Source organism: Lampetra planeri, chromosome 82, assembly GCF_965212315.1.
Source record: "Lampetra planeri chromosome 82, kcLamPlan1.2.h2, whole genome shotgun sequence".
Classification (NCBI taxonomy): domain Eukaryota; kingdom Metazoa; phylum Chordata; class Hyperoartia; order Petromyzontiformes; family Petromyzontidae; genus Lampetra; species Lampetra planeri.
Genome location: NC_136186.1, coordinates 1257932 through 1330020, shown reverse-complemented (window position 1 = coordinate 1330020; position 72089 = coordinate 1257932). Strand labels below are relative to the sequence as shown.

The window sequence follows — 72089 nt, the reverse complement described above, 5'->3', positions numbered from 1 at the left end:
CTTCCCCCACCTCTGGGAAGGTCCGGATCCCTTCGTACAGGCCAACACAGTAGTGACCGTTCTGTCACTACAATAGTATGAAGCTGCAGTAACTAAACCACCACGTAAAAAACTAAAATATGAACTACATCAGTATCATCAGTATACTAAATATACTCTCCAATAAGCTGAGCTACTAACAGTAATTCATACGTTACAATTTTACGTCGCAAAAAATAGAATATGCCTCCAGCTACACTTTTTTCTCTTACATCACACGAATCTACCCCGTACTATATACTGCCATAGACAAACCCAACATTAAAATAAATCCTGTATTACTATACACCACCTTAGACTAAACATTATAATATTACACTATGTATTATTCTACCCACCCTACTGTATACCACACTGCTGTATATTCACTATACAATTACGATACTATATATTACCTTATACATTATATTAAACATTACACTTTTATACTATTTATTATCATACAATCTTCTGTGCGATTCGGCAGTTTAAGCGGGTTGTGTGACACTGCAGCAGCCGGCATTTGTCAGCTGTTGTAGCGCCGCGGGGCGCGTGCAGTGAACACGGAGGCTGGCGGGGTTGGGTGCAGGGATCTGCCGCCAAAGTAATAATGAAAATAATAAAATAAATTATATGATGGAAGATGAAAGTAAGAAGAGCGGTGGTGAGTAAAGAAGTGGGTAAGGTACGAGGTGTAGTTACGGTTGATAAATTGTGAGAGCGATCCGGGACTGCAGCCAGCTGCGGCGCTGTCGCCATCCTACTCTCGAATCCATTGAGGAGGCAGATCCAGCAGTGGATTGTGTGAATCTAATAACGACCACAATGTGATACGAGTGATTATAATGCAATTCAAATCCCGCAGCCCGCAGTTCGCATTCATTCGAGCAGTATGGTTCTAATATGGGATATTATGAAAGGCATATGACTAATCAGCCTTGCCTGCATTCCTACACTGATGTTCACCTTCAGTGCAGGCAGGAACAATCACCATTCCACGCGTGGGGCAAACAGCTTCCGACAGCTCACCGCCACGATCCCATGCTCCTTCATTATTTTGTTCAGAAGAAGAGCCACTCTTCCTGTTGTTTGGCATTCCGCTGCCCACGAGTAAAGTTATGTAAAAACAACCCCCTACCTCATCAGCGGTAAAGATCGGTAACGCTGTGGTCAATGTGAGCAATGTCCGAGAGGGAAGGCTCATAGACATCACAGAGGCCCACGAGGTCTCCGGACTGTTGCGAGGGGCTGGTAACCCCTCCACATTCAATGCACTTACCGTGAGAACACGTGGTAAATAAAAACACACACATCACTGTACATACACATCAGTGTAAATACACACTGCTATAGACTGATAATGGTTATAATAATAAACAACACTTACAAACTATACCATCCAGATGGGTATCCAGAGCAATTGTAACCATTTTAATTGATCGAATATAACAAATAACCTTCGTTGTTTAGACACACCATCAACAAGAGTCCTTAAAAATATCCATAAAATCAAGTCACCGCGCTATAAAACATGCACCTCTTAGTATATCTCCATCAGCATTGCAACATTTTATATTTATTTTCACAGATAAAGCCGATAAATTGATCACAGTTTACAGGCCATTGTAAATGTGCAAACTAACAACATGCACATACTTATTCAAGGAGATGCCCATCCCTATTCAAACTGAAGCGAACGATGATTCAGCATATTCCTACTTAGGCTTAAGCACAATGGCCACATGAGCTTAGGTATGTTGCTAGATATGAGGAGCTTTAGTACCGTGAATAGCAATTGAATGCAAATAAGTTAATGAAGAAAATGCAAATGATTCTAGCGAGATTTCATAAATGGGAAGAATAATCCGAACCAGTGTGCCGTAGCAATGGCAAGCAAATGGAATTATGAACGTGAAAAAGACTTCATGCAAATAAACGAAGCCCATGACTTCAATGTGTACACTCGTGTGTGTATGCGCACTTGTATGCATGTGCACCCGTGTGTGTATGTATGAAGCAGTGTGTATGCACATTCGTGTATATTGAACAAAGTTGTGGTCACAGACTTTCTCCAACTTCAGCTCAACAAGACCACTTAACCACTAGAGTAAAATCAGGAATTGAACCACCTCACAACCACTGCACATCACACCACATCAACAAGTAATCCGATAAGACTACAAAGCACCACCTTAACGTGACGAAGTCTAGAATAAACCTCAACACTCAAGACACGGAAATCACAAAACACAACGACATAATTAATAACAGTATTTTCTGGTGACTATGAAGATTTTATTTCCGTGAAAATGCCTTCCCACACACAGAGCACTTGAACGGTTTTACGCCCGCGTGTGCTTTCTGGTGACTGTGAAGATTTGATTTCCGTGAAAATGCCTTCCCACACACAGAGCAATTGAATGGCTTCTTACCCGAGTGTGTTTTCTGGTGATTGCGAAGATTTGATGAATCTGCAAATGCCTTCCCACACACAGAGCAATTGAATGGCTTTTCGCTCGTGTGTGTGTTATGGTGAGTGTGAAGATTTTGTTTAATTGAGAATGCCTTCCCACAAAGAGAGCACTTGAATGGCTTTTCACCTGTGTGTGTTTTCTGGTGAGTGTGAAGAGTTGATAAATCTGCAAATGCCTTCCCACACACAGAGCACTTGAACGGCTTCTCGCCCGTGTGTGTTTTATGGTGCCTGTGAAGATGTGATTTCCATGCAAATTCCTTACCACACACAGAGCAATGGAATGGCTTCTTACCCGTGTGTGCGTGCCGCTGTGGAGAGTTTTTCTGCTCCATGTGACAGATTTTTCAGAGCAGAGAAACTGTCGCGGGTGTTGTTGAGAGTAAAATGCACCCTTTAAGCTGCGTGGATGTCTGGCTCAAATCGCCAAGAAGCAAACTCTTACCAACGTCTAACTGATACACAGTAACGTTTCGTAAGTCGGACTACACACGCGATTACCAGTTTATCCAAGAACAAAGACACTTACTTGTTGATGCACCGCGTATCGATGTCCCTGTAACCCGTCTGAAGAGATCGCCACGAACTCTCCCGAAGCGAAGTCGCCAACCAGTCGCCAAGCAATCGTGCTCGCCAGGCTGGGTCTCGTGGAAGAACGGTTATCTGCAGAGCGAGGAGTCGAGCGTCTATCCTCAGCAAAATCCCTCTCGAAATGACCTTGAGGTCTGATTTTAAGCCCCTTATATCTTCGCTCTCGCATCCAAATCCTTTGTTCTCGACTTGGCCTATTATGGACTTTGCTTTCAATTGTTAATTTTTACATTAACTATCCGCATATCTAGCAACATAATACGTATGTACATCTCACTGCATAATTGTACACTTCCGTTTGAATAAGGATATGCATCTCCCTGCATAATTCCAGGATTCGTGTTAATTTGCTAATATTCACCCCCCAATGTCCTCTAAACTGCTGCAAGTTTAGAGGATGATTAGGCGACATACAGCCTGAAGAATCAAAATTGGTGATATTCGTGTCTCTTATATATATATGTCGGTGATTTCTAGGACTTCAAGGGAGAGTGATGTTGTGAATGCTCTATAATGTGTTCAGATGAATGTCTTCCTTTGAAGTTCCAGAAAAGTTCACTGATTTCAGAATGACAACTATTTTATACTTCGATAGATAAATAGCCTCGTCTCGTCGTTGGATCATCGGAGCTGTTAAATGTGTGCTGTTTATTGTAGAAGGTGTGTTGTCATCTTCTCACAACAATTTTATACTTTGGACGAATGGCTTCAAGCGAAAAGGACGTCAAAGGGGAAATCGACGGTTACGTGTTTGATTTTAAGAATATATTTTAACTGTTTGAGCATGCGTATTAATAAAGATTTCGATACGAGTATTAACGTGAGTTTTCTTGCAGATTAATAAAGACCTGATTTGTTTTTAAAGATGGCTGATCGTACGTTATTGCTACCATATCTTTCATAATCAACGTTTTTGGGTTTAGATCGCGTTATTTATAAACGTGTCGTAACCATCCACCACCCGACACGGCCAATCAGTAAAAATGTGTCACGTTGACAAAAGACAAATAGTTCACTGCTTTAGCCCACCGGTGTGTTGAAGCCACAACATTTACAATTTGAGTACGACTTTTGTCAACGTGACACATTTTTACTGATTGGCCGTGTCGTGTGGTGGAGGGTTACGACACATTTATAAATAACGCGATCTAAACCCAAAAACGTTGATTATGAATAACATTGGTCGCGAAAGCCTACGTGTTATACCATATCCTTCCTTAAAAAACGACTGACGAGAAGACATACGAACACGAGTGTGCATCCAAACACGACTGTATATACAGCGGTGTGCATTCACACACGAGTGTGCATGTGTATCTACGAGTTTTAACGTTAATATACTTGCAGAACAATAAAGACCTGCTATGTTAAAGATGACTGATCGTCCCTTATTGCTACAATGTTCATAGCGAACACGTGTGGAGGCGAGTTTCAGGTGAAGCATCTCCATCACACAAGTTTACCCTTACCTGGCAGCATCGTGGCAGTCTGCTGGTCACACTCACTACGTCACACTCACGAGCTGTAGGGGCGGGGCTCTGTCTGCCCAGTGACGCTGTTTTCATTCATTTAGCACCACGAGCGGGGAGTCTCATTCCTATCACATTGCCCCTAAATTCATTGTACGACACAATATAAAAATAATTTGTTTGTTCCAATACATAATCATACACGAGTACACATATACACCCCCATGTCCACACACCCACACACGAGTGGACATACACAGCGCTGTAGAAACATACACGAATGTGCATACACACTGCTTCATACATACACACACGGGTGCACATGCATACAAGTGCGCATACACACACGAGTGTACATACACAGCAGTGTACGTACAAATGCAGTAGTATACTTGGATAGCGGGATTTTGTGATTATTTTCACAGTTTAAGCTGACGATATGAATCTTAGATGCCCCACAACACTGAAGTACGTTATGCTAATGACAGAAAACCATGCGATTCTAATAAATTTTCTGTTTCCACTGCAAACGCTTGGAATTATTGACAATATTAGGAATTTACACCATTTGAACCTCATTTGCCAGTTAAAATATGATAATAGTTTTTTACCCTTCTATCTGGCAAGAAAACTGACACCTTTTTACAAGGAATCATGTTTGCATAGACCACAATACCTGCAGTCATAATGCAAACCTTGAGGTCTGAATAAAAGCCCCTTATAACTTCGCTCTAGTATCCAAATCCTTTGTTCTCGACTTGGCCTATCATAGACTTTGCATTCAATTGTTAATTTTTACATTAACACTCCGCATATCTTGCAACATAATACGTATATACATCTCACTGCATAATTGTACACTTCCGTTTGAATAAGGATGTGCATCTCCATGCATTATTCCGTGCTTCGTGTTAATTTGCTAATATTCACCCCCCAATGTCCTCTAAACTGCTGCAAGTTTAGAGGATTATAAAGCGACATACAGTCTGAAATATCAAAATTGATGATCTCGAGCTTGATTTGGAATAAGATGTGTAAGTTTATACGGTACTGACTTTGTTTCATGAGGATCTTTAACAATATGTTCGCTATGAACACGTGTGGAGCCGAGTTTCAGGTTCCGGACGGTAACACTGCGGTGGATGTGAGCAATGTCCTGGAGGGAAGGCTCGTAGCCACCACAGAGGCCCACGAGGTCTCTGGACGGGTGGAGGCGCTGGTAATACAAAGTGCTGCAATTAGTCCTGAAAAAAATGAATCTTTCGAACCTATGCAGGTGGATCCTGAGAGATGCGTTGATGTAGTGGATGTAATGAGTCCTGACGACAATTCCTATTTCGACCCCATGCGGGTTGATAATGAGAAATGGCTGCTGGAATGGCTGGATAATCAAAGTATTGAGTACTTCTGTTAAAGTCCTGGAATGTGCACGTTTGTGTCTCTGTTAGATCAGTTTATAGGTGAAATTGATTATATCAGTGATTTCCAGCACAACTCCAAGCTAATGTAATCAATTTAATAAAACCATTCAATTGCTCTGTGTGTTGGAAGCATTTTCACAGTCAGCAACACTTCACAGGAATCATCAAGCAAAGAGTACAAATGTTGTCATGAGTCCTAAACGAAATTCCTCTTTCGAGCCCATGCAGTTGCAACCTGTGAGATTGATTTATGTATTGGAGTGGCTGGAGAGTCATATTTCTGTCTCTTATATATTTTTTTCAGTGATGTCTAGGATTTCAAGCGAGAGTGATGTTGTTAATGCTCTACATTGTGTTCAGATAAAAGTGTTCCTGATAAGTTCCAGAAGTGTTCACTCATTTCAGGATGACAACAATTTTATACTTCGATAGATACATTGCTTCGTCTCGTAGTTGGATCATCGGCTCTGTTAAATGTGTGGTGTTTATGTTAGAAGTTGCCATGTGTTGTCATCTACTGATCTGGGTGTGCCGTCTTCAACACTCAAGAACAGGTCTGTCGGAAAGACAGCGTCATTCAGACGCTGTCGCCTCGACAGACCTGGTTTTCTCCTGAGGACGGCTGCTTGCGTTGTGGCCGAAACGTTGTGAGAATTGTTTTAATATGTTTCATTTTTATTATTTTATTACTTCCCTTCTACGTGACTTTACCGAAAGAACCAAGACGAGTGAGTAGGTGGCTTTAGAGTTCAGTTGTATTCACTGGGTCTCCCGTAGGGTTCAGTGTTACTCACTGGGTCTCCTATATAGGGTTCAGTGTTACTCACTGACACTCCAATAGGGTTCGGTGTTACTCACTGGAGCTTCCATAGAGTTCAGAATTCGTCACTGACGCTCCCTTCGGGTTCAATGTTACTCACTGACACTTCCATAGGGTTCAGTGTTACTCACTGGAGCTCGTTAAAGGTTTCTGTGTTACTGGAGCTCCCTTAAGGTTCAGTGTTACTCACTGGTGTTCCCTTAGGGTTCAGTGTTACTCACTGAGGCTCCCATAAGGTTCCCATAGGGTTCATTGTTCATCACTGGGTGTTCCATAGGGTTGTTGTCACATTCTAAGTACAAGTACATATTTCTGTTATCAAATTACAAGTAGAAGTTATTATCGTTACTATCAAGTTACAAGTAAAATGATTATTATGTCGTAAGTACAAGTAATTATTGTCACGTTACAAATAGAAATGAGTATTATTGTTATCACTTTATAAATTATTATTGTTCTTATCATTCACACAGTGCTAGATTACAGGCACACTCCTGTAATCTGGCACTGTGGAAGGTAGAGAGGGTTGGTGGATCCCCGCACAGTGAATGTTGTGAAACCCTCTTCCCTTGGGCGTCTAGGTGCCATCACCTGTCTCGCCAGGAGAAGACAGTACAGCAAGTGGGATGGTCGCCATCTTCACCTATACAGTTTACAGTGTTTCCCCATCGTAAGTGTGGAGTTTCTCCGAGTGCTCCGGTTTCCCTCCACTTGTATAAGTGCTCGTCATTCATTGGGCGAAATAACTCAATTCAGAACCTTACTATGACTCAGTGTGGCTTTCCTGGAATAAGTCTATTATTATAAAACATTACAGGAACATAATATTCAATTCTGATTCCGCAACCCTCAATGCCCTTTTAAAGTTCAATTTGTGCATGTCTAAAGACATGATGACACCTGCTGGTTAGAAAAGGAAAGCACGGGTACAGGCACCACTGTAGCAACATCCAATCCGAAAGGGAGGTATCTGGGCCAAAGGTAATGGGTGGGGCTGGCTCCGGGAACCCGCTCGAAGGTTCCACGATAGGGCGTGGCCAGAGGTGGAGCCTAGCCGCGCTTGCGGTGATATAAGCGGGGGCGGAGGAGGGCTCGGGGGTTCGTGTGTGGAGTCTTGGGTCCGGACTGCGTCGCTGCTCGCCGTCATCTCTCTCCATCGTCCGACCACGTGGAAGATCTCCTGCGGCTTCCATCACCCTCCCCAGCTCGCCGTCAACCAGTGCTGTGGCCGAGTGCGGATGGTGGAACCACGCTCAGTGATCGACCGTGTGTGTGTAGCCCGTAGAGACGCTAACATCCAGTGTTGCGAGAGATAAGCTGTTGTGCCCGTATATGAATGAAAGAAGTACCCTCTACACGACGTGTTGCGGAAGTCGCTCATTATACATGCAAGACTCACACAAACATCCATACTCAGAGACCCATAGATTCCAACAGACATCCATAGACTCCAACACACACACACATAGACTCACACAGCGACCTTATTAGGCTCACACAGAGACCCATAGCCTCACACAGAGATCCATACATTCAAAGAGACCCAAAAACTCACACCGAAATCCATAGATTCGTACAGAGGCCAATGAGATTAAAAATAAAAAAAGTATTTATTTTGTACTGAAGGACGAGCAATAAATATCTTTTTCACAGATGTGCAGTCAGGCGGGTCAAAATTTAACAACAAAAATAGAATACAAAACACGACAGGAGAGGTAAACAAATTATTTACATATATACAAATGAAACTAAACAATGTTTTATCTTACCACGGCTAAACCTCGAAACACTTAACCCTCTAAACCTACAAACCTCTAAACCCATAACCTTCAAAACCATAAAACTCTACCCTTAACCCTCTCATCCTCAAAACCGTAACGTTCTAAAACTCTCAATTCCTAACCTAAATCCCAAACCATCTAAACCCCAACCCTCTTAAACACCTAACCTTCTAAACCCCTAACTCTCTAAACCCGTATACCCTAACATACCAACCCTCTTAACATCTAACTCTTTAAACCCTCTAAACACCTAACCCTCTAATCCCATAATAAAGGGTTTTGGGGGTAAGTTCATGTAAATGTCAATGCGTCATTACACCCGCCACCACCCGACAGCCAATTAATACATTTTATCACGTGACCAAAAAATGCCAATTTGTTTCTACTTTAGGACACCGCTGTGTTGGAGACTAACAAAAAACACCTTTTATTACAGATAATATTAAGTGTAGGTGTTAAACCCTCTCATCCCTGGCCCTCTAACCCCTTAACCCTTGAAAATCCTCAAATCCATAACCTTCTAAATCCCGAAATCTCTAAACTCCTAAACCCATAACCTTATAAACGACTAAACTCCTAAACCTCTAACAATCGAAATCCATAAACCCTCGACACCTCTAAACACCTAACTTTCTAAACCCCCTAACCATCTAAAACACGAACCCTCAAAACACCAAACCCACTAAACCCCTTTACCCTGAAAACTCTAACCCTGTAAACCCCTAACCCTCTAAACCCAGAACCATCTAAACCCCTAACTCTTTCAACCCCTAACCTTATAAACCTTTAAAAACCAACCTTCTAAACCCTCTAAACACCTAACCATCTAAACCCCTAACCTTATAAACTCTAACCTTCTAAAACGCTAAATCCCCAACCTAAATCCCAACCCATCTAAACTCCAATCCTCTAAACCAGGGGTCCCCAACCTCTGGGCCACGGACCGGTACCGGTCCATGGCATGTTAGGAACCGGGCCGCACAGCAGTCGGTGAGCGGTGGGCGAGGGAGCGAAGCTTCATCTGTATTTACAGCCGCTCCTCATCACTCGCATTACTGTCTGAGCTCTGCCTCCTGTCAGATCAGCGGCGGCATTAGATTATCATAGGAGCGCGAACCCTACTGTAAACTGCGCATGCGAGGGATCTAGGTTGCACACTCATGAGAAGTCAGAATCTGACACTTATTTAAGTCCGCGCATGGCCCGCCCACTTCCGTCTGCGCCTCTTTCCCGCACTGCGCAGTTTTGGTAAGCTCACAAGCTAACCCTAGCCAAAATGAGTAAAAAACAAACATCGCTGCAGAGCTTCTTTGAAAAGGGGGAAAGACCCAATGGTGACCCCCCCCCTCCAGTCCGTGAAAAAATTACCTTCCACGAAACCGGACTCTGGTACCAAAAAGGTTGACGACCGCTCCTCTTAACCACTCACCCTCTAAACCCCAAAACCACTAAAACCATAACCCTTTACAACCCTAACCCTCTCATACCATAATAAAGGCTTGTTGGGTTAGATTGTGTAAATATAAATGTGTCGTTAAACCCGCCACCATCCAACAGCCAATTAGTGAATCTTGATTTGAAGCTTTCGTGGCTGCAGGAATCCATACTCTTTGGTTCTTTCGGTAAAGTCACGTAGGTAGAAATAAAATAAATCACGACGTTTCGATCGCAACACAAGCGGTCGTCATCAGGCAAAGGAGTCAGCCTCTAAAGGCAAACAGTTTATAAGGGTTGGGGATGGGCGTAGCCCAAGTGTACCGACAGCACCAGGAGCATGGGCGGTGCACGAGTGCCAATGCAGAAACAATGCCAATGCAGCAACAATCCCAATGCAGCAACAATGCCAATGCAGCAACAATGTCAATGCAGCAACAATGCCAATGCAGAAACAATGCCAATGCAGCAACAATGCCAATGCAGAAACAATGCCCATGCAGCAACAATGCAGCAACAATGCCAATGCAGCAACAATGTCAATGCAGCAACAATGCCAATGCAGAAACAATGCCAATGCAGAAACAATGCCCATGCAGCAACAATGCCAATGCAGTGGGTGAGAGAGCTGCCGTGGCAAGAGGTTATATAGGTAAGAAAGGGGGGGAGGAGCAAAGGGGGAGAGAGAGAGGGGGGGGAGTGGGGTAGGGGGATGGGGCTGCGTGAGCGCTAAGGGAATAAAGGACGTGAAGCCTGGGGGGGGGGAGTGGGCGGGGATGCAAGTGGGAGGCTGGGAACGCTGGGGATGAGGGGGGAAATTAACTCGGAAAAATAGACTAGTACCCGGCAGATATGATGGAACAACCATAAATAGTAAAGGTTTTACCTGGTTAATAACATCCTTCCAATGATTGCTCAATTTGTATCCATCTTCTTGGTTGAAGTTATGTCTATATTTATAAATCTGAATGGCTTCATGAACAAACCTTTGAAAAAAACTATATCATGCGAGCCCACAGCGTTATAAAATTGGTCAGCCACGGCAGAGGTATTGGTTCTGCCGTGTTTCAGATCTCTCTTGTGTTCGCGAACACGGTCCGAGACATGTCGTTTCGTTTCCTCAATGTAGCTGCTACCGCAGGTACATGTCAGTTTGTAGACTCCAGATGGGATTAGATCATGGATTAAGAAGGTACTCCACTTCGGCCAATCGTTTCCACTATCAACTTACCTACCTACAAACTGGCCCCGTTTTCTGTCTGATACCTTGCTTTCATTCATGGGCAAGACTACCTTAGCAGTACGTAACAGCTCACTTGGTCTCTCTAATAAAGGGCATTTCACTGTCCCCAGATTATTTGCTCGTCAGCATTGATGTAGTTCCTCTGTTGTTCAAGGTTCCTGTACCTGACACTTTAGCAATAATTGAAGATTTAGTCCAACATGGACTGAATCTTGATGTACCTAATCTGGTTAGGCACTGCCTTACCAACACTTACTTCACCTGGAATGGTACTTTCTACAAACAAAATGAAGGTACCCCCATGGGTTCCCCCTCATCACCAGTGATAGCGAATGTTTTCCTGGAGAAATTTGAAACAGATGCCATCCAGACATCCTCCCTATATCCTTCCTTGTGGAAGAGATATGTAGATGACACTTTCGTCATTTGGCCACATGGCCTGCCAGCATTGAACCAATTTCTCAACCACATCAATTCCATACACCCATCCATCAAATTCACCATGGCAGTGGAGAAGGATGGTAAGCTACCATTCCTGTATGTTTTGTTTGAGAAGAGACCTGACAGCTCGTTGGGACACTGTCTATAGGAAAGCCACCCACACATATTCCTTTCTGAAACATGATTCCCACCACCATCCGGCACAGAATAATTCCCTCATCAAAACACTACACCATAGGGCCCACTGCATTTCCGACCAACACCACCTAGCCAGTGAACTGGAACACGTACACCAGGCCCTCAAGATGAATGGGTACTCGGACCGCATTATTCGCAAAGCTGTTTCTCCAACCATGGAGAAACAACCCCCTGAGAAGCCAATCAAAACCATCACGTTACCATACATAGCAGGTGTTACCAAAACGATTTCCAAAATCTTAAACAAACACAAGATCCAGGTCCAATTCAATACAGTACACAAAATCCGTGATCTAATCCCATCTGGAGTCTACAAACTGATTTGTACCTGCGGTAGCAGTTACATTGGGGAAACGAAACGACATGTCTCGGACCGTGTTCGCGAACACAAGGGAGATCTGAAACACGGCAGAACCAATACCTCTGCCGTGGCTGAACATTGTTATAATGCTGTGGGCTCGCATGATATTGTTTCTTCCGAGACCAAGGTACTCTGCAAACCTTGGGGCTACTATCAAAGGTTTGTTCATGAAGCCATCCAGATATCTTCTTGGTTCTTTCGGTAAAGTCACGTAAAAGGGAAGTAATAAAATAATAAAAATAAAACATAATAAAACAATTCTCACGACGTTTCGGCCACAACGCAAGCAGCCGTCCTCAGGCGAAGAATGAGACATTATCAAGCTAGGAGCTTATATAAGTGTAGCGAGGAGGAGCGCCTTAACAAAAGAATGTGCATATGAAGAGGAATTTAGCATACCAATGGGCAATGCGTAGGAGGTGGGCGAAGGGGTTTCAAAGTCCCATTATGCCCATGCATTATGCAGGATCAACAGCACCACGGGGGGGCGCAAGGAACAGCGTTAATAAAGGAAAGGAATGTTAATGATATGTAGCTGCATTTACCAAACAACCACGTAGAAAACCAAAGTAAAAACTACATAAAAAACTAAAATATAAACTGATAATTACTATACTCTAATCTCTGCCAGCTAGCAACATCAGCAAAGATGAGCGTTTTGAATTAGCTCAATTAAAAAAGAGGGATGACATTTTCATCCTCTCAGCTGACAAAGGCAATGCCACTGTCATCATGGACAAAATAGAATACAACAACAAAATTCAAGAACTACTCAACGATGGCAGCTATACAAAAATAAAAAGAGACCCCACCAACAGCCTCGTGTCCAAAACCAACAACATCATTTCTGCTTCAACCGCATTAATTGATCAGACCAAACAGTTCTCGTTGAAACCTTCTGCAGCCAGGCCACCAAGATTGTACGGCTTGCCAAAGATACATAAAGAAGATACACCTCTTCGTCCCATTGTCTCTACTTTGGTTTTCTACGTGGTTGTTTGGTAAATGCAGCTACATATCATTAACATTCCTTTCCTTTATTAACGCTGTTCCTTGCGCCCCCCCGTGGTGCTGTTGATCCTGCATAATGCATGGGCATAATGGGACTTTGAAACCCCTCCGCCCACCTCCTACGCATTGCCCATTGGTATGCTAAATTCCTCTTCATATGCACATTCTTTTGTTAAGGCGCTCCTCCTCGCTACACCTATATAAGCTCCTAGCTTGATAATGTCTCATTCTTCGCCTGAGGACGGCTGCTTGCGTTGTGGCCGAAACGTCGTGAGAATTGTTTTATTATGTTTTATTTTTTATTATTTTATTACTTCCCTTTTACGTGACTTTACCGAAAGAACCAAGAAGATGAATCCCTGCAGTCACGAAAGCTTTAAATCGAAATCCATCCAGATATATAAACAGACATAACTTTAACCGAGAAGATGGACACAAATTGAGCAATCATTGGAAGGATGTTATTAACCAGGTAAAACCTTAATTGTTCATGGTTGTTCCATTATATCTGTCGGGTACTAGTCTATTTTTTCGAGTTATTTTCCCCCCGCATCCCCAGCGTTCCCAGCCTCCCACTTGCAGCCCCGCCCACTTCCCCCCCAGCTTCACGTCCTCTCTCCCCTTAGTGCTCACGCAGCGCCCCCTCATGCCCCCATCCCCCCGCTCTCTCCCCCCCCTGCTCCTCTCCTCTTTCTTACCAATATAACCTCTTGCCATAGCAGCTCTCTCGCCCACTCCATTGGCATTGTTGCTGCATGAGCATTGTTGCTGCATGAGCATTGTTGCTGCATTGGCATTGTTGCTGCATTGTCACTCGTGCACCGCCCATGCTCCTGGTGCTATTGATAAACTTGGGCTACGCCCATCCCAAACCCTTATAAACTGTTTGCCTTCAAAGGCTGACCCCTTTGCTTGATGACGACCGCGTGTGTTGCGATCGAAACGTCGTGATTTGTTTTATTTCTAACTACGTGACTTTACCAAAAGAACCAAAAACCAATTAGTAAAGTTCGTCACATGAACAAAACGTGCCAATTCGTTTCTCCTTTAGCACACCGGTGTGTTGGAGACTAACCCAAAAAAACCTTTGTTATGGATAATATTAGTTGTGAAAGTCTAGGTGTTAAATCCTCTACACTCCTAACCCCTAAACCTCATGACCCTATAAATCTCTAACCCTCAAAACGTCTAAACTTCGAAAACCCAAATCTCCTAAACCCCAAACATCTAAACCCCTAAACTTATAACCTTCTAAAATCCAAACCCTCCAAACCAATAAACATCTAACAATCAAAACCCATAAACTCTCTAAACTTCTTAAACACCTAACTCTCTAAACTCATAATCTTCTAAACCCTAACCCAATGAACTCCTAACCCTCTAAACCCCTCACCCTCTAAGCACCTATACCAAAAACCCTAAACCTCTGAACCCCTAAACTAAACCCCTAAAAACCCCCTAAACTCTAAAATCTATAACCTTATAAACTTCTAACCCTCTAAACCACTACATATCGAAACCCATAAAGCCTCTAAACCTCTAAACACCTAACTATCTAAATCTCTTAACCCATAATATTCTAAACCCTAACCTTCTAAAACCCTAACCCTCTAAACCCCTAACCCTTTAAGTCCCTAAACACCTAAAACAATAGCCATCTAAACACCTAACCCTCTAAACCCCTTACCCTTTAAAACCCTCCCTCTAAACCCTTAAACCCATCATCCTCTAAACCTGTCAACCCATAAACTCTTAGTCCAATAAATATCGAACCCTCTAAACTTCCAACCCTCTAAACCCATCACCCTCTAAACCCCTATACCCCTAAATCCCTATACCCCTAACCCTCTTAAACCACTAACCCTCTGTGTGGAGTATGTTGGGTAGTGGGTATCACGCTGTGGGTGGGTGCAGGGTGTGTGTGGTGGGTGGAGGGTATCACAGGGTGGGTGGGTGCAGGGTGTGTGTGGTGGGTGCAGGGTGTGTGTGGTGGGTGCAGGGTGTGTGTGGTGGGTTGCAGGGTGTGTGTGGTGGGTGCAGGGTGTGTGTGGTGGGTGGAGGGTATCACAGGGTGGGTGGGTGCAGGGTGTGGGTGGTGGGTGCAGGGTGTGTGTTGTGGGTGCAGGGTGTGTGTGGTGGGTGCAGAGTATCACAGGGTGGGTGGATGCAGGGTGTGTGTGGTGGGTGCAGGGTGTGTGTGGTGGGTTGCAGGGTGTGTGTGGTGGGTGCAGGGTGTGTGTGGTGGGTGGAGGGTATCACAGGGTGGGTGGGTGCGGGGTGTGTGTGGTGGGTGCAGGGTATCACAGGGTGGGTGGATGCAGGGTGTGTGTGGTGGGTGCAGGGTGTGTGTGGTGGGTGCAGGGTGTGTGTGGTGGGTGCAGGGTGTGTGTTGTGGGTGCAGGGTGTGTGTGGTGGGTGCAGGGTATCACAGGGTGGGTGGGTGCAGGGTGTGTGTGGTGGGTGCAGGGTGTGTGTTGTGGGTGCAGGGTGTGTGTGGTGGGTGCAGGGTGTGGGTGGTGGGTGCAGGGTGTGTGTTGTGGGTGCAGGGTGTGTGTGGTGGGTGCAGGGTGTGTGTGGTGGGTGCAGGGTATCACAGGGTGGGTGGGTGCAGGGTGTGTGTGGTGGGTGCAGGGTGTGTGTGGTGGGTGCAGGGTGTGTGTGGTGGGTGCAGGGTGTGGGTGGGTGGTGGGTGCAGGATGTGTGTGGTGGGTGGAGGGTATCACAGGGTGTGTGGGTGCAGGGTGTGGGTGGTGGGTGCAGGGTGTGTGTGGTGGGTGCAGGGTGTGTGTGGTGGGTGCGGGGTATCAAGGACTGGGTGGGTGCAAGGTTTGGGTGGTGGGTGGAGGGTATCACAGGGTGGGTGGGTGCAGGGTATCACAGGGTGGGTGGGTGCAGGGTGAGTGTGGTGAGTGTGGTCAAAGTGGTCAGGGTTCACACCAATCCACCACCTCTACCACCCCTACTGTGCAGTGGACCGGCCACCACAAAGCAGCAGGCGTCGGAGGAGTGAGCGGATGGCTCTCCCTATGCGGGCCAGGCTCCCTTGCTTCCTCTTCTGCTGTACCACCAACTCCTCCACCAGCGTCTCCTGTACCACCAACTCCTCCACCAGGGTCTCCTGTACCACCAACTCCTCCACCAGGGTCTCCTGTACCACCAACTCCTCCACCAGGGTCTCCTGTACCACCAACTCCTCCACCAGGGTCTCCTGTACCACCAACTCCTCCACCAGAGTCTCCTGTACCACCAACTCCTCCACAAGGGTCTCCTGTACCACCAACTCCTCCACCAGGGTCTCCTGTACCACCAACTCCTCCACCAGGGTCTCGTCAAGTACCACCAACTCCTCCACCAGAGTCTCCTGTACCACCAACTCCTCCACCAGCGTCTCCTCAAGTACCACCAACTCCTCCACCAGAGTCTCCTGTACCACCAACTCCTCCACCAGCGTCTCCTCCTGTACCACCAACTCCTCCACCAGGGTCTCCTCAAGTACCAACAACTCCTCCACCAGAGTATCCTCCTCCTCCTGTACCACCAACTCCTCCACGAGAGTCTCCTCTTCATCCAGCACCACCAGCTCCTCCACCATGATCTCTTCCTCCACAACCTTCAACTTCTCTTTAGAGGCCTGGGCGAGCAAGGAGGATGGGCGCTGTGCCGGCTCCACTCTGTGAAGAGATGCGCACGACACCGTTACAACTTCCTGCTCCAGCAGAAATCAGTCCCCCCCATCCCCCCCATCGTCTATGGGTGGACTAACTGTGTGCCGCAGAAGATTAACCCAGCTAATTAACAGTGCCGCAATAATGCAGCATACCTTTGCCCACCGTGAGTCTGGTTACGAAATGGGCATTAGTCTGGCGGTGTCTTAGTGGATGAAGGGGAACTTGGGAAAGATGTTGCCGCTTCATTATCTGTCCTCACCCAGAAACCAATTATGGAAAAATAAATCCGTATATAACCGAATCTACACGTTCTCTTTGGCTGGATGGCTGGAACGCACAGCCAGAGAGGACCTGGGTTTGAGTCCCATACGTGGGCCACTTTCTCTGTGTGGAGTGTGGAGTGTGTTCTACCAACCACCCTACCATGCCCGCCCCCCCCCCCCCGCCCCCCCCTGCATGGGTTTCCAGAATCAGAATCTTTATTTAAACTGGATGAAGAGGAGTCTGATGAGCTATGAAGCTCTTCTTTCACAGATGTCCAGTCAAGTCACAGGGTCAGCAGGTTACAATAACAAACAAAACAAAAGGAGTACAAAGTATACAAAAACAAATAAAGCGTATAAATACAAATGGCATAAGTAAATAAAATCCTGTCAGTTTTTCAACACTAAATGCAAGCTTGGGCAACGCAGCGAAACAGCAACAAAAACAGCCTCACACCACACCAAGACAACACGATCCTTCAATAAAATTGCACATTAAAATGTAACTTCCATTCCTCTGGGTTTGGCAACTGAACCCTCACAAACACGCCGTGCAACCAGTGTTGGATGGACATTTCCACCAGTGTTGTAAGAGCAGTACATTTGTTCTGTACTGCAAAAAACTTGGCAGGACCCTCCTGAAACAAAGTCTTGAGACTGAGTGAGGCTCATGCTGGCTAAATTAGCGTAGAAGTAGTAGCAATGGAGATAAATCGATATTAAACACACACACACACACAGGAGCAGAGTCGTCCCCTGGGTACGATGTATGGGGGGTGACCACCCCGGGCCCCGCGCTTTGGGGGGCCCTGCGCTTCGATGTCACGGTGTCAGACGTAATACTTCCGTTTAACACGTAGGCTATCGCTCCGGATTGGCTCACAAGTGATGACATCACATTTATCGCTCTATTTAAGACTGAAAGAGGAGGATTTCTCCACGATTCGAAAGCCCACACCGTGTAACTTGCCCCAGGCCCCGCACCCCCCTATAGACTACCTTGACCACTGGACAAGCAGATGGTGGCTTACCGTCGCTCAGCAGCTCCAGAGCGCTTCACACTGCCAGGAGCAGCAACGGTGGTGGTGGTGGCTTTGCTGGCCGTGGTGGTGCTGGTGGCCGCGGTCCGGAGCCAGTTATGAGCCAGCGCCTGCGCTGGCGTCATACGACAATTCGGATCCCATCTGTTGAGAGACGCACGGGGGACACACGCGGCCACGTGGTGAGAGAGGCATGGTGAGAGCTCTGATGTTCCTTCCCTTCTCCCACGAGGTCCAGGAACGCACAGCAGCAGCGGAAGCCACAGTAGCAGTGGCAGTCCTCTGATGACCAGCAGCGGCTTGGACAGACGTCCCACTCCTCCACAGAGGGCTAACTCCACAGAGGGCCAGTGGTACCGCTTATTGGCAGGTCCACTCAGCACCACATCTTCCTGGTGATCGGTGGAGAGCGTTCGCCGATCAATTGGAGGGGGGAATCCTCATGGGGAGGGGAGGAGGTGGGAGTGGTGGGTGGTTCTTACCGCAAACAGGAGCTGATGAATTCGACAAACTCCGGGTCATCGCTTTTGAGCACCTTGTGAAGTGGGAAGCTTCCCGGAACCCTTTTCTTGCCTGGGCAGAACATCTTCCCCCGATGGTCTGCAGGAGCCATGCACAGCGGAAGAGAAGAAGTCACCAACCACCACATCGCCCATCTACCCACTTACTGACCGATTCATCAACCCACTCATCCACCTACCCACCCATACACACTTCCACCTACCCAATCGCTCACTCACCTATCCACCTACCCACTCACCCACCCACTCATCTACCCACCTACTCACCCACCCACCCTCTCACTGACCCATTCACCCACCCACCCACTCACCCATTCGCCCAATTACCCACCAACCTACTCGCCTACTCACCCACATACCCATCCACTTGCCCACACACCCATTTACCCACCCACACACCCAAGTAATGTAAAATACAAAGACGCCCCCTCAAAAACAAAATAACAACAGCCTGAGGCCACTCCCTAAAACTGAATCCGGTCTGTCGATCACCCCACGCTTCAACTCACCAAAGAACTGCGTTCTGTCGGGTGCTCCATTCACCATGTACCTTGGAGGCATCCCCAGAATCTGCACATGGTTGACATGAAGACAAAGGTCACCCGTACAGCTTCGGCACACTGTCGTGACAAGTGCTGTTAGATCGAGTAGCAAAATTAGCAGCGTTTCTTGAGGGCCAGCACTGTGGCACACAGAGACAGGAGTGGCGGCTGATTTCAGCCGCATCATCTCTACATAACAAAAAGGCTCAGTCCATTTTACACGCACCTTTATATCATCCGCACCTAGTTTACACAACAAAGGCTCATTCCTAACAGCGTGCTTCAGCCGCACCGAACCTCACAAAAATAATATTCAGGGCCTACCTTGGCTCCTGCCACCCTCAAACAGTATATATACGAGGACTGTTTCTTGGAATATCTCTCACTTGATACAGCTATCGTGCTGTGAATGTTCCACCTGAAGATGGAGGCTTGTGTTGCCTCCGAAACGTCGTGATTTTTATTTTATTTTTATTTTACTTTAATTATTTTTTTTATTTTTTACCTACGCGACTTTACCAAAAAAACCTAAGAATGTGAATCCTTGCAGTCACGAAAGCTTCAAATCTAGAATTGACCCAGGTACTTTACACACTCCACCAGGTACTCAGTTGAGGCTGACTCGAACTAGAGGAGGCCCAGGACCAGTTCAGACAATCGTCACTGGTGTTGCCCATGAGCTGGAATCAAACTCAGTTTCTAGCACAGCAGGCTGACCGCTACACTACCGTTCCCCCACACAAACAAGACATACACGTGTACACGCAACATACGACAGCCGTTATTCACAGATCACCAAGTGGCCACCCTCCCTCCTGCCACCCCCATAGCCCACGACTCCAAGGAAAGAGAGGGGGATCACGAGCGGACAGACGCCGTGTGGGAAATACCTCTATGCAGCGCGGGAGGTGATCTTCGTGGCTGTTGGACCGGAATAATTCCCTGCCCGTCGCCAACTCCGCCACCGTGCAGCCCAGCGCCCACATATCCACTCCACATGTCAAGCTATAGCCCAGCAACAGCTCCGGAGCCAAGTATTCTAGGGTCCCACCAACATTCATAGCTGTACAAAAATCACAAGGACAACAAACATATGTGCGTGTGTACACACTGTGTCTTAAACAGCATCATCATCAAGCACATAAACAGTCACATGTACAGACACTCAGATACTCACACACAGACACACTCAGACAGACACTGACATATAGACACTCACACGGACGCAGAGAGACCCATCAATAAAGACAGCCATATAGACACCCACACGCAGACACTCACACACCCAGGTGAGGTCACTCACGTTGACTTTCCACGAAAAAGCTCGTGCCAAAGTCCGTGATCCTCACGGTGCCAGTCACGGTGTCTTTGACGAGAACATTTTCCTGAAGGAGGGGTAGAATGAATTCAAACTCAGAGGTTATGCCGATATCATTCAGCCAGCAGTGGATCAATCACATACCACGACACACGCAAAACAGGGGAACTAGATGAGGCATAGCGCTGTCGACAAGCGTCAGTCAAGAGCAATATTCGCTGTTTTCTGACAGCTGTCACTCGGCGGTGCCCCTTTCAAATGTGTCAAAATTAAATTTCGATTTAAAGCTTTCGTGACTGCAGGGATTCATCTTCTTGGTTCTTTCGGTAAAGTCATCACGTAGAAGGGAAGTAATACAATAATAAAAATAAAACATAATAAAAAACATAATGAAAAAAAAGGTGAAAACCAGGTCAACTGAGGACGGCTGCTTGCGTTGTGGCCGAAACGTCGTGAGAATTGTTTTATTTTTATTATTGTATTACTTCCCTTCTACGTGACTTTACCGAAAGAACCAAGAAGATGAATCCCTGCAGTCGCGAAAGCTTTAAATTGAAAAACAATACGATCATTTTATTATGTTTTATTTTTATTATGTTTTTTTATCTTTTATTAAGTTTTATTTTTATTATTTTATTACTTCCCTTCTACGTGACTTTACCGAAAGAACCAAGAAGATGTGTCAAAACTGGAGATGTGAGTAGAGGCGTGTCACGTTCAAAGCACTCTCAGGCACCATCAAAGTGAAGGGGGGTGGCTCTATTGACAACCGATTGCCGTTGCTCCAACAGGAGAGCTGCTTGGAGCTCACAGCTGGATGAGTGCCTGTTAACGAGTTAGAGACAAAAAGCCACGCACAAGAGAGTGCACGGATTCTGTGACGCTTTCCACTGCACCTTTGTCTTTGGACGTTTTCAATTTGCAGATTGGAATTCGATAACGAGCAGTTGTCAGGCCAAAATGCACATTTCGAACGTTTTAAAAAAAATTACGTTTGACTGTTTCATGTCTCCCAGGGTTTGGGGCAACGCTGATCAACGTTGCCGGTTATCTCTCTGGTGAGTCCCCAAGAGCGACACGACTCTACACGATAGTTTAATTCATACCAGATCACATTCACCAGAGGAGCATTGCCCTGCCTCCTTCCAGTGAGATGGGCAGAGCTTACATATCGACCCTGTGACCAACATGGCCGGTTTTCTCTGTGGAACGAGTCCCCAATAAAGATTCACCTCTGCAATCTTAATTTGTAGCTTTCGTGACTGCAGGAATTACTATTTGGTTCTTTCGGTAAAGTCACGTATAAAGCTTGCGTACTTTGTCACCCGTCGTCCTACTCATTGACATGCTAATTTTTTCTCTAACCCCTCCCTCTCTCCGCCCCCACCCCCCTCTCTCTATTTAAGACCTCGCCACAGAGACGTTCTCTCTCTGTGTGCCGATGTGTGTTCTCTTTCTATGTATCTTTCCGATATCTGTCTGCATATATGTCTGTCTATAGTTTTCTGGTTAGATTTGTGTTGCTATTTCTTTTATACCTGTTGATGATTGCTTGTGTTGCAATCGAAACGTCGTATGCTATTATTTAATTAATTATTTTATCTTTATACGTGACTTTACCGAAAGAACCAAAGAGTGATACACTTCTGCACCAAAGTAAAAGCTGAACGGTGTGTCCACTCACTGGCTTGATGTCCGCGTGGACGATTTTCCTGGAATTGATGTGGCGCAAGAACTTGAGGATACCCCTGGTGTAGGTTTTCACCATCGCCATGTCCAACCGCCGGAGCCCTGCATTTCTAATCACTTCATGAAGGCTCTCCCTGTGAGAGAGGCAGAAGCAGCAACAAAAACACGGCATCAGTACCATCCCCTACAATGCTGCACTGATTCTGATAACGGTAATCATGTTCATATTGTACGTTCACATGCACGATTATGACCAATATTAAGAATTATAGTTCCGTGTGGGTTGAGGTCGTCAATTTGCCGATAAACCAAATCAGTTGGCATATCTGCCCACTTGACAACTTGATTTCATTGGCTTTGTTGCCGAGTAGTGGAGGGTTATCCATTGGGAGAAGATAAAAACTCAACACAGAACAGAAGCTCGGGATTTTCGCCAAGAGGTACAAGCATCACCACTGCCATGCAGCCACCCTGCTGATTGAGTGGAGGCGTGGGTTGGTGAAAATCGCAGGGCTAATGGAGAAAAGAGAAGTGGCCTCCAATGCACCCGTGGCACATGGCAGCTCCACAGGATTACAATGCATGGGTGGTGGTGTGGGCATCTCAACATTAACAGCTTGCCGCGGTGGCGAGATGACATCTCCCACGCCTGGTATGGAGGAGGTCGTAGGTTTGATCCCGACCGTGATGCCTGTACATTTGGAGTTTGCAAGTTCTCCCCGTGGGCACGTGGATTTTTCTGAGTCCACTGGTTTTCCCCTCCACATTTATAATCAAAATGCTACTTTGTTAAGCTTTTATTAGTGGTATGGTCGCTACTAAAAAATAACGAAAGTTTGTTAAGTTAGTTAACCACGTTATTGGCGGAGTGGGGGGGGGGGGGGGCGGCATGCAGTACATACTTCAACAGCTCCATGACGATGCAGTAGTGTCCTCTGAAATGAAATATGTTCAGGACTTTGATGACGTTGAAATCTTCATCACTGCCCTCGCCCTGAAGTTCCAGAACTATCTGGAGCTCCATCTTCTGGTATATTTCTTGCTTGGAGCTGCACAGAGGAAGTCCACAAATGAAGAGCCTACATTTGCTTAAGGGATATCCAGAGCCAAATTATACTCACAATAAAATAATTAAATATGAATTCACCAGGTCTAACAGCACCAGGAGTTCCAGTAGCACACTTGACTATCATTGGTGATTAGCTCCCACAGAGGGAGCAGGAGCCGGCGTAGGGCACCCAATAAGATTTGAAAGTGAAGAACCATTCAAATCGGATTGGTCATTTGAGAAATCTAAATGCAAACGCATGTTAACACAACGCATTAATTCTAGATTTGAAGCTTTCGTAACTGCAAGGATTCATATTCGTAGGTTTTTTCGGTAAAGTCATGTAGGTAAAAAAATTCAATTAATAAAAGTAAAATAAAAATAAAATAAAAATCACGACGTTTCGGAGGCAACATAAGCCTCCGTCTTCAGGTGGAACCGTCACAGCCACGACAGCTGTATCAAGTAAATGAGAGATTACAAGAGCTACCACTCCGTATATATAATGGTTGAAGAGGGGAAGGGCCAAGTATGGCACTCTTTTTATTAATATGGTAAGGTGAGGCTTAAGACTAAGAATAGACGTGACTTTACCGAAAAAACCTAAGAATATGAACACAACGCATTTTCACTTCAATGTGCCTCTTCCATTCGGGAACACTTTTCGCATAACGCGGAATGTGCCCGTAATAACACGAACGCGCCCATTGCAACACGGAACGCTTCTCGTTATAACGAAGAACACGCCTGTTAAAGCACGGAACACGCCTGTTATAACACGATCTGTGAGTGGTCGACAACAAACTACTTTCTTGAGCTGCAATGATACATTACTCGCAATGATAAAGTAACGTGACGGCATACCCTCAGTTATTGGTCTCGTCATCTCAAGGTGTATGAGTGCATTGTATCTCGCCAAACATTATTATTACATTATTTATGGGAAAATTATTTTCGCTCAATATCTTTTTGCTGAACGCGGAACTTTTCAGGAATGTATCTACAGCATTAAATGAGGAATTACCGTAATGTGCAGGTAATCTTTCAGCAATGGGATGTTTTGCCCCAATATTAGTTTACACTGTGTGTGTGTATTTTAAGCTTTAGGGAGGAAAAATCTGAGAACCCAGAAGGAACTGATGCAGAACAGGGGTAGAACATGCAAACTCCATACAGGAGTGCACCCGAATCAGGAGTCGAACCCAGGCCCCCCTTCTCGCTTTGATGCACGAGTGTCATCACTGCCAATTTTGGAGCTTTCGTGACTGCAGGAATTATTCTTTGGTTCTTTCGGTTAAGTCACGTATAAAGATAAAATAATAAAAATAATACATTACATTTCGATATTTTACTAGGTTATTTAATTTTAGTGTGTCTTTCTCCTAATTTTCAAGCTTGCGTACCGTACCACGTCGTCGTCCACTCATTGACATGCTAATTTTTTCTCTGCCCCCTCCGTATCTCCGCCCCCGCCCCCTCTCTATATTTAAGGCCTCGTCACAGAAACGACCTCTCTCTTTCTGCCGATACGTGTTCTCTCTCTGTGTGTCTTTGTGATGTCGGTCTGCTTGTGTGTCTGTCTATAGTTTTCTAGTTAGATTTTTGTTGCTATTTCTTTTATACCTGATGACGATTGCTTGGGTTGCAATCGAAACGTCGTAGTATGCTATTATTTAATTTATTATTTTATCTTCATACGTGACTTTACCGAAAGAACCAAAGAATAATGTCACCGCTGCATCGCACGGCTGCCCGTGGCAACGGACTGAACAACAACATCGGCCTCGTGACGGCGCGGCTCTGAAGTCTTACCTCGATGGTGACACCAGGATCTTGATGGCCACCAGGATGTTCCTTTTGTGATCAAGGCATTGGATCACCTGGCCTTGACCTCCTTCTCCAATCTTCTTCAGCACCTCATAGCGATAGCGGAGGTGCTCATGCCGGAACTGCACAAAAGGTACAATCATTTAAAGTGAATATAATTAAAATCACAAAGTTTAAGAAGTGAGAATGTATATTCTTTGGGATATGCAAATTCCTTTGTCAAGGCGATCTTCCCCCTCCAACCCAGCTTAAATATACGCTGCCAAGCGTGGTGGTGTTCATTCAGACGCTGTCTCCCCGACAGACCTGTTCTTCACCTGAGGACGGCTGCTTGCGTTGTGGCCGAAACGTCGTGAGAATTATTTTATTATGTTTTATTTTTATTATTTTATTATTTCCTTTCTACACATACATAGATTGAAAGAAAATAACAAAAAACTAAAAACAATCAAAGGGTTTCCGGGTGAAAATTATCATGTTAATGACAGATTAGTATTCTTTGCTTCTTTCGATAAAGTCACGTATAAAGATAAAATAATAAATTAAATAATAGCATACTACGACGTTTCGATTGCAACACAAGCAATCATCATCAGGTATAAAATAAATAGCAACAAAAATCTAACCAGAAAACTATAGACAGACATATAAGCAGACAGACATCACACAGACACACAGAGAGAGAGAACACGTATCGGCACAAAGAGAGAGGGATCGTCTCTGTGACGAGGCCTTAAATATAGAGAGGGGGCTGGGGCCGAGAGAGGGAGGGGGCAGAGAAAAAATTTGCATGTCAATGAGTGGACGACGACGTGGTACGGTATTGCATAGCCGCAACCGAGGGGTCGGCACGCAAAGTGGCTGTGTTAGTGTGAAAGCGCAAGTTTGAAATGGGCATAAAGCACGACTATCATCAGAAGGTGGTAGGATGGGAAGATCATAGCCAGTTATGACTTAAACTGGTTGATAACGTCCTTCCAATGATTACTCAGTTTGTACCCATCTTCTCGGTTTAAATTGTGTCTGTGTCGATAAAAATGGATGGCTTCATGAATGAATCTTTGTTGATAGACAAGTGGGTTTGCAAAGTACCTTCGTCTTAGAGAAATAAATTTCGTGTGAGCCCACCGCATTAAAACAATGATCAGCCACGGCTGAGGTATTGGTCCTACCGTGTTTCAGATCCTACCTAGTTTCGGATTTGACTTATGTTCACGAACATAAGGCAGATCTGAAACTGTCGGGTTGGCTGCCCACCACTTGCATTAATATTGGCTACTGACATTTGGGCTATGCCCATTTCAAACCCTAATAAACAGTTTGCCTTTGGAAGCTAACCCCCCTTTTCCTGAAGACGACCGATTTTGTTGCGATTGAAACGTTGTATTTCGATTTAAAGCTTTCGTGACTGCAGGTATTCATCTTTTTGGTTCTTTCGGTAAAGTTACGTAGAATGGAAACAATAAAAATAATAAAATAAAACATAAAAAAATTATTCTCACGTTTCGGCAACAACACAAGACGGCTGATTGCGTTGTAGCCGAAACGTCTTGAGAATTATTTTATTATGTTTTATTTTATTATTTTTATTGTTTACATTCTACGTGACTTTACCGAAAGAACCAAGAAGATGAAACGTTGTAGTTTTAGTTTTTGTTATTTTATTTGAACCTATCTACTTGACTTTACCGAAAGACCCAAAAAATATTAATTCTTGCAGTCACGAAAGCTTTAAGTCAAGATTTAAGTGAGAATGTAATTTTCTAATATATTTTCTGTAATGATTACGTTTTTTAAATCCTTTATATTAAGTTCACTTGCTTGCTTGCTTGAGCGCTTACGACCGTGCAAATCTTTCAGTCGTATTTTAACCCACTTGCCGTGATCCAATCGAGCTGACATGTTGCACACAGACTCGTTGTGCGTGACAATTTATTTTCGTGAAATTTTTTTTCCAAAATTTTCCACTTTTTAGGGATTTTTTTTTTCATATTTAATTTAAAATAGCAATGTGATAAAAATGAAACTCTTACTCAAGAAAAACAGAAATGAATAATAAAATAAAACCGATGCCATGCATATAAAGGATTTATAGTGAAAAATCTTTGTTTTTAAATCCTTTATTTAAATCTGTCATTGTGGAATGTTCTGATGTCTGCTGGCTGAGTCACCCTTCAAAATAGAGCTTCTTAGCTCAATGGGATTTACTCGCGATAAAAAAAAAATCCTGATTCTGAAGTGCATTGGTGTGTGTGATAGCCTTGGTTGGTACTTCAGGTGCAATGACAAGAAGCCACAAACCCCGCTACCGATGGGCCCTGTGACCGCCCCCACAGCCGGTGTTTTGTTGCGAGCCTCACCAGAATGTAATTTCGTTCTTGGTCGTCGTATCCATCATTGTTGCATCCCTCAGATTTGTTGTAGAGTGCAAAGTACCACACTTCCTGCATGGCTGCGAGTTCTAGCTTCTCACGGTGGGTCAAGTGAGGGCCAAAGAGAGCCATGATTTCTGCAGACATGAGAATAACGACAACAGCTGTGTGATCCCAAAGTTGAGCAATTTGTAGGAAACAATTACAGGATTGGGATGTTTTGGCCAATACCAGTTATGTCTGTATGTATGTTGAACTTCTTTTGCACCGTACGTAGCCAATGGTGCCAAATGGATACGCAGGGGGAGGGCAATAAACTAAACATGAAAAGTTCTAAAGAAAGTAGTTTTCAATCTAGATGATTTGAAAGTGTATAGCTCCAGTGGCTTCCTAATCATCTTCTTGGTTCTTTCGGTAAAGTCACGTAGAAGGGAAGTAATAAAATAATAAAAATAAAACATAATAAAACCGAAAGAACCAAGAAGATGAATCCCTGCAGTCACGAAAGCTTTAAATCGAAATTTGGCTTCCTAATATCGGAAGTGCATCTGAAAGCGTGTGATGTGCTGAGGCCAGAGCACCGATAATCATCCCCATGCAACATGGCCACCATGATGCAGTCCCCCATGCAACATGGCTACCATTAAGTCCCGCATGCAACACTGCCAACATGAAGTCCCTCATGCAACTTGGCTACCTGGACATCACCCATGCATCATGGCCGCTATGAAATCTCCAATGCATCACGGTCACTGTGAAATGCACCATGTAACATGGCCATTGTGATGTTCCACCATTCACCATGGCCCTCTGTGACGTCCTTCATTACTGTCCTTACCTTGCGGTGATTTGCTGCAGATGGAGGCGTTGCCCTCTGAGGACAGCGCACTCCACGTGGTGCAAGATTCGCCCTTACTCCTCGCCTCTCCAGCTCGGCTCATCTACACACACACACAAAGACAAAGGTCCACCACGTAAACTTTAGCAAGATGTTGGGGAAAGCGCAGGAGGCGAGCACTGAGCCAGGATCTCTGAGATCCTGGGCTCCACAATCAGGAGGGTCCTGCCAAGATGTTGTGTCAGTTCTCAGCGTTGTGATATTTGGCCAATATCTGATGTCACACTTGGATTTACAATGAGACACGTGTGGATTTAGAGGACACACACAGGAAGTCATGTTTGCATAGACCGCAATACCTGCAGTCATAATACAAACAAAAGAACATAACTCTGATAATGTGCACTGTCCTTGAAGTTGACAGTGCACATTATCAGAGTTATGTTCTTTTGTTTGTATTATGACTGCAGGTATTGCGGTCTATGCAAACATGACTCCTTGTAAAAAGGTGTCAGTTTTGTTGCCAGATAGAAGGGTAAAAAAACAATTATCAGTACTGTAGATTATTCACATGTAGACAGGCAGGTACACAGACAGGATCTCAGGGGAGATACTCTGATAGATGCACACACACTCAGGTAGGCAAGTAGATGTACACTCAGGTATATGGATATGCGACAGGTAGCCACACGCAGAGTGGAGAGCACACGTCCATCCATACTTCACCACACGAGTCGAAGAGCCACACGTACCTCCATGGTAGCAACTTGCAGAGCAGGGTGCACAGAACTCACAGCGTCTCTCGTACAGTCCGGGTCTCTGCGTGCGGGGCAGGAGACGAAGGCGATGATCACAAAGAGTCGAGGGGGCGTGAGTGCTCCCAGATCTCAACACGAGTCAAGTCACAACGCGGGCTTACATCCTCACCATGAACCCACATCATCAACACAGACTCACATCATCACCACTCACTCACAACACGAAATACAAAAACAACCGACATTCGCCACTAAGTAGGGGTAATGTGCCAGGAAAGGTGCACTTTTAGTCCACGTGAAGTGTCGAAGGCTGACAAGACGTCACGGGATAGACCCAGGTTCCAAAGGTTGGCTGAGATGACTGGTAGATACACCAGCTGTATCCCCAACTGTGCCAACTTGTCTTCTTGGTTCTTTCGGTAAAGTCACGTAGAATGGAAATAATAAAATAAAACATAATAAAATTATTCTCACGACGTTTCGGCCACAACGCAAGCAGCCGTCCTCAGGTGAAGAACAGACGCTGTCTTCCCGACAGACCTGTTCTTCACCTGAGGACGGCTGCTTGCGTTGTGGCTGAAACGTCGTGAGAATTATTTTATTATGCTTTATTTTATTATTTTATTATTTCCATTCTATGTGATGACTTTACCGAAAGAACCAAGAAGATGAATCCCTGCTGCAGTCACGAAAGAAGCTTTAAATCGAACTGTGCCAACTTGCTGAATTTTATCCGCTACTCGTTGTGAGCGTCACTCCTCTGTCCTCAGTTGTTGTTGGAAGGCGACTGCCTCCTACTGCCCGGTAGGATCCTTCACGAGCTTCCTCGTGAAGGATGCTATCCACACCGCTGATACCAGTCTTCTGCAAGTCCACTCAGCTCCACATCCTCCCATACAGCATCAGTCCATATTTTTGACAGCCCATGTCGTGCCCGTTTAGCCCCCTTTATGCAACCAAAAGAAACTGCTTGGGTATGCGGTCTACAAGACCCAGCCAATGCAGCCTTGCCTGCCGGAGGAGCTTACTGGTGGGAATGTCTCCAGATCTTTCAAGCATTTGTGAGCCCCTCACACAATCCAGCCTGGTTAAACCCAGGATGGATCGTACAATCAACAACACCACCATCAACACCACCATCAGCACCAATACCACCAGCAACACCACCACAAACAAGACTATCACCACCATCAACACCATAACCAAAAACATCACCAACACCACCCCCATCAACATCACCTCCATCAACACCACCACAACCAACACCACCACCAAGACCACCACCACCAACACGACCACCAACAACACCACAATCAACAACACCACCATCAACACCACCAACAATACCACCACCATCAACACCACCAACACCACCACCACTAACAACAAAGATAAAGATCCCCCTTATAGCTGAAATAGACTGTTGGGGCAAGTGCAGTTAGCCAGCAGCACCTATGAAGGGCAGAACGGCACACGAGGGGGTGGGTGGCCAGCACCACGCCCGGCCGTCTTTGTGTTTACACACACACAGACTCACACACACACAGACTCACACACACACAGACTCACACACAGACTCACACACACACAGACTCACACACACACAGACTCACACACAGACTCACACCCACACAGACTCACACACAGACTCACACCCACACAGACTCACACACACACAGACTCACACCATTTCTCACCTTCGCCAGATGCTCCCCCCGACTCTCTAACGGACAAACTGCCTGAGGGAGACACGAGGGGGCGGTACCAAGTGACCACGCCCACCGTGACGTCGCAGACCTGAGCCCCTCCCCCCCACCGGAGCCCCTCCCCCCCACCGGAGCTCCTCCCCCCCATGCCCAACCCCTCGCCCCCGCCCCTTCACCCCCCTCGCCCCGCCCCTCCACCCACAATGCACAGCGGCGCTGTGCATTGTGGGTGGCGAGCGGACGATTTGGATTCCCGCTCGCGGCCACCGTCGGTGGCTCGCGAGCTTCTGAAGCGGCGGCTCGCTGGCTGGGCCTCCTCTACGTCGACTCAGCCCGAACAAGGCGAGCACCTTGCACGCTGTGGACGCAGCAGCAGCAGTGGCGGTGGTGAGGGGGGCAGAGGAGGCGCCTGTTGAGTTCACGGCCCCTGCTGCTGATGATGATGAGGAGAGGCACTGCCAGATTGTGGCTGATGGGATGAGTTACATTTAGTTGTTTGTATCTCTGGAGGGGCGGATTTGTTGTCGTGGCAGAAATGGCCTCGACTATAGGCCGCGATGTGGAGTGTTTGGTCTACTCTTCCACGCTGGGCGTGCCCACACTTTACCCCGATACACACGCGGGGCGTGAGCTCAGTGAGCTTGCAATGCAGAGGTGCAGGTTCGAGTCCATTTCACACTCAGCCAACTGACCCACCCACTCAGTCACTCGCTTACCCACTCAGCCACTCACTCACACACAGAGGGATAACGACCCTTCATGCAGTGGTTGTGTAGTATCTGCGTCAATGTTTTTGTTGTTTGGTTATGGTGGTGGTTGTGGTGGTGGTTGTGGTGGTGGTTATGGTGGTGGTTGTGGTGATGGTGGTGGTTATGGTGGTGGTTGTGGTTATGATTATGGCTTCAGTTTTGGTTGTATAGGTGGTTGTAGTGGTTGTGGAGGTTACAGGTGTGGTGTAGATGGTTATGTTGGTTGTTATGGTAGTTGTGGCTCTGGTTGTGGTGCTTGTGGTGGTTTAGGTTGTGGTTATAATTGTGGTTGTGGTGTTTGTGGTAATATTTGTTATAATTGTGTAGGTTGTGGTTGTAGTGGTCATAGTTGTGGTGTAGGTGGTTATGATGGTTGTTATGGTAGTTGTATTATTTTGAACTTCAATCGCACCCTACCCAGCCGACCGTGCTAATTGGAGGTGTGGTTATCGCTGTGGTTATTTTATGGTTGTTTTGGTTTTAGTTGTGGTGGTGATTGTGGTTGGTGCAGGTGCTGCGATGAAGGATGCGTTCCGTGTCCTCTGCCCATGCGGCTCCAACAACGATTGCTCCAGCCAGCACTGCCGCCCCTGTGGTCACATGACCTTGCCTCACAGCATACCTTGCAGTCGTCATTGATTCTGGGCCATCTTTACCTCCTGCATCTCTATAGGAGCTCTCGCTTCCTCCACACACTCTCCTCCTACCTCGGCTCTCTCTCCCCGTGTCTCCATCCCCCCTCTTCTTTCTGGAAGGTTCAGGGGTCAGGAGTTGACTGGCTGCACTCTGACCTTTGACCTTGGCTTTCACCCGAGTGGGATTATCTAACAGCAGTCAACCCATAGTATCAGGATCTGTCCCGTGACCTCCTCCGAAACCTAGCCTGGAACAGCAGTTAACCTGTGGCACCTACATCTATCCCGTGACCTCCTGCTGCACCTAGCCTGGCACAGCAGTAAACCCATGGCACCTGGGTCTGTCCCATGACCTCCTCATCCTGCAACTAGCATGGCACATCAGCAAACCCATGGCACCTGGGTCTGTCCCGTGTCCTACTGCTCCTGCACCTAGTCTGGCACAGCAGTCAACCCATGGCACCTGGGTCTGTCCCATGACCTCCTCCTGCACCTAGTATGGCACAGCAGTCAACCCATGGCACCTGGTTTGTTGTGATGACATTACCGCCACGTAGTGGCGAATGATGGCCATTGTCGTTGTGAGTTTGTGGGCTTGTGTGTGAGTAATGGTGATTGAGTGTGTGACTATCATGTCGTGTCTGTGTGAGTTGGATGGTAGGGGTGTGTTTATGAGGGTGAGTGTGTGTGGGTGTGTGAGTATCATGGTGAGTATGTGAGTGATGGTATGTGACAGTGTGAGTTTGATGGTGATTGTATCATGGTGAGTGCAAGCAATACTGTGAGCTTGACTTATTTCCCCCCCCTCCCTTTGCCCACTCTTCCTCCCTCTCCCTGTCTCCCCCCACTCTCCCTCCCTCACCTTCCCTGCCTCTCTATCTCTCTCCTTTCTCCCGTAACTACCTCGCCTGTTATATAGGAGGTCGTGGGTTTGATCCCTACCCTCACATCTGCTATATATTTCGAGTTTGCGTGTCTCCCTCACTCCCAGTGGTCGCGTTCAGAGTGTTTGGTTTCTATAAATGTCGACGTGATGATAGGCCACTTTGTTGACCTATCATTTGTGGCATTTTCCCTTCTGAAGAAGAGCTGTGTAGCTCGGTGGGCATTACCTGGAAAAATTGAAATAGTTTAGTTTCCTCTTTTCCTCCTCCCTCCCTTTCCACACCCCCTCCTCCCCAGCACAACAAGAAGAAGCAGGAGGAGGATGGTTGTCTCCCAAGCCGAGCGCTTTCGGGTCCACCTTCATGATCCTCCCTCTGCCCCGGGCGGGGGGAAGATCCCCTCACACAGGGTTACGGTACCCCACCCACATACACACGGGGTTACGGTGCCCCCGCCTCACATACGCACAGGGGTACGGTACCCCCCACTCACATGCCAGGCTATGTGCACCACACAGAGATCCAAAGACTCGCACATAGATCCATAGACTCGCATAGACCCATTGACTCACACAGAAACCAATTAACTCAAACAAAGACCCGTCGAAACACGGACAATATACTTACACAAAGACACATAGACTCACACAGACTCATCCATTCGTGCACCCACCCACTCAACGACTCACAGGCTTACTCGCTCACCCAATCCCTCACCTACTCACTCAGCCGCTCACTCAGAAACTCACTCAAGAACTCGCTCACCCATTTACCCACCCACTTGCTCACCCACTCGTGCATCCACTCACAGAATCACTCAAACTCACCCACTCACACGCTCAGAAACTGACTCACAAAATAATTCACCCACTCACTCGTGCACTCACTCGCCCACTTACCCATGCGCGCACAGATTCACCCACTTACTTATTCGCTCACAGACTCCCTCTCTGATAGACTCGCTCATAGACTCACTCGCTCAGACTCAATCACTTACAGACTCACTAGGAAGCTCTCACTCACAAACTTATTCAGAAACTAACTCCACCACCGACCCACTTACTTTAAAACTACCTCACTTATCCGCACCCACTCACTGACCTACTTACTCATCCACTCGCTCAGCCACTCACTGACCAACTCACTCACTCACAGACTCAGTCGCTCACTCATCCACTCACTCCGAAACTCATTCATCCACCCACCGACTCACTCGCATCCATTAACTCATCCACTCAATAATTTCATCCATTCACTCATCCACTCACTCAACCACTCACTCATTCAACAACCCACTCACTCACGCACTCACTTGGAGACTCTCTCTCACCCACTCACTCACCTCGCCCAATCTATTAGCCACTCATTCAGAAACTCACTCACCTACTCACTCGCCCAAACAATCGATCAATCACTCATATACTAAATCACCCACCCACTCACTCACCCACTCACTCATCCACTATTCCACTCACTTAAGAACCCACTTCCTCAACCACCAACTCAGAATGTCACTCCTCCACTCACTCACCCATTTACTCACCCACTCGCTCACCCACTCACTCATCCACTCACTCACAGACTGACTCAGAAACTCACTCACCCAAGCATTCACCCACTGACTCACTCACCCATTCATTCACCCATTCACTCAACCATTCACTCTCAGACTCACTCGCTCACAGACACACGAAGAAGCTCATTCACCCACTAACCTATTCAGAAACTCAGTCAACCACCAAACCACCTACTCAAAAACTCCTTTACTCATCCGCACTCACTCACTAACCTATCTACTCATTTACTTAATCGGCCACGTTTACTCACTAACTCGCTCACTCATGCACTCAGAAAATCACTCATCCACTCACTTAGAAACTCCTACAACCACTGACCCACTCGCTCAAAAACTCCCTCATCTACTATCTCGCTCACTTTCTTACTCACCCACTCCCTCACCAATTCACTCGTTTCCCCACTCATTCCTTCAGTCACTCTCATTGAGCAACTCGGTCAATCATTATCTAATTCAATCACTCACCCATTCACTCGGAGACTCACTCGCTCACTCATCCTCCACTCACTCACCCACTAACCCACTCAGAAACTCACTCAGCTACTCACCACTCATTCACCCACTCATCCACTCATTGAATAAATCACCTACTCGCCCACTTTCTCAGCCACTCGATCAGAAACTCATTCACCTACTCACCCACACACTCACCCACTTACACTCGGGAGTGGGTGGTTTTAGAGTTCAGTGTTAATCATTGGGACTCCCATAGGGTTCTGTGTTGCTCACTGGGTCTCCCATAGGGTTGAGTGTTATTCAATGGGTCTCCCATAGAGTTCAGTGTGACTCACTTGGGCTCCCATCGGGTTCAGTGTTAATCACTGGGGCACCCATAGGGTTCAATGTTAATACATGGGGCTCCCATAGGGTTCAGTGTTAATCACTGGGCCACCCATAGGGTTCGGTGTAATCACTGGGGCTCCCATAGGGTTGAGTGTTAATCACTGGGTCTCCCATAGTGTTCAGTGTTAATCACTGGGGCTTCCATAGAGTTCTGTGTTAATCATTGGGGCTCCCTTAGAGTTAATGTTAATAACTGGGACTTCCATAGGGTTCAGTGTTAATCACTGGGGCTCCCATGGGGTTGAGTGTTAATCACTTGGTCTCCCATAGGGTTGAGTGTTATTCACTTGGTCTCCCATAGAGTTGAGTGTTATTCACTGGGTCTCCCATAGGGTTGAGTGTTAATCACTGGGTCTCCCATAGGGTTGAGTGTTAATCACTGGGGCTCCCATGGGGTTGAGTGTTAATCACTTATAGATTTGAAGCTTTCATGACTGCAAGGATTCATACTCTTAGTTCTTTCGGTAAAGTCACTTAGGTAAAAAATGAAATTAAAATTTTTACCTACGTGACTTTACCGAAAGTACTCAGAGTATACTATGGGAACCTCATTTGCCAGTAAAAATATGATAATTGGTTTTTTACCCTTCTATCTGGCAACAAAACTGACACCTTTTTACAAGGAGTCATGTTTGCATAGACCGCAATACCTGCAGTCATAAATACAAACAAAAGACATAACTCTGATAATGTGCACTTTCCTTGAAGTTGATTGGTCCACACCCGAGACAGCTTTCCTTAGAGCCTAGTCTCACATGGGTTGGACCAGATGACGCCAAAAGGCTGTTGTATGTGTCGGAGTTATGAAATTTTGATGAAAATAATAAAAATTAATAATTTTCCGAAAAATGCGCAAATCGCATTAATTATGTTAATGTGTGTATTAACATGCATAAATTATGATGGTGTGAGTAATTATATGCATAATTTATGATAATGCGTGTAATGATATGCATAAATTATGATGGTGTGAGTAATTGTATGCATAAATTATGATAATCGCGGAGATAATCGTAGTAAGTTATGCGGATGCTTGCGATGATGTTAATGTGAGCAGTTGTGGTAATTAGGCTCAGCTTCGTTTATCCAGAGTTATGTCAATCAGGATAACACGATGATCAATGATTAAACGTTTACCGATTATCCTAGCGTGTGTTATGATATTTAGGTCTCCATTTTCATATCTCATCACAGGATACAGTTATCAAACATGTGATAGTTTTACATGGACTTGGAAAGAATCACTCGAACAGTTGGTGTTAAGCAATTTTATTCTAACAAGCATGTGACATTCTATCATGCAGGTCAAACATGCGTCAATAATTCATGAATAACCAAACACTTATGCATTTGCGATATCAAGCATTCGATTAGTATGGATAACTAAAATTCTTATGCAATTACGAGATTAAGCATTGACTAAAATGAATGAATAAACACTTATGCATTTACTAAATTGAATAACTCCAAACTCTTAGGCATTTTCGATATTGTGCATTCGACTAATATGGATAACAAAAATTCTTATGCAATTACGAGATTAAGCATTGACTAAAATGAATGAATAAACACTTATGCATTTACTAAATTGAATAACTCAAAACTCTTATGCATTTTCGATATTGTGCATTTAACGAACTGAATGACCAAAATTTATTATGCAATCATAACCTCTACCTCTCCACCAGGCATCTCATTAGTTCGTTTTTGTATCGATCACAATCGGCGACTGGCCGAGTTTGAAAACAAGCATGACACATTTCGTTTTGCGGTAATAAAAGCACTTATTGTATCCCCGAGGCGAAAGTATATGTCAATAGATTCATCGGTAAGTATAATATTCTTTTAACGGAATGTTGGAGTCAATGGTGGGTGAGGGCGTGTTGCGGGAGAGCTAATCTGGCTCTGTTTTAATTAATTCTTCGGCGAGGCTCTATGACAAAGGAAACTGGTTTGACAAGATTTTCTCTGTGTTTCCTCGAGTCTGTATGTGGGGAGCGATACAACCTCTCTGCCGTCTGTGCGAGTTGCAGCTGACACTTTCTCCGCGATGAGGTGAGCGGCGGCGCTTGGCGGCGCTTGGCGGCCCTCGGTAGCTGACGGCGCGGTGTCGTGCTCTCGGTAGCTGACGGCGCGGTGGCGCGCTCTCGTAGCTGACGGCGCGGTGGCGCGCTCTCGTAGCTGACGGCGCGGTGGCGCGCTCTCGTAGCTGACGGCGCGGTGGCGCGCTCTCGTAGCTGACGGCGCGGTGGCGCGCTCTCGTAGCTGACGGCGCGGTGGCGCGCTCTCGTAGCTGACGGCGCGGTGGCGCGCTCTCGTAGCTGACGGCGCGGTGGCGCGCTCTCGTAGCTGACGGCGCGGTGGCGCGCTCTCGTAGCTGACGGCGCGGTGGCGCGCTCTCGTAGCTGACGGCGCGGTGGCGCGCTCTCGTAGCTGACGGCGCGGTGGCGCGCTCTCGTAGCTGACGGCGCGGTGGCGCGCTCTCGTAGCTGACGGCGCGGTGGCGCGCTCTTTCTCCCTCCACTGCTGGATGACGAGTCGGTTCTCGTTGGTTGTCGCTCTGGCGATGAACGATGCTTTCGCTCGTTGCTGGTATTGACGTTGGGTTGAAGTTGTTGGCTCGAGAGTGATAGCTAGAATCTCCGTCCGTTTCACTCGCAGCTCGGCGGCTCAGTGTAGTAATTCTTCTTAGGTGGTGCAGACCTCGGCTTGTAGCAGCACGTCGCTACCTCGCGATTCTCGTCATGCTGGATGACGAAAGCTTCTTGACGATCTGTGGTGGAGTCGAAGCCCTGGCGATGTGTGGTGGGGGGCCAGGCCCCTGACGAAGTGAGTTGAATGGATTTTTCCCCGGCTTATATTGAGAAAATGCCCTCCGTTTCCCGAGTTGTTCAAAGTCTGTCATAAAACCTTCCTGTGTGTGTCCGTCCGTGTGTTTATTAGCTTTGAAGACACAGCTGTTGTCGTTCTGGAAGGGGGGGGGGCTCGTGACGGCGCCAACGAAGTTATACATTAGCCAGACCGATGATTCGCGTCGAGTTATATATATATATATATAAAAGAGATATTCGAATCCATGTTTTTGTTACTGAATAATATTTGTCGCGACAACCTACGCGTTAAGCGAGCTTAATTATTTCCGCCCTCGCTCGGGGATCATATCTTTTGTCTCACACAGCTTAAGTTGTTTTGGTTTGGAAGTTGAAATGCGACTTATTCCATTATACCCCAGTTAAGCCGAAACCGTGTTCCCGATGTTTCATCGTGACCCGATCTCTCATGGAGATGTTATTCCTTGCGTGTGCAATTTTTGCTGTCCGTGTTGTGGGAAGACAAAGACGGTTGTTTCCACGGTGGAAGCGCCCGGCGCATGCGCTTATTTATTTATTTCTGAGAGCGTGTTAATTTCCTTTGAGCCATTGCCCGGGAGTTTTATTGGTGTCATTTCCCGGCTTTGTGCCTGCGTGTGGAGATCCTCTCGGAAAGACAAAGACGGTCGTGTTGCTGCTGTTGTTTTCAGGGGGTTGTTGTGTTTGGGTAATTTTGAGAGCCTTATTCACCGTTAGCTCCTAGGATATTCACTTTAATTCCGTACTTATTATTTGACTTCTTGTGATTATTTAATCTGCTATCCCGGCTAAGAATTTTGTTTTGGAGCGAAATATATGCCATAATTGTTCTTCGATGCTTCGGCCCGGCCGTGTAGAAATTCTATAAAGGTAAATAATGTCAGTATTTAATTAACAATGATGGGTCGCGATTCTGGTGCAGACTGTAGTCTGATTTTCAATTGTAGTGAGGATGGATACTGTTTGCTTACTTCATGGCTAAGTTGTACTAGTTTGTCTAACATGGTTCAAAACCCGTTTGTGTTTTTTTGTTAATGTTGTTCCTTTGTTAAGAATATAATTATATATTTCGTGGCCTGGTTTTGTACTTATAAAAGGGTTTTTTGTCTTTACGAACGGATGTTTCTTCCAGAACCCCCCGGCTACCATTCCCCCCTCCCTTGTTCCTCTTGTGTGAAATTCGGGGAGTTTTTATGATCTTGATTACCCTTCTTTCATGCCCTCTTTCCTTTGAAATGAGGTGTGCGCACATCTGTGTTAGTGTGTGGGGGCCTCTGTGGGAGTGTGAGGGCGTGTCCGTTCTCACGTTGCCCCGTGTATATTAAAAAACGATATTATCTATGTTGGCAGAATAATTCTTTAAAAAAATTAATTTTTAAAATTAAAAAGGGGGGCATATATCCAACAGGCGCACAACTAAGAGTATGTTAATCACTTGGTCTCCCATAGGGTTCAGTGTTAATCACTGGGGCTCCCTTGGGGTTAAAGTTAATCATTGGGTCTCCCATAGGGTTCACTGTAATCACTGGGGCTCCCATAGGGTTCAGTGTTAATCACTGGGGCTCCCATAGAGTTCTGTGTTAATCACTGGGTCTCCCATAGGGTTTAGTGTTAAACACTGGGTCTCCCATAGAGTTCTGTGTTAATCACTGGGGCTCCCATAGGGTTCAGTGTTAATTACTGGGGCTCCCATAGGGTTCAGTGTTAATCACTGGGGCTCCCTTAGGGTTCGTTGTTAATTCTAGATTTGAAGTTTTCGTGACTGCAAGGGTCCATACTCTTTGGTTTTTTCGGTAAAGTCACGTAGGTTACTAAATAAAATAAAAATAAATTAAATCACGACGTTTCGGAGGCAACACAAGCTTCCATCTTCAGGTGGCACCGTCACAGCAGTAATTTTGCTGTGACGGTGCCACCTGAAGACGGAAGCTTGTGTTGCCTCCGAAACGTCGTGATTTCGTTGTTAATCACTGGGTCTCCCATCGGGTTGAGTGTTAATTACTGGGGCTCCCATAGGGTTCAGTGTTAATCACTGTGTCTCCCATAGGGTTCAGTGTTAATCACAGACCCATAGATTCCTAAAACCCTAACCCTATAAACACCTAAGCCTCTATACCCCTAACCCTCTAAACCGCTATACTCCGAAAACTATAACCTTCTAAACCCCTTCACCCTAACACCCTAACTTTTTAATCCCCTTAACCCTTAAACCGCTCACCCTCTAAACCCCTCACCCTCTAAACCCCTATGCCTCTAAATCCAACCCCCTTACCCTTTGAACCCCTAATTTTCTCCAATCCCATAATAAAGGTTTTTTTTGCGGTAAGATCGTGTGAATATAAATGTGTCTTAAAACCCGTCGCCACCCAACACAGCCAATTAATAAAGTTTGTCACGTGAACAAAAAGTGCCACTTAGTTTATACTTTAGCACATCGGTGTGTTGGAGACTAACCCAAATTAACCTTTATTATGAATAACCCCTCAACCCATAACTCCCCCTGCGCCACCCCCCATGTCCCCCCTCACCCCCCCCAGCTGCTACTTCCGTTGAGGCCGGGGCGAGTGGAGGCGGCACTGTGCATTGTGGGTGGCGAGAGGCTGATTTTGATTCCATCTCACGGCCACCGTCGGTGGCTCGCTAGCTTCTGAAGTGGCGGCTCGCTGGCTGGGCCTCCTCTACGTCGACTCAGCCAGGAGAAGGTGAGCACCAAGCGCGGTGTCGACACATCAGAAGTGGCGGTGGTGGGGGGGAGACAAAGGAGGCACCTGGCCCACAGGTGCCTGCTTTGTCTCACTCTCTCTCCCCGTGTCTCACTCCTCTCTCTCCCCGTGTCTCCATCCTCTCTCTCCCCGTGTCTCCATCCTTTCTCTCCCCGTGTCTCCATCCTCTCTCTCCCCGTGTCTCCCTTCTCTCCCCGTGTCTCACTCCTCTCTCTCCCCGTGTCTCCATCCTCTCTCTCCCCGTGTCTCCCTCCTCTCTCTCCCCGTGTCTCCCTCCTCTCTCTCTCCCCGTGTCTCCCTCCTCTCTCTCTCCCCGTGTCTCCCTCCTCTCTCTCTCCCCGTGTCTCCCTCCTCTTTCTCTCCCCGTGTCTCCCTTTTCTCTCTCTCCCCGTGTCTCCCTCCTCTCTCTCTCCCCGTGTCTCCCTCCTCTTTCTCTCCCCGTGTCTCCCTCCTCTCTCTCTCCCGTGTCTCCCTCCTCTCTCTCCCCATGTCTCCATCCTCTCTCTCCCCATGTCTCCATGTCCCCTTCTCTCTAGGTGGTGCAGGTTCAGGAGTTTACTGGCTGCACTCCGACCTTTGGCCTTGGCTGTCGCCCAAGTGGGATTGTCGCACAGCAGTCAACCCACAGCATCAGTATCTGTCCCATGACCTCCTCCTGCACCTAGCCTGGCACAGCAGTCAACCCATGACACCTGGCTCTGTCCCGTGATCTCCTCCTGCACCTAGCCTGGCACAGCAGTCAGCCCATGGCACCTGGGTTGTTGTGATGATATCACCATCATGCCGTGGCAAATTACGGCTGTTCTCGTTGTGAGTTTGTAGGTTTGTGTGTGAGTAATGGTGCGTGTGTGACTTTGATGACGTGTGTGAGAGTAGGATGGTCGGGGTGTGTGAGTATCATGGTGAGTGTGTGGGTGTGTGTTAGATGGCTGGCAATGTTGATGGGTGGTGATGATGATGCAAGCCTTGTGCTCGAGAATGGCACACTGAAACTAATATCACGTAGCTACTTCTGAGTACCCTTCAAGTCCTGTCTGGTCCACATCGTAAAGGGCAGGACTTTCCCACCTGTTCTTTATTTAAGGGCAACGTTGGTCACAACAATATTGTTACTTCTTACAGCTGGAATTTATCCTAAGTACATGGAGAACCACATTGCAGCCATGTGATAGTTGATGTTGTGCAGTGAATGATGACCGGGCTGAGACCATTGACTCGCTAGACTTGAGAATCTGCTTTGATCACAGGTGACTGCCTGGATTCAATCCCAGGTACTCCGTGGTGCCAATTCAGTGCTATGACCTCAAGGTCCATGGGCCACCTCTAAACACCCCCCACGTTAAAGACATAAGCAACAACCTGTTTAGTGAGCAGCAGTATTCTTTGAATATTTTTCCAAAGCAATTGGGATTGTGGAGCAGTGGCACAGTTCTGCATTTGCTTTCTCTTTAATCCACCAAATGCAACTTGCTGCTCGATTGTGGCGCACCCATTTTTACACTTGTTTCAACTGCTGTGGCAGATGGTGGAGCAGAGGGGCAGTGGAGCAGATTGGCAGTGGAGCAGGACAGTGAAGCAGAGCGCAGTGGAGACGTGGGGCAATAGAGCAGAGGAGCAATGGAGCAATGAGGCAGTGCAGCAAAGGGGCAGTGGGGCATTGGAGCAGTGGATCAGTGGGGCAGATGATGGGTGGATTTGTCGTGAAGAAGGCGAATCACCTGAATATGTGCTCTGAAGAAGAACCATTTCCCAAAACGTCTCTATCTATATCCTTGTCCCGCCACACACAGCCGGGACACCGCACACACGAGCCAAGGCACATTTAACCAACCCAGGCAGCACTCGCAAGCAATGCAACGTTACGTTGTGTCCTCATGGGTTGATTTCACAAAGTTTATAGTAACAACAGCAACAAAAATATTGATCCTAATTCTTAACCTTAAGTCTTGGCACGTGCAGGTTTTGTTCATTGTCTGCACCAGACCCCTGCAGCTGCCCCTTCCATGTCCTGGACACCATTGCAAGGTCATCGCATGAGGACCGCCTGGATGAAAACCAGCATGGAAGGGGCCCAGTGTGGGGCCGGCTATGCTAATGGAATAGCCCCATGTGTGTGTGATGTGAGTTCTCCTGGCAGCAGACATTCTCCGCTGCAGTGCTGGCATCTGCTGCTCAGTTTCATTCCCCAGCTGTGGTCCCAGTGGCACTGTGGGTCGTGTGGTGATAGCAGTCACGGTTGGCACCGATCCACGTCCACCACCCCTACTGGGCGGTGGACCTGCCTCCACAAAGTAGCATGTGGCGGAGGAGTGAGGTGAACGCTCTCGCCATGCGAGCGAGGCCCCCTCGCTTCCTCTTCTTTTCGTGCATCTCCACCTGCACCTCCTCCATCTTCTCCTCCTCTGTCTCATCCTCCTCCATCCCCTCTTCTTCATCCTCCACCGCCATCTTCTCCTCTACCTTCTCTTCCTGTGCCATCTCTGTCTTCTCCATCTCCTCCTCCACTAGCACCATCTCTTCCTCCTTCATCTTCTCCTCCTCACCCTCTTGCACCACCATCTCCTCCACCCTCTTCTCTTCCTCCTCCTCCACCACCATTGTTTCCGCTTTGTCCGATGTCTCCATCTCCTCCACCACGACCATCTGTTCATCCTTTGTTGTCTCCTTGTTCTCCATCTCCGTATTGTCTTTATCCTCTCCCTCCGTGCTCTCCATTGTCACCATCACAATCTCGTCCTCCTTTGCCTTCTCTTCCTCTGATTTCTCCTCCGTCTCTACTTCATCCTCCTTCATCTCCTTCACGTCTTCCTTCGTCTCCTCCACAATCTCTGACTTCACTTCAAAGGCCTGGAGGAGTGAGGAGGAGGGCTGCACTTGCTCAGATCTGTGAAGAGACAAACACGACACCGTTCCACATTCTTACTACGGCAGACATCGCCATCTCTCCATCGTCCGTGGGTGGAATGTGTGGCGGATTCATTCGAGCTTAATATAAACAGCAGTAACAACATGGCCAGTGAGTGTGCTTAGTATTGGCACTGTCATTCTAATGGGGCAATGCTATCCTTGAGATAGGTTCAGCTGTGTCTCACACAGACTGTTGTGGTTTCACAGTAGTGGGTGGCCTTGCTGTGTCAATTTAGCTGAATCATTTGTAGTGACATTTTTCTTTTAATGTGTATTCTAATTGATCCCTTGGACATAATTGCCTACGCATTTAAAATGACATCGGTGGAGATCCTGAACGTCCACTGTGATGGAATGGGTGTGTATCTTTGTGGTTAATGCAGTGGCAGTAATAGCCAGGGCGGGAAGCAAGATCTGAACTGTAAGTGGTGAGCGATGAGTGTGCGACCCTTTGGCTGCTTCAACCCATCCACGATCTCGATAAAATATCCGACAGTGGTTTGAGGTCGACAGAGCCGCCTCCCTAGATGTCGAAGGCATCTCGGAGTGCATTGAGCGCGATGAGCCACTCACATCTCTCATCTCAACGCATTTGAAATTGGACACCCCTCCAAGTGGTCGCTGTCTATATGCATTACAAGGCAACTTGTCAGCTGGCCTGGAAACAGGCATGAGAGTGCGAAATTATCACGGTGGATGGAGGGTTAAATGGTGAAATATGGCCGCATCGTTATCTGGTCTCACTCAGAAACCAATTATGGAAAGTAAATCTGTCCACAGTATAGCGCAATGTACACGTGGGGTTTGCAGTGTCTGTGTATTATGTGAGTGCAGCAGGGCTGGAGCACCTGTGCCTCACAGCAAAAGGGACCTGGGTTTGATTTCCACGTTGGGCCACGTTATCTGTGTGGAATGTGGTGCCCCCTGTTCTGGGAGGATTCTGCAGCTTTCTCCCTGTAACTGAACCCACACAATGCAAATCGCTCAATTTGGATCACAAACAGCAACAACTTTGTTACCAACTGCGAGCAAACTTGACAGGACCCTCCTGGAAAAAGTCTTGAGACTTAGTGAGGCTCATCCTGCGTAAACAAGCATGATAATAAATAAATGAAAATGAACACACACTGGACACACGCAGACTGGTTTACCGTTGCTCAGCGGCTCCAGAGTTTGTTTTCTCTTCTTGGGAGCCCTCTTCTCCAAAGCTCGGAGCAATCGGGCCCTGCACAGGAGTGGCGGCGGTGACGGTGGCGCTGGCGGTGTTGGCAGAGGTGGTGGTGGTGTTGCTGGTGGTAGCGGTCTGGAGCCAGTGTTGCTCGATCTTGGCGAGGCGCTGCTCCTTCTCGAGGCGCTTTTCCTCCATGAGGCACTTTTGCTCCACTAGACGCTTCTCCTCCATCAAGTGCTCCTGAAGTTTCACCTCAATGAGGCGCTTCTCCTGCATGAGACGTTTCTCCTCGACAAGCTTCACCTTGCAAAGGCGACTCAAGATGCTTCTTCTTCTCGAGATGCTTCAGCTCTACGAGACGCTTCACCTCAAAGAGGCGATTGTGTTCCTCCACCCGCCTCTCCTCTGAGACACTTCTCCTCTGAGGCACTTCTCTTCCTCCACCCGCTTCTCCTCTATGAGGCGTTTCTCCTCCATGAGGCGCTTGTCTTCCTTGACCCGCTTAGCTTCTATGAGGCGCTTCTCCTCATCGACACACTTCACAATGGCGAGACGCTTCTCCACCTCCAGATGCTTCTCCTCGAGACGCTTCACGTCGCGAAGGTGCTTTTCCTCCATGAAGTGCGTTTCCTCAAGGAGGCGCTTTTCCATGACGCGTTTCACGTCATTGAGGATCTTGTTTCTAAGGCACTTCTGCTCCGCGAGGTGCTTCAGCTTGGCGAGGCGCTTCACTTCAATGGGGCGCTTCTCTTCCATGATGCGCTCCTCCGCAAAGCGCTTCTCCTTGAGGTGCTTCTCCTCCTGGAGACGCTTCACTTCTGCGAGGTACTTCACCCTGGAGAGACGCTTCTCCAGATGCTTCTCCTCGAGACACTTCACCTCACGGAGCCGCTTCTCCTCCATGAAGCGCTTCTCCATGGAGCGCTTCTCCTCAATGACGCGCTTCTCCATGAGGCGGTTCTTGAGGAGATTGTCTCGAAGGCATTTCTCTGGGATGCGCGTCACCCTGGCAAGGCGCTTCATCTCAATGAGGCGGTCCTCTTCCATGGTGCGTTTCTCCTTCGCAAGATGCTTGTTCTCCTGGAGACGCTTCACCCCGCTGAAGTTCTTCACCTCCCCAATGCTACTCTGTTCACGTGAAGAAAAGCACAGGACCGTTCAGACATGCACACGCAGGACAAAATTCATACTTCCAGGCACGCAAACATGGACGGGCACGTACACGAACAAAAATGCATACTCGCACATCTATGTACGAATGCAAACATGAACATTTACTCGTGCAAACATGCTAGAACACGTGAATATACACCACCTAATGTTATAAAAAATACATGTTACATCATATATTCTCACAAGTTCCATAAACGTACTGAAGGCTGTGTTAGTCTGCGATGAGTTCATGGCCATTGTTGGCAACAATCATTACGGGCAAAACATTTCCACAATATTCGATTGTAAAGATCTGGATGCCCATAATCTGGACATTTTACTGCAGCATCCATAGTAGGCAACTGGAATGGCAACTTCCAATCAGCTCACAGACGGAATTCATGAGATTGCATGATATTCTGTCTTCATTGGCAAAATAAATGGCAACGTGAAGTGCTTGCACAAGTGGAATATGGCAGGACGTGATGGTGGAGAGATGGAGTGATGGTGTCTGGAGATGGTGTTGTGATATGGAGGTGAAATTGTGGAATGTTCTGGAGAAATGGTGTCTTGTGATGGTACAGTGAGGGAAAAAAGTATTTGATCCCCTGCTGATTGTGTACGTTTGCCCACTGACAAAGAAATGATCAGTCTATAATTTTAATGGTAGGTTTATTTGAACATGGAGAGACAGTATAACAAAAAAATCCAGAAAAACGCATGTCAAAAATGTTATAAATTGATTTGCATTTTAATGAGGGAAATAAGTATTTGACCCCTCTGCAAAACATGACTTAGTACTTGGTGGCAAAACCCTTGTTGGCAATCACAGAGGTCAGACGTTTCTTGTAGTTGGCCACCAGGTTTGCACACATCTCAGGAGGGATTTTGTCCCATTCCTCTTTGCAGATCTTCTCCAAGTCATTAAGGTTTCGAGGCTGACGTTTGGCAACTCGAACCTTCAGCTCCCTCCACATATTTTCTATGGGATTAAGGTCTGGAGACTGGCTAGGCCACTCCACGACCTTAATGTGCTTCATCTTGAGCCACTCCTTTGTTGCCTTGGCCGTGTGTTTTGGGTCATTGTCATGCTGGAATACCCATCCACGACCCATTTTCAATGCCCTGGCTGAGCAAAGGAGGTTCTCACCCAAGATTTGACAGTACATGGCCCCGTCCATCGTCCCTTTGATGCGGTGGAGTTGTCATGTCCCCTTAGCATAAAAACACCCCCAAAGCATAATGTTTCCACCTCTATGTTTGACGGTGGGGATGGTGTTCTTGGGGTCATAGGCAGCATTCCTCTTCCTCCAAACACGGCGAGTTGAGTTGATGCCAAAGAGCTCCATTTTGGTCTCATCTGACCACAACACTTTCACCCAGTTGTCTTCTGAATCATTCAGATGTTCATTGGCAAACTTCAGACGGGCATGTATATGTGCTTTTTGAGCAGGGGGACTTTACGGGCGCTGCAGGATTTCAGTCCTTCACGGCGTAGTGTGTTACCAACAGTTTTTTTGGTGACTATGGTCCCAGCTGCCTTGAAATCATTGACAAGATCCTCCCGTGTAGTTCTGGGCTGATTCCTCACCGTTCTCATGATCATTGCAACTCCACGAGGTGAGATCTTGCATGAAGCCCCAGGCCGAGGGAGATTGACAGTTCGTTTGTGTTTCTTCCATTTGCGAATAATCGCACCAACTTTTGTCACCTTCTCACAAGCTGCTTGGCGATGGTCTTTTAGCCCATTCCAGCCTTGTTGAGGTCTACAATCTTGTCCCTTACATCCTTGGAGAGCTCTTTGGTCTTGGCCATGGTGGAGAGTTTGGAATCTGATTGATTGCTTCTGTGAACAGGTGTCTTTTATACAGGTATTAAGCTGAGATTAGGAGCACTCCCTTTAAGAGTGTGCTCCTAATCTCAGCTCGTTACCTGTATAAAAGACACCTGGGAGCCAGAAATCTTTCTGATTGAGAGGGGGTCAAATACTTAATTCCCTCATTAAAATGCAAATCAATTTATAACATTTTTGACATGCGTTTTTCTGGATTTTTTTGTTGCTGTTCTGTCTCTCACGGTTCAAATAAACCTACCATTAAAATTATAGACTGATTATTTATTTGTCAGTGGGCAAATGTACAAAATCAGCAGGGGATCAAATACTTTTTTCCTCACTGTACATAAGCAACAGCCTATATCGTGAGCAGCAGCATACTTTGAATACTCTGTAAAAAAAATAGATTTTTGAGTGGTGCCACAATTCTTCAATTGCTTTATCATACCTCTGGTAGCAGGAATAATTTCTACAAGACCGAGTTCTAGAGAGCCCCTTTAGACGATATTTTGGTCTACTCTTCCACATTGGGCAGTTGTTTTAGAAGAGGAAGGAGTACCCAAACCTAAACCCTCCACACGCACCTTGCTGTTCGATTGTGGCGTACCCATTTCTACTGCTAGGTGGACAGAGGCAGGGGGGTTTAAGAAACTCAACTATTTGTTTCAACTACTGTGGCAGAAGGGGAACAGAGGGGCAGAGGTGCAGTGGAGAAGAAGGGCAGTGGAGCATTGGACCTGAGGAGAAGTTGGACAGTGGAGCAGAGGGACAGTGGAGCAGAGGGGGCAGTGCGGCAAAGGGGCAGAGGGAAAGAGGTCAATGGGGCAGTGGGGTGGTGGAATAGAGTGGCATTCAGACACTGTCTTTCCGACAGACCTGTTCTTCACCTGAGGACGGCTGCTTGCGTTGTGGCCGAAACGTCGCGAGAATTGTATTTTATTATGTTTTATTTTTATTATTCTATTATTTCACGTCTAAGTGACTTTACCGAAAGAACCAAGAAGATAGAGTGGCAGTGTTGTGCAGGAGGCGATTCACCTAAATACATTTTCCCACCACTATTTGTATTTGCTCTGAAGAAGGACCATTTCCCAAAACGTCTCTCATATGTTTGTCCTTGTGTAATGACAGAGTTACACCTGTTGACATTACAAAGTGACACGTGCTGTCCTGGGAAGGCATTTACGGGTACAGGCACAGAAGTAACAGCCAATCAGGGAAGGAGGCGTATCTGGGGCAAAGGAAACAGGTGGGGTTAGCCAAAATGCTCCAGGAACCTGCTTGAAGGTTCCACGAGAGGGCGTGGCTGGAGGCGGGGCTTAGCCACACCTGGGGGAATATAATGGGGAGCGGACCCGGAGTTCAGGGCTCGTGTGGGGTCCTGGCTGTGTCGCTGTTCACCGAAAACTCTCTCCGTCGTCTGGCCACGTGGAAGATCTCCTGAATGGTTCCATCGCCGTCATCATCATGCCGCCAGCCAGCGGCGAGATGAGTGAGGGCGAGGGGACCACGCTGAGTGATTGGCTCTGCGTGCAGCCAGTAGAGGTGTTATTGCCTAGAGTTATATTCAGTGAGAGGAAGAACCAATGTTGGCCTGAATTGTGCCCACTGTGAGAAATAAAGAAGTACCCTCTACGTGACGTGTCGAAGAAATTGCTCATTACACTTGTACTGCCACACACACAGCTGGGACACCTCACATCCGAGCCAAGACACATTTACCCAACACAGCACTTGCAAGCAATTCAACGTTATGTTGTGTCATCATGGGTTTATTTCACAAAGTTTATATAGTACCAGCAACAACAATGGTAGTGAATCTCATTCTTTACATGAGTGGCCCTGGGGCTTGCCACGTGGCAGGTTTCGTCAATTGTCTGTACCAGACCCCTCTAGCTCTCTCATCCTGGGTCAGCTGCCCCTTCCATGTCCTGAAAACCATGGCAAGGTCACCCCATGAGGACTGCCTGGATGAAAACCAGCATGGAAGGGGCCCAGGATAGGGACGGCTATGTTTTTTGGCTAGTCCCGTGTGTGTTTGTTGTGTGAGGTGTCTTGATAGCAGTCGTTCTCCACTGTAGTCCTGGCATCTGCTGCTCAGATTCCTTCCACAGCTGTGGTCCCAGTGGCACCGTCTCTCCGGCGAACCATGTGGTGTGTGTGTGACGAGTATCACAGGGTGTGTGGGTGGGTGGGTGGCATGTATCACTGGGTGGGTGGGTAGTCTGGTGATAGTCATGGTTGGCAGCGATCCACGACCACAACAACCACCCCTACTGTGTGGTGGACATGCCACCACAAAGCAGCACGCGGCGGAGGAGGGAGGTGATCGCTCTCGCCACGCGAGCAAGGCCCCCTCGCTTCCTCTTCTTTCCCTGCATCACCACCTCCACCACCTGCACCTCCTCCACCTCCTGCTTTGTCTCGTCCTCCATCTCCTCCTCTGTCTCGTCCTCCACCACCATCTTCTTTCCATTCTCTGTCTTCTCCATTCTCTCCTCTTGTTCCTCCTCAACCTCCTCGTCCTCCACCACCTCCACCTTCTCCTCTTCCTGTTCCACCTCTGTCTTCTTCTCTATCTTCTCTGTTTGGAAGCACTCTTCTCCAAAGCTTGGAGCAATCAGGCCCTGCACAGGAATGTCAGAGGTGGATGCGGTGGTGATGGCAGCGGTGGTGGTGGCGGTCATGGCGGTGGTGGCGGTAGCGGTCGTGGCGGTCGTGGCGGCGGCAGCGGTGGCGGTGGTGGTTACTGCGGTGGTGGCGGTGGTGGTGGCGGCGGCGGTGGTGGCGGCGGCGGTGGCGGCGGCGTTGGTGGCGGCGGCGGTGGTGGTGGCGGTGGCAGTGGCGGTGGCGGTGGCAGTGGTGGCGGTGGTGGTGGCAGTGATGGCGGTGGATGCGGTGGCGGCAGCAGCGGTTGCGGTGGTGGTTACTGTGGTGGTGGCGGTGGTGGCGGCGGCAGCGGTGGCGGTGGTGGTGGTGGCAGCGGTGGTGGTGGCGGTGGTGGCGTTGGCGATGGTGGCGTTGGCAGGGGAGGTTGTGGCGGTGGTGGCAGTGGTGACGGCGGTGGTGGCGGCGGTGGCGGTGGTGGTGACGGCGGTGGTGGCAGTGGTGGCGGTGATGGCGGTGGTGGCGGTGGTAGCATTGCTGGCGAGGTGCTGCTCCTGCTCAAGGCGCTTATCCTCCTCGACGCGTTTCACGTTGGCGAGACACTCCTCCTCCAGATTCTTCTCCTCAGGACACTTCATCTCGAGATGATGCTTCCCATCAATGAAGTACTTCACTTTAATGAGGCGCTTCTTGAGGAGATAGTCTCGGAAGTACTTCTCCTCTGTGCGGCACTTCGCCCTGGCAATGCGCTGCACCTCAAAGAGGCGCTCCTCTTCCATGGTGCATCTTTCTTTGCCAAGGTTCTTTTCCTGGAGATGCTTCACCCCGCTGACGTCCTTCAACTCCCCAATTATCCTCTGATCCAGCAAAAATTAAAAAGGAACATTCAGACATACACATGCAAGCAAACAATAAAACATTCTCACACATGTATGTACAGATGCAGCCATCCACATTCAGTCATTCAAACTTGCTTAGTACACACAGACATAATTCATGTGACTGCCTGATATCATTATGTCTTCATTGGTAATAAATGGCCTCTTCAAGTGCCTGCATGAGTGGGACTGTGAAGAGATGGGGTGATGGTGTCGGGACATGGTGTTGTGATATGTAAAGGAGAAGTAGTGGAATGTTATCGAGAGATGGTGTATTGTGATGGTATAGAGGCATGATGAGGCTCTAATATGGTGTATTGAATTGGTGGTCGTGTAGTGTGATGAGAAAAGTGATGGGGAGAGTTGGTGTCGTGATATTTTGGTGTGATGGTGTGGTGACATGGTGTGCTAGTTTTCGAGACAATGTCGTTTGTTTTAACCCTACAGACCCCATACACATCGTGCTCTCTTTTAGCCCCGCCCCCCCTCCCAATACGTTCCATTCATTGGCTACCACATTCTGATAAGCTCCTCCCCTCTCCTCCCTCCTTAACTTGTATTTAAGAACTTGCATCTTGGAATCCCTGCCTCACTTGATACAGCAAATTCAGCTGTGACGGTCCCACCTGGGACGGAGACTTGTGTTGCCTCCGAAACGTCGTGATTTTTATTATTTTATTTTTATTAATTTTTATTTCATTTTATACCTACGTGACTTTACCGAAATAACTAAGAGTATGAATCCTTGCAGTCACGAAAGCTTCAAATCTAGACCCCATACATACCTTTGGGGAGCGATTCTTGTAACTTTGGCCTGGGAAAGGGTCCACCTTATCCATAACGTCCCCCCACGTGGTTGACTGGCACGCCGACTCCCGGGCTATGAAGAACAGAAAATTCATTCCAAGGACGAGTAATGAATTAGAGAACGAAGGACATGGAGATTCACAGAACTAATTTTGAGATTCCAGTAATTACCTCTTACCACACAACAGGACCTGCTATTGAGAAATAGTCATCACACGGCATTTCAACTTTACAAGTCATGTTTTTGTCGGCATTTTGAGACCGTAAATTACGTAGGCTTGAGACCCGAGTTTGAACAAAGATGGCAGAAACTCAAATCTAAACCCATCCTCTTTGCCACACTCGATCATTACGTCTTCCCATTACCACCAAGCCATGTCTACGAAAAGTAATTCATCAAGGAGCCTCCTCCTCCGCATATAATCCATGTGATGCAGGTATCTGGGACTTACCCTCATAGTCATCCAAGATCTCAGCCCACGTGATTTGTCCGTCCATGTTGTTGGGAAGGAGTAGATTTTGTTTGAAGTTGGATGGCCTGGGGAGGTTGGAACAACGCTCAGATTTAGCAAACTTTTGAATCACTCAATCTCTTAATTATTACATATTTGACCACTCATTGTACCAATCCAATCACTATCGTGACTATACTCTTAGGTTTATTTTCGGTAAAGTCACGTAGGTAAAAATAGATAATAAATAATAAAAAAATAAAAATAATAGCAATAATAATAGAAATAAAATAATAACTCACGACGTTTCGGAGGCAACACAAGCTTCCTTCATCAGGTGTAAAAAGGCACCGCAAAATAACTGTAGTTAGGTGTAAAAAGGCAAACTAACTACAGTTATTTTACAGTTATTCTACAGTTATTTTGCTGTGCCTTTTTATACCTGATGAAGGAAGCTTGTGTTGCCTCCGAAACGTCGTGAGTTATTATTTTAATTCATATTATTAGAAATATTGTAAAAGTAAATTATTTATTTCTTTTTCCGTACGCGACTTAACCGAAAAAAACTTAAGAGTATAAATCCTTGCAGTCACGAAAGCTTCAAAACTAAAACACTATCGGGACTTTTTTTGTTGTTGCTGCTAATCCTACATAATGCACGGGCATAATATGACTTTGAGACCCCCCCCACCTCCTACGCATTCCACAATTAGTGACTAATCCCATATCTGCATTTTCAATAAATATGCTAAATTCATCTGTTGATATGCAAATTCCTTTTTCAAGGCGCCCTTCCCCCTCTAACCCAGCTTAAATATACGCTGCTAAGCTTGGTGGTGTTCATTCAGACGCTGTCTTTTCGACAGCCCTGTTCTTCACCTGAGGACGGCTGCTTGCGTTGTGGCCGAAACGTCGTGAGAATTGTATTTTATTATGCTTTATTTTTATCATTTTATTATTTTCCTTCTGCGTGACTTTACCGAAAGAACCAAGCAGACTATCGTGACTGTTGCTTTAAAAGCCCACTCGCTTGTTTGCCCACTCATGTGTGCGCCCGATCACTCACTCATCCACCCGCACGAACATGTTTATTCCAACTGCCTATTCCATTAAACATAATCACCAGACTTAACATGATATTTCACCTCTAATCCCGACACACATGTTCATGTACAGCCAATTTGTATTAATCGACTGCTTGATAAAAAGACCCATATGCCTTGTGGGTCATTAGGGTCATATGCCCATACTTTAATGATTTGTTATAATACGAGCATGACGTCGTAGGTCACTTGATGTCAGTGGTACCACCCATGTGCCTGTGACATCACAGATTGGAGGCAACTATGGCAGCGGCTAGGGTCTGAACTTAAAGGCAGACTCCTCCCCAATGTTGAATAACATTCAATACATATAATGTAGGACACAATTGTACCAGCAATCAGAACACAATAATTGTACGCTTAGTTTTTTTTGGTAAAGTCACGTAGGTAAAAAGAAATAATAATAAAATCATAATATAATTAATAATAAAAATAAAATAATAACATAATAATATAATAAATCTCCTATGTGACTTTCCCGAAAAAACCTAAGAGTATGAATCCTTGCAGTCACGAAAGATTAAAATTGTAGACATGTTATTCATATTCTATGAGATTTAAACGGGTTAGTTATGCTCGTCTTAAATGCTGACTCGCCTGGGGTCTAAACAACGACAGTAACAGCAACATTTCAGGGCATGCCAAGTAACCTATCTAACAGTTCTAATTTGATTGCAGAAAATCTACATATAAACATAAAAAATAATGAAGCTTGTGGTCAAAATGTAAAATAAAAATAAACCACATTCATAGTCAACAGGGTCGCTCACCTCGTTGAGGATTCGCTCTCAAAAGGCTTCTTCTGCTGCTCCCTCGTGTGCATTCCTCTCGACTGTGGGTGGAGGCGTGGCTGTGACGTAACAGAGGTGACGTCACTAGCGCGAGGCTCCGCCCCCACGATCCCGGCTGGCGCATCACGTGGTGCAGTGCTGGTTGTGCGCTGGACCGGAAACCAGGTCCTGGGTTCGACTTCAGACTCCGTGGTCTACACAGCGAGGGTGAGTGAATGGGTGAGTGGGTGAGAGATTGAGTGAGTGGGTGAGAGATTGAATGAGTGGGTGAGTGAGTGGGTGAGTGGGTGGGTGTTGTGAGAGATTGAGTGAGTGGGTGGGTGAGTGAGTGGGTGTTGTGAGAGATTGAGTGGGTGAGTGGTTGAGTGAGTGAGTGGGTGGGTGAGTGGGTGGGTGGGTGGGTGAGTGAGTGAGTGGGTGGGTGGGTGAGTGAGTGAGTGAGTGAGTGGGTGGGTGGGTGGGTGGGTGAGTGAGTGGGTGAGTGAGTGAGTGGGTGGGTGGGTGGGTGGGTGGGTGAGTGAGTGGGTGGGTGGGTGAGTGGGTGGGTGGGTGGGTGGGTGGGTGAGTGAGTGGGTGGGTGGGTGGGTGAGTGAGTGGGTGGGTGAGTGAGTGGGTGGGTGAGTGAGTGAGTGAGTGGGTGGGTGGGTGAGTGGGTGGGTGAGTGAGTGGGTGAGTGGGTGGGTGGGTGAGTGAGTGGGTGGGTGGGTGGGTGGGTGGGTGAGTGAGTGAGTGGGTGAGTGAGTGGGTGAGTGAGTGGGTGGGTGAGTGAGTGAGTGGGTGAGTGAGTGGGTGAGTGGGTGGGTGGGTGGGTGGGTGGGTGAGTGGGTGGGTGGGTGGGTGGGTGAGTGGGTGGGTGGATGGGTGGGTGGGTGGGTGGGTGGGTGGGTGGGTGGGTGGGTGGGTGGGTGGGTGGGTGGGTGGGTGGGTGAGTGAGTGGGTGGGTGGGTGGGTGAGTGAGTGGGTGGGTGGGTGGGTGAGTGAGTGGGTGGGTGGGTGGGTGAGTGGGTGGGTGGGTGGGTGGGTGGGTGGGTGGGTGAGTGAGTGGGTGGGTGGGTGGGTGAGTGAGTGAGTGGGTGAGTGAGTGAGTGGGTGGGTGGGTGAGTGGGTGGGTGGGTGGGTGGGTGGGTGGGTGGGTGAGTGGGTGGGTGGGTGAGTGGGTGGGTGGGTGGGTGGGTGGGTGGGTGGGTGAGTGGGTGAGTGGGTGGGTGAGTGGGTGGGTGAGTGGGTGGGTGGGTGGGTGGGTTGGTGGGTGGGTTGGTGGGTGAGTTGGTGGGTGAGTGGGTGAGTTGGTGGGTGAGTGGGTGAGTTGGTGGGTGAGTGGGTGAGTTGGTGGGTGAGTGGGTGAGTTGGTGGGTGAGTGGGTGAGTTGGTGGGTGAGTTGGTGGGTGAGTGGGTGATTTGGTGGGTGAGTGGGTGAGTTGGTGGGTGAGTGGGTGAGTTGGTGGGTGAGTGGGTGAGTTGGTGGGTGAGTGGGTGAGTTGGTGGGTGGGTGAGTGGGTGGGGGGGTGGGTGAGTGGGTGGGGGGGTGGGTGAGTGGGTGGGGGGGTGGGTGAGTGGGTGGGGGGGTGGGTGAGTGGGTGGGGGGGGTGGGTGAGTGGGTGGGGGGGGTGGGTGAGTGAGTGGGTGGGGGGGGTGGGTGAGTGGGTGGGGGGGTGAGTGGGTGGGTGGGTAGGTGAGAGATTGAGTGAGTGGGTGAGAGATTGAGTGAGTGGGTGGGTGATTGAGTGAGTGGGTGGGTGAGTGGGTAAGAGATTGAGTGAATGGGTGAGTGGGTAAGAGATTGAGTGAATGGGTGAGAGGGTGAGAGATTAGCGAGTGGGTGGCTGAGTGAGTGGATGAGAGATTAGCGAGTGGGTGGGTGAGTGGGTGAGAGTTTGAGTGAGCGGGTGGGTGAGTGGGTAAGAGATTGAGTGAATGAGTGAGTGGGTGAGAGATTTGCGAGTGGGTGAGAGATTGAGTGAGTGGATGTGAGTGAATAAGTGGATGAGAGATTGAGTGCGTTAGAGCTTGAGTGAGAGTGGCAGAGTGAGTCAGTGAGTGTGATAGAATGTGTGTGCGTTGTGTAGCTGTGTGTACATCGTGTACATAGTGTTTGTAGTCTCTAATTAGTCTAAATTACGCTACAGAAATTAAACATTTGCCCCCTTGCTTTGTGCTCTTTGATGTCGCCATTCCTGCGACGAGGACAGAAGGGAGGCCTGGCCGTTAGGCCTGCCATACACCTCGGCCTCAGGCTTCATATTCATTATTATTTATTTGAATTATTAACTTGTATTTCATTCATTTAATTGCAAGCGTATAAACACCATCTTGTTGGTTTATTCACTATTAAATTCATGGTTTTCTTAATCTATGTAGTTATGTTTAAGTGAGTAAGGTGGTAGTACTAAGTGTGAATTTGAGTTACATGTAAATTATTGTGCAATGGTTTGTCTGTGTGCACCTAGCCTGGCACGGGTAAAATGGACTTTGTTATTATTAAGTCGTGAAAGAGATTGTTTATTTGTGTGTCTGTTATGTTTGTGTCAGTTTACATATCTATGTTTGTAGCTGTCTGTGTGTTAATTTATGATGGGTGGTGGTGATGGTTAGGTGCGAGTTTTAACGTTAAGATGCTTGCAGATTAATAAAGATCTGATTTGTTTTTAAAGATGACTGATCGTACGTTATTGTAACCATATCCTTCCTTCAAAAAACACGGACGAGGAGACATTCACACACGAGTGTGCATGTGTTTCTACGAGTTTAAACGTCAATATACTTGCAGAACAATAAAGACCTGCTATGTTAAAAATGACTGATCGTCCCTTATTGATACAATGTTCATAGCGAACACGTGTGGAGGCGAGTTTCAGGTGAAGCATCTCCATCACACAAGTTTACCATTACCTGGCAGCATCGTGGCAGTCCGCTGGTCACGCTCACTACGTCACACTCACGAGCTGTAGGGGCGGGGCTCTGTCTGCTCAGTGGCGCTGTTTTCATTCATTTAGCACCACGAGCGGGGAGTCTCATCCCTGTAGTTCCCTGTTGTGTTGGCGCATTCCTACCACATTGCCCCTAAATTCTTTGTACGACAAAATATAAAAAATAATTTGTTTGTTCCAATACATAATCACACACGAGTACACATATACAGCCCATGTCCACATACGCACACACGAGTGGACATACACAGCGCTGTCGAAACATTCACGAATGTGCATACACACTGCTTCATACATACACACACGGGTGCACATGCATACAAGTGCGCATACACACACGAGTGTACATATTGAAGTCATGGGCTTAGTTTATTTGCATGAAGTCTTTTTCACGTTCATACTTCCATTTGCTTGCCATTGCTACGGCAATGGTTCGGATATTATGCCCGCGCAATTATGCAGGATTAGCAGCATCAAAGGGAGGGATAGGGGTAGCATTAATAAAGGGAAGGAATGTTAATAGTATGTAGCTGCAGTAACTAAACAACCACGTAAAAAACTAAAGTATAAACTACATAGTATCATCAGTATACTAAATATCCTCTCCAATAAGCTGAGCTACTAACAGTAAGTAATACATTACAATTCTCTGTCGCAAAAAATATAATATGCTTCCAGCTAAACTTTTTTCCCTTACATCACACGGGTCTACCCCGTTCTATATGCTGCCATCGACAAACCCAACATTAAATTATATACTGTTCAGATAATCGTCGCTGGTGTTGGCCGTGAGCATGAATTTAACGTGAGCGAGAATTGAGATGTGCGCTAACCACTACACTACCTCTACACACGCGCGAGTGTGCATGCACAGCAATATTAACGTCAATATTTTTTTGCAGATTAATAAAAATCTGATTTTTTTAACTATCTGAGCATCCGTTAACTCTATAATGCTTACAACAAACACGTACACACACGAGTCAAAGTCAAGTGTACTTACACAGCAGTGTAAATACACACACGCTTACAGGCAATACCATGTCGATTATCGTTAAAAGTGTATGACAGCAATCGTAATAATTTGCGTGGATTAAATTAAACAAATCACCTTGATTGTTCTGTAGCGCTCATATCAACACAAGTACTTCAATATATTTATAAAACAAAGTCAGCACGGTATAAACTTGCACCTCAAAGTCCAAAATCACAATTTTAATACTTCAGTCTGCATTTCCCTGGTAACGCATTTGAACTGGCAGCATTTTGCAGCATATTGCAGGGTGAATATAGTAGCAAATGAATGCAAATTATGCGGTGAGATGAATATACGTATTCAGGCTTAAGCTCAATGGCAAGATTAGCGAAGCTCTGTTGCTAGATATGCAGATTGTAAATTCTAAAAACAAAATTTGTATTTAAAGATCATGAAATACAACGTCGAGAAATTCATATTTCATCAATGCAACATCATTCCAAACGACCCCACCATTTGTGTGCTGGTGTCATTGACCCAATTCGAATGATACCTGTGACTTACAGCTTTCCACACCTTACGCCACGCTCCCACGCGCCCTTCATTCGTTTTTTGTTTATCAGAAGGAGGCACTCCCTGTTTTTTGCCATTCCCCTGCCACGAGTAAAGTTTTGCAAAAACAACCCCCTTCCTTTATTGACCGTGTCAGACGGTAACGCTGTGGTGGATGTGAGCAATGTCCCGGAGGGAAGGCTCGTAGCCACCACAGCTGCCCACGAGGTATTTGGACGGGTGCGAGAGGCTGGTAACCCCTCAATATTCAATGGAATTACCGTAAAAATACGTCCAAAATATTAAACACGTGCTAAATATTGAACACAAACACACTGGTGTATATACACACCGAAGGTCGTATGTTACAGACTAAAAGGTGATCTAAAAGGTGATGATTGTTCTTGTTGCATTACTTTATTAAAGACCACGCTTACAAGCTAAACCATTCATATGATTATTTAAAGTTTATGACGTAAATTATAATATAACACACTTGTTTGCTAGAAGCACCATGTTCAACACGAGTGTCCTTAAATATGTTTATTAAACAGGTTCATCACAGTATAAACTTGCACCTCTTAGTCCAAATCAAACTCGACATCTTCATTTCTATATTTCGAACTGTATGTCGCTGTTAAATCTTCTAAACCTGCAGCAGTTTACAGGACATAGCCGGGTGAATATTTGCAAATTCACAGGAAGCACTGAATTATGCATACAATTATGCAGTGAGATGCACATACATATTAAGGTTTAATAACAATGGCCAGATTAGCTAAGCTATGTTGTGTGATATGCAGTTTGTTAATGTAAAAAAATAAATTTAATGCAAGGTCCATGATAGGCCAAGACGAGAACAAAGGATTTGGATGCTAGAGGGGAGTTATAAGGAGCTTAAAATCAGACCGTTCAAGTGCTCTGTGTGTGGGAAGGCATTTGCAGATTTATCAACTCGTCGCAATCACCAGAAAACACACACGGGCGAGAAGCCGTTCAATTGCTCTGTGTGTGGGAAGTCATTTTCACTGAAATCAACTCTTAACCGTCACCAGAAAACACACACGGGCGAGAAGCCGTTCAATTGCTCTGTGTGTGGGAAGTCATTTTCACGGAAATCAACTCTTAACAGTCACCATAAAACACACACGGGCGAGAAGCCGTTCAAGTGCTCTGTGTGTGGGAAGGCATTTGCAGATTTATCAACTCGTCGCAATCACCAGAAAACACACACGGGCGAGAAGCCGTTCAATTGCTCTGTGTGTGGGAAGTCATTTTCACGGAAATCAACTCTTAACCGTCACCAGAAAACACACATGGGCGAGAAGCCATTCAAGTGCTCTGAGTGTGGGAAATCATTTTCACAGAAATCAACTCTTAACAGTCACCAAGAAACACACACGGGCGAGAAGCCATTCAATTGCGCTGTGTGCGGGAAGGCATTTGCAAGGAAGTCAGATCTTCACACGGTCATCACCCCGAAACAGAAGATCAGCAATGATAGGGAAGTGAAATCAAAAGGTGAAATACAAAGTGCTGCAATTAGTCCTGAAAAAAATGAATCTTTCGAACCTGTGCAGGTGGATCCTGAGAGATGCGTTGATGTAGCGGATGTAATGAGTCCTGACGACAATTCCTATTTCGACCCCATGCGGGTTGATAATGAAAAATGGCTGCTGGAATGGCTGGATAATCAAAGTATTGAGTACTTCTGTTAAAGTCCTGGAATGTGCACGTTTGTGTCTCTGTTAGATCAGTTTATAGGTGAAATTGATTATATCAGTGATTTCCAGCACAACTCCAAGCTAATGTAATCAATTTAATAAATCCATTCGATTGCTCTGTGTGTTGGAAGCATTTTCACAGTCAGCAACACTTCACAGGAATCATCAAGCAAAGAGTACAAATGTTGTCATGAGTCCTAAACGAAATTCCTCTTTCGAGCCCATGCAGTTGCAACCTGAGAGATGGATTTATGTATTGGAGTGGCTGGAGAGTCATATTTCTGTCTCTTATATATTTTTTTCAGTGATTTCTAGGATTTCAAGCGAGAGTGATGTTGTTAATGCTCTACATTGTGTTCAGATAAAAGTGTTCCTGATAAGTTCCAGAAGTGTTCACTCATTTCAGGATGACAACAATTTTATACTTCGATAGATACATTGCTTCGTCTCGTAGTTGGATCATCGGCTCTGTTAAATGTGTGGTGTTTATGGTAGAAGTTGCCATGTGTTGTCATCTTCTCACAGCTACTGATCTGGGTGTGCCGTCTTCTTTTAAGATTTGCCCATTCCTGTTATTCATTTTGTCGTAGTGTTTGTGTTGAATTCCGTGTCTTGAGTGTTGAGGTTTATTCTAGACTTCGTCACGTTAAGGTAGTGCTTTGTCGTCCGATCGGATTACTTGTTGATGTGGTGTGATGCGCAGTGGTTGTGAGGTGGTTCAATTCCTGATTTTACTCTCGTGGTTAAGTGGTCTTGTTGAGCTAAAGTTGGAGAAAGTCAGTGATCACAACTTTGCTCAATATTTTAAACATGTTCATTAATTTTCATCATTGTGTAATAAATTAATTCACTTCAAATAATAGGTTTAAGAGTGTGCGTGGATTGCACGTTCGTTGTTCCTGTGTTTGATGGCTTGGACTTCTGGACGAATAGCTTCAGTGGAAAAGAATGTCAAAGGGGAAATCGACGTTTACGTGTTTGATTTTAAGAATATCCTTTAACTGTTGAATTCCTATTGGGAAATAATTTGCCTAGTTCCTTTCCTGTTTGAGCATGCGTATTAATAAAGATTTCGATACGAGTATTAACGTCAACTTTCTTGCAGATTAATGAAGACCTGTTTTTAAAGATGACTGATCGTACGTTATTGCTACCATATCCTTCCTTTTAAAAAACACGGACGAGTAGACATACACACACGAGTGTGCATCCAAACTCGACTGTAAATACAGCGGTGTGCATTCACACACGAGTGTGCATGTGTTTCTACGAGTTTTAATGTTAATATACTTGCAGAACAATAAAGACCTGATATGTTAAAGATGACTGATCGTCCCTTATTGCTACAATGTTCATAGCGAACACGTGTGGAGGCGAGTTTCAGGTGAAGCATCTCCATCACACAAGTTTACCCTTACCTGGCAGCATCGTGGCAGTCCGCTGGTCACACTCACTACGTCACACTCACGAGCTGTAGGGGCGGGGCTCTGTCTGCTCAGTGGCGCTGTTTTCATTCATTTAGCACCACGAGCGGGGAGTCTCATCCCTGTAGTTCCCTGTTGTGTTGGCGCATTCCTACCACATTGCCCCTAAATTCTTTGTACGACAAAATATAAAAAATAATTTGTTTGTTCCAATACATAATCACACACGAGTACACATATACAGCCCATGTCCACATACGCACACACGAGTGGACATACACAGCGCTGTCGAAACATTCACGAATGTGCATACACACTGCTTCATACATACACACACGGGTGCACATGCATACAAGTGCGCATACACACACGAGTGTACATATTGAAGTCATGGGCTTAGTTTATTTGCATGAAGTCTTTTTCACGTTCATACTTCCATTTGCTTGCCATTGCTACGGCAATGGTTCGGATATTATGCCCGTGCAATTATGCAGGATTAGCAGCATCAAAGGGAGGGATAGGGGTAGCATTAATAAAGGGAAGGAATGTTAATAGTATGTAGCTGCAGTAACTAAACAACCACGTAAAAAACTAAAGTATAAACTACATAGTATCATCAGTATACTAAATATCCTCTCCAATAAGCTGAGCTACTAACAGTAAGTAATACATTACAATTCTCTGTCGCAAAAAATATAATATGCTTCCAGCTAAACTTTTTTCCCTTACATCACACGGGTCTACCCCGTTCTATATGCTGCCATCGACAAACCCAACATTAAATTATATACTGTTCAGATAATCGTCGCTGGTGTTGGCCGTGAGCATGAATTTAACGTGAGCGAGAATTGAGATGTGCGCTAACCACTACACTACCTCTACACACGCGCGAGTGTGCATGCACAGCAATATTAACGTCAATATTTTTTTGCAGATTAATAAAAATCTGATTTTTTTAACTATCTGAGCATCCGTTAACTCTACAATGCTTACAACAAACACGTACACACACGAGTCAAAGTCAAGTGTACTTACACAGCAGTGTAAATACACACACGCTTACAGGCAATACCATGTCGATTATCGTTAAAAGTGTATGACAGCAATCGTAATAATTTGCGTGGATTAAATTAAACAAATCACCTTGATTGTTCTGTAGCGCTCATATCAACACAAGTACTTCAATATATTTATAAAACAAAGTCAGCACGGTATAAACTTGCACCTCAAAGTCCAAAATCACAATTTTAATACTTCAGTCTGCATTTCCCTGGTAACGCATTTGAACTGGCAGCATTTTGCAGCATATTGCAGGGTGAATATAGTAGCAAATGAATGCAAATTATGCGGTGAGATGAATATACGTATTCAGGCTTAAGCTCAATGGCAAGATTAGCGAAGCTCTGTTGCTAGATATGCAGATTGTAAATTCTAAAAACAAAATTTTTATTTAAAGATCATGAAATACAACGTCGAGAAATTCATATTTCATCAATGCAACATCATTCCAAACGACCCCACCATTTGTGTGCTGGTGTCATTGACCCAATTCGAATGATACCTGTGACTTACAGCTTTCCACACCTTACGCCACGCTCCCACGCGCCCTTCATTCGTTTTTTGTTTATCAGAAGGAGGCACTCCCTGTTTTTTGCCATTCCCCTGCCACGAGTAAAGTTTTGCAAAAACAACCCCCTTCCTTCATTGACCGTGTCAGACGGTAACGCTGTGGTGGATGTGAGCAATGTCCCGGAGGGAAGGCTCGTAGCCACCACAGCTGCCCACGAGGTATTTGGACGGGTGCGAGAGGCTGGTAACCCCTCAATATTCAATGGAATTACCGTAAAAATACGTCCAAAATATTAAACACGTGCTAAATATTGAACACAAACACACTGGTGTATATACACACCGAAGGTCGTATGTTACAGACTAAAAGGTGATCTAAAAGGTGATGATTGTTCTTGTTGCATTACTTTATTAAAGACCACGCTTACAAGCTAAACCATTCATATGATTATTTAAAGTTTATGACGTAAATTATAATATAACACACTTGTTTGCTAGAAGCACCATGTTCAACACGAGTGTCCTTAAATATGTTTATTAAACAGGTTCATCACAGTATAAACTTGCACCTCTTAGTCCAAATCAAACTCGACATCTTCATTTCTATATTTCGAACTGTATGTCGCGGTTAAATCTTCTAAACCTGCAGCAGTTTACAGGACATAGCCGGGTGAATATTTGCAAATTCACAGGAAGCACTGAATTATGCATACAATTATGCAGTGAGATGCACATACATATTAAGGTTTAATAACAATGGCCAGATTAGCTAAGCTATGTTGTGTGATATGCAGTTTGTTAATGTAAAAAAATAAATTTAATGCAAGGTCCATGATAGGCCAAGACGAGAACAAAGGATTTGGATGCTAGAGGGGAGTTATAAGGAGCTTAAAATCAGACCGTTCAAGTGCTCTGTGTGTGGGAAGGCATTTGCAGATTTATCAACTCGTCGCAATCACCAGAAAACACACACGGGCGAGAAGCCGTTCAATTGCTCTGTGTGTGGGAAGTCATTTTCACTGAAATCAACTCTTAACCGTCACCAGAAAACACACACGGGCGAGAAGCCGTTCAATTGCTCTGTGTGTGGGAAGTCATTTTCACGGAAATCAACTCTTAACAGTCACCATAAAACACACACGGGCGAGAAGCCGTTCAAGTGCTCTGTGTGTGGGAAGGCATTTGCAGATTTATCAACTCGTCGCAATCACCAGAAAACACACACGGGCGAGAAGCCGTTCAATTGCTCTGTGTGTGGGAAGTCATTTTCACGGAAATCAACTCTTAACCGTCACCAGAAAACACACACGGGCGAGAAGCCATTCAAGTGCTCTGAGTGTGGGAAATCATTTTCACAGAAATCAACTCTTAACAGTCACCAAGAAACACACACGGGCGAGAAGCCATTCAATTGCGCTGTGTGCGGGAAGGCATTTGCAAGGAAGTCAGATCTTCACACGGTCATCACCCCGAAACAAGCATGAGACGATCAGCAATGATAGGGAAGTGAAATCAAAAGGTGAAATACATAGTGCTGCAATTAGTCCTGAAAAAAATGAATCTTTCGAACCTGTGCAGGTGGATCCTGAGAGATGCGTTGATGTAGCGGATGTAATGAGTCCTGACGACAATTCCTATTTCGACCCCATGCGGGTTGATAATGAGAAATGGCTGCTGGAATGGCTGGATAATCAAAGTATTGAGTACTTCTGTTAAAGTCCTGGAATGTGCACGTTTGTGTCTCTGTTAGATCAGTTTATAGGTGAAATTGATTATATCAGTGATTTCCAGCACAACTCCAAGCTAATGTAATCAATTTAATAAATCCATTCGATTGCTCTGTGTGTTGGAAGCATTTTCACAGTCAGCAACACTTCACAGGAATCATCAAGCAAAGAGTACAAATGTTGTCATGAGTCCTAAACGAAATTCCTCTTTCGAGCCCATGCAGTTGCAACCTGAGAGATGGATTTATGTATTGGAGTGGCTGGAGAGTCATATTTCTGTCTCTTATATATTTTTTTCAGTGATTTCTAGGATTTCAAGCGAGAGTGATGTTGTTAATGCTCTACATTGTGTTCAGATAAAAGTGTTCCTGATAAGTTCCAGAAGTGTTCACTCATTTCAGGATGACAACAATTTTATACTTCGATAGATACATTGCTTCGTCTCGTAGTTGGATCATCGGCTCTGTTAAATGTGTGGTGTTTATGGTAGAAGTTGCCATGTGTTGTCATCTTCTCACAGCTACTGATCTGGGTGTGCCGTCTTCTTTTAAGATTTGCCCATTCCTGTTATTCATTTTGTCGTAGTGTTTGTGTTGAATTCCGTGTCTTGAGTGTTGAGGTTTATTCTAGACTTCGTCACGTTAAGGTAGTGCTTTGTCGTCCGATCGGATTACTTGTTGATGTGGTGTGATGCGCAGTGGTTGTGAGGTGGTTCAATTCCTGATTTTACTCTCGTGGTTAAGTGGTCTTGTTGAGCTAAAGTTGGAGAAAGTCAGTGATCACAACTTTGCTCAATATTTTAAACATGTTCATTAATTTTCATCATTGTGTAATAAATTAATTCACTTCAAATAATAGGTTTAAGAGTGTGCGTGGATTGCACGTTCGTTGTTCCTGTGTTTGATGGCTTGGACTTCTGGACGAATAGCTTCAGTGGAAAAGAATGTCAAAGGGGAAATCGACGTTTACGTGTTTGATTTTAAGAATATCCTTTAACTGTTGAATTCCTATTGGGAAATAATTTGCCTAGTTCCTTTCCTGTTTGAGCATGCGTATTAATAAAGATTTCGATACGAGTATTAACGTCAACTTTCTTGCAGATTAATAAAGACCTGTTTTTAAAGATGACTGATCGTACGTTATTGCTACCATATCCTTCCTTTTAAAAAACACGGACGAGTAGACATACACACACGAGTGTGCATCCAAACTCGACTGTAAATACAGCGGTGTGCATTCACACACGAGTGTGCATGTGTTTCTACGAGTTTTAATGTTAATATACTTGCAGAACAATAAAGACCTGATATGTTAAAGATGACTGATCGTCCCTTATTGCTACAATGTTCATAGCGAACACGTGTGGAGGCGAGTTTCAGGTGAAGCATCTCCATCACACAAGTTTACCCTTACCTGGCAGCATCGTGGCAGTCCGCTGGTCACACTCACTACGTCACACTCACGAGCTGTAGGGGCGGGGCTCTGTCTGCTCAGTGGCGCTGTTTTCATTCATTTAGCACCACGAGCGGGGAGTCTCATCCCTGTAGTTCCCTGTTGTGGTGGCGCATTCCTATCACATTGCCCCAAAATTCTTCGTACGACACGATATAAAAATAATTTGTTTGTTCCAATATGCAAAATCATACACGAGTACACACATACACTCCCATGTACACAGACCCACACACGAGTGGACATGCACAGCGCTGTAGAAAAATACACGAATGTGCACACACACTTCTTCATTCATACACACACGGGCGCACATGCATACAAGTGCGCATACACACACGAGTGTACATACACAGCAGTGTAAGTACAAGGGATTGCGTTCTACTACACGAACAAATGTGCGCACAAATGATTGTACATACCTATACACACACATTCACGCATGTACATATCCACATCAACGAGTGTAAATAAACACACGAGTGGACATACACAGAAGTACAGATCCATGTAAATACAAACAGTAGTATTTTTTCACGACCTCCTGTTGTTTGGAATTACCCAGCCACGAGCAGAGTTCGGAAAAAAAGAATCCGCTACCGCATCCGCGGTGCCGGACGGTAACGCTGCGGTGGATGTGAGCAATGTCCTGGAGGGAAGGCTCGTAGCCACCACAGAGGCCCACGAGGTCTCTGGACGGGTGCGAGGCGCTGGTAACCTCTCCAAATTCAATGCAATAATTATTTTAAAAAACATCCAAAATATTAAACACATACACACGAGTTTAACACGTAGGATTTCGGGGCCAATATCATCCATAATAGAGGTTGTTAGGTTAGATCGCTGAAGTATATAAATGTGTCTTTAAAATAAAACATTAAATAAATGCATGCCGACAAAGGGCAGCGTACTTTAATAGAGCGCAGCTGCGTGGTCAACACATGAGACTTCCCAAAGCTGACTGTCGACTGATGAGGCTAGTTTTAATTACAGGCGAAACGTCGTACTCAGATTGTAAATGTTGTGGCTTGGCTCTCCTACACACCGGTGTGCTGTACTAGTGGCAAATGTGCATGTTCTGTTTACGTGACAACCCTTACTATTTAGCTTTGTCGGGTGGTATCGGGTTTCAACGACACATTTGTATATTTAAGCGATCTAACCCAAAACACCTTTAATATGGACATTATAATAAACCACGCTTACAAGCTAAACCATTCGGATGATTATTCAAAGTTCATGGCAGAATTTTTAATATAAAACACTCGTTTTCTAGAAACACCCCGCTCAACACGATTGTCCTTAAATATATTTATAAAACAAAGTCAGTACAGTATAAACTTGCACATCTTATTCCAAATCAATTTCGAGATCACCAATTTTGATACTTCAGACTGTATGTCACTTTATCATCCTCTAAACTTGCAGCAGTTTAGAGGACATTGGGGGGTGAATATTAGCAAATTAACACGAATCATGGAATTATGCATGGAGATGCACATCCTTATTCAAACGGAAGTGTACAATTATGCAGTGAGATGTACATATGTATTATGTTGCTAGATATGCGGATTGTTAATGAAAAAATTACAATTGAATGCAAAGTCCATGATAGACCAAGCCGAGAACAAAGGATTTTGATGCGAGAGCGAAGTTATAAGGGGCTTAAAATCAGACCTCAAGGTCATTTCGAGAGGGATTTTGCTGAGGATAGACGCTCGACTCCTCGCTCTGCAGATAACCCTTCTTCCACGAGACCCAGCCTGGCGAGCACGATTGCTTGGCGACTGCTTGGGGACTTTGCTTCGGGAGAGTTCGTGGCGATCTCTTCAGACGGGTTACAGGGACATCGATACGCCGTGCATCCACAAGTAAGTGTCTTTGTTAGTGGATAAACTGATAATCGCGTGTGTAGTCCGACTTCCGAGACGTTAATGTGTCTCAGTTAGACGTTGGTAAAAAGTTAGCTTCTTGGCGATTTGAGCCAGACATCCACGCAGCTTAGAGGGTGCATTTTACTCTAAAAAACACCCGCGACTGTCACTGAAGAATCAGTCACATGGAGCAGATAACCTTTACACAGCGCCACACACACACGGGTGAGAAGCCATTCAATTGCTCTGTTTGTGTGAAGGCGTTTGCATGTAAAGCATATCTTCACAGTCACCAGAAAACACACACGGGCTAGAAGCCGTTCAATTGCTCTGTGTGTGGGAAGTCATTTTCACTGAAATCAACTCTTAACCGTCACCAGAAAACACACACGGGCGAGAAGCCGTTCAATTGCTCTGTGTGTGGGAAGTCATTTTCACGGAAATCAGTCACCAGAAAATCACCTGTGTGTGTTTTCTGGTGATTGTGAAGAGTTGATTTCTGTGCAAATGCCTTCCCACACACAGAACAATTGAATTTGTGTGTGGCGCTGTGTAAAGGTTATCTGCTCCATGTGACTGATTCTTCAGTGACAGTCGCGGGTGTTTTTTAGAGTAAAATGCACCATTTAAGCTGCGTGGATGTCTGGCTCAAATCGCCGAGAAGCAAACTCTTACCAACGTCTAACCGAGACACAGTAACGTCTCGTAAGTCGGACTACACACGCGATTACCAGTATATCCACTAACAAAGACACTTACTTGTGGATGCACGGCGGATCGATGTCCCTGTAACCCGTCTGAAGAGATTGCCACGAACTCTCCCGAAGCGAAGTCGCCAACCATTCGCCAAGCAATCGTGCTCGCCAGGCTGGGTCTCGTGGAAGAAGGGTTATCTGCAGAGCGGGGAGTCGAGCGTCTATCCTCAGCAATATACCTCTCGAAATGACTTTGAGGTCTTATTTTAAGCCCCTTATAACTTCGCTCTCGCATTCAAATCCTTTGTTCTCGACTTGGCCTATTATGGACTTTGCATTCAATTGTTATTTTTTACATTAACAATCCGCATATCTAGCAACATAATACGTACGTACATATCACTGCATATTCTCAGGTTTTTTCGGTAAAGTCACGTAGGTAAAAACATTAAAATTAATGAAAGTAAAATAAAACAAAATAAAATTCACGACGTTTCGGAGGCAACACAAGTCTCCGTCATCAGGTGGGACCGTCACAGCCGAATTAGCTGCATCAAGTGAAGCAATGATTCAAGATGTAATCCCTTATAAGCAAGTTGAAGGGAGGTGGAGAGGGGGGGGAGAGAGCTTATCAGGCTGTGGTAGCCAATGAATGGAAACGTATCGGGAGGGAGGAGGAGCGGTGATCAAAGACTGCACGCAGTGCTCAACACAATGAATGGAGACGTGTCGGGACGGAGTGCGAGCGGCGATCAAAGACTGCACGCAGTGCTCAACACAATGAATGGAGACGCGCCGGGACGGAGGGCGAGCGGTGATCAAAGACATCACGTAGTGCTCAACACAATGAATGGAAACGTGGCGAGCGGTGATCAAAGAACAATGAAGAGATTACTGTTAAACACTGTGGATGTTAACACTCGGTGAAGTAAATTAAAATAGTGCCTGTCAGATAAGATGGTCCAAAAAGTGTAATTAAGTCTTTTTTGCGTGGTTAATAACATCTTTCCAGTGATTACTGAGTTTGTACCCATCATCACGGTTGAAATTATGTCTGTGTTTGTATATTTGTATGGCTTCGTGTACAAACCTTTGATGGTAGCCCGGAGGTTTGCAGAGAACCTTGGTCTCGGAAAAGACAATTTCATGAGAGCCCGCCGAGTTGTAGCAATGATCGGCAACGGCCGAAGAATCAGTTCTGCCGTGTTTCAGATCTGACTTGTGCTCGCGGACACGATCAGCAACATGACGTTTTGTTTCTCCAATGTAGCAATCACCACAAATGCAACTCAATTTGTAGACTCCAGGATACTGTAAGTCAGGAACGACATCCTTCACAGATGGAATCAGATCACGGATTTTATGCACTGTACTGAATCGGACTTGGATCTTATGTTTGTTTAGAATTTTGGAGATCTTTTTGGTCACGCCTGCTATGTATGGTAACGTGATAGTTTTGGTCAGAGTTTCATGTGGTTGTTTCTGTGTGGTGGGAGAGACAGCTTGGCGGATAGTGCGGTCAGAGTATCCGTTCATCCTGAGGGCCCGATGTACATGTCTTAATTCATCAGTCAGGTGGTGTTGGTCAGAAATGCCATGGGCTCTGTGGTATAGCGTTTTGATGAGAGAATTCTTTTGAGATGGGTGGTGGTGGGAATCCGGTTTCAAGTAGGAATTTGTGTGGGTGGCTTTCCTGTAGACAGAATGTCCCAAGGATCCGTCAAGCCTCCTCTTAAACAGAATATCCAAGAATGGTAGTTTACCGTCTTTCTCCACTTCCATGGTGAATCTGATAGATGGGTGTCTAGAATTGATGTGGTCCAAGAAGTGGTTCAATGCTGGGAGGCCATGTGGCCAGATGACGAAAGTGTCATCCACATATCTCTTCCACAGGGAAGGACGCAGGGTGGATGTCTGGATGGCGTCTGATTCAAACTTTTCCATGAACATGTTGGCTATAACTGGTGACAAGGGGGAGCCCATAGGGGTACCCTCATTCTGTTTGTAGAAGGTGCCATTCCAGGTAAAATAGGTGTTGGTGAGGCAATGCCTAACCAGCGCAGGTACATCAGAATTCAATCCATGTTGGACTAAGTCCTCAATTATTGTTAGGGTGTCCGGTACTGGGACTTTGGTAAACAAAGATACTACATCAAAGCTGACGAGGATGTCATCAGAAGATAGCACCATGTCCTTAACCATAGAGACTAATTGGGTTGAGTTGAGTACTGCCGAAGAGGTCTTGCCTGTGAAGGGGAGCAGAGTATCTGATAGAAAACGGGCTAGTTTGTACGTCGGAGAGTTTATCGTCGACACGATGGGTCGTAGCGGGGTGCCTTCTTTATGGATTTTGGGAA

General features: G+C 46.1%; 1 protein-coding gene and 1 long non-coding RNA gene across 2 annotated transcripts; both read left to right on the top strand.

Annotated features, from left to right (window-relative positions):
• The first annotated feature begins 33182 nt into the window (after positions 1–33182).
• Positions 33183–48444, top strand: LOC144738351 (uncharacterized). Its single transcript, XR_013589227.1, has 3 exons — positions 33183–33535; positions 40925–41089; positions 41647–48444. It is a non-coding gene; the product is annotated as an uncharacterized LOC144738351 (long non-coding RNA).
• Positions 48445–60139: 11695 nt separating this feature from the next.
• On the top strand, positions 60140–65468 carry LOC144738380 (uncharacterized). The gene is made up of 2 exons (XM_078621418.1): positions 60140–60678; positions 64883–65468. The coding sequence occupies exons 1-2, from the start codon at positions 60140–60142 to the stop codon at positions 65466–65468; spliced, it is 1125 nt and encodes a 374-aa protein (XP_078477544.1).
• Positions 65469–72089: the final 6621 nt, after the last annotated feature.

What these genes read in the sequence shown, in the direction of transcription:
- LOC144738380 (XM_078621418.1), top strand. Translation starts at nt 60,140, where the DNA reads ATGCTAGAGGGGAGTTATAAGGAGCTTAAAATCAGACCGTTCAAGTGC. An exon ending in GAAACACACACGGGCGAGAA is followed by an intron (nt 60,679 to 64,882) that starts GCCATTCAATTG and finishes GCTTAAAATCAG; the next exon opens with ACCGTTCAAGTGCTCTGTGT.